Raw genomic sequence first — 67409 nt, forward strand, 5'->3', positions numbered from 1 at the left:
AGGGTATGTTTGGCAGCATGAGTGAAGGATGCTTTGTTGCGAAATAGGAAGTAAATTCTAGATTTCATTTTGGATTGGAGATGCTTAATGTGGGTCTGGAAGGAGAGTTTACAGTCTAACCAGACACCTAGGTATTTGTAGTTATCCACATATTCTAAGTCAGAACCGTCCAGAGTAGTGATGCTGGACAGGCGGGCAGGTGCGGGCAGCGATCAGTTGAAGAGCATGCATTTAGTTTTACTTGCATTTAACCCTGTGGCACCCCCATATAGACTGCCAGAGAGGTCCGGACAACAAGCCCTCCGATTTGACACACTGAACTCTATCAGAGAAGTAGTTGGTGAACCAGGCGAGGCAATCATTTGAGAAACCAAGGCTGTTGAGTCTGCCGATAAGAATGTGATGATTGACAGAGTCGAAAGCCTTGGCCAGGTCGATGAATACGGCTGCACAGTATTGTCTCTTATCGATGGCAGTTATGATATCGTTTAGGACCTTGAGCGTGGCTGAGGTACACCCATGACCAGCTCGGAAACCAGATTGCATAGCGGAGAAGGTACGGTGGAATTTGAAATGGTCGGTGATCTGTTTGCTAACTTGGCTTTCAAAGACTTTAGAAAGGCAGGGTAGGATAGATATAGGTCTGTAGCAGTTTGGGTCTAGAGTGCCTCCCCCTTGGAAGAGGAGGATGACCACGGCAGCTTTCCAATCTTTGGGGATCTCAGACGATACGAAATAGAGGTTGAACAGGCTAGTAATAGAGGTTGCAACAATTTTGGCAGATCATTTTAGAAAGAGAGGGTCCAGACTGTCTAGCCCAGCTGATTTGTAGGGGGTCCAGATTTTGCAGCTCTTTCAGAACATCAGCTATCTGGATTTGGGTGAAGGAGAAATGGGGGATGCTTGGGCGAGTTGCTGTGGCGGGTGCAGGGCAGTTGACCGGGGTAGGGGGAGCCAGGTGGAAAGCATGGCCAGCCATAGAAAAATGCTTATTGAAATTCTCAATTATCGTGGATTTAACGGTGGTGACAGTGTTTCCTGGCCTCAGTGCAGTGGGCAGCTGGGAGGAGGTGCTCTTATTCTCCATAGACTTTACAGTGTCCCAGAACTTTTTTGAGTTTGTGCTACTGGATGCAAATTTCTGTTTGAAAAAGCTAGCCTTTGCTTTCCTAACTGCCTGTGTATATTGGTTCCTAACTTCCCTGAAAAGTTCAAATCAAATCAAATCAAATTTATTTTTATATAGCCCTTCGTACATCAGCTGATATTCTCAAAGTGCTGTACAGAAACCCAGCCTAAAACCCCAAACAGCAAGCAAAGCATGTGAAAGAAGCACGGTGGCTAGGAAAAACTCCCTAGGAAAAACTCCCTAGAAAGGCCAAAAACCTAGGAAGAAACCTAGAGAGGAACCAGGCTATGAGGGGTGGCCAGTCCTCTTCTGGCTGTGCAGGGTGGATATTATAACAGAACATGGTCAAAATGTTAAAATGTTAAAATGTTCATAAATGACCAGCATGGTCAAATAATAATAATCATAGTAGTTGTCGAGGGTGCAACAAGCACGTCCGGTGAACAGGTCAGGGTTCCATAGCCGCAGGCAGAACAGTTGAAACTGGAGCAGCAGCACGGCCAGGTGGACTGGGGACAGCAAGGAGTCATCATACCAGGTAGTCCTGAGGCATGGTCCTAGGGCTCAGGTCCTCCGAGAGAAAGACAGAAAGAGAGAAAGAGAGAATTAGAGAGAGCATATTTAAATTCACACAGGACACCGGATAAGACAAGAGAAATACTCCAGATGTAACAGACTGACCCTAGCCCCCCGACACATAAACTACTGCAGCATAAATACTGGAGGCTGAGACAGGAGGGATCAGAAGACACTGTGGCCCCATCCGATGATACCCCCGGACAGGGCCAAACAGGCAGGATATAACCCCACCCACTTTGCCAAAGCACAGCCCCCACACCACTAGAGGGATGTCTCCAACCACCAACTTACCGTCCTAAGACAAGGCCGAGTATAGCCCACAACGATCTCCGCCATGGCACAACCCAAGGGGGGGGGCGCCAACCCAGACAGGAAGACCACGTCAGTGACTCAACCCACTCAAGTGACGCACCCCTCCCATGGACGGCATGGAAGAACACCAGTAGGCCAGTGACTCAGCCCCTGTAAAAGGGTTAGAGGCAGAGAATCCCAGTGGAAAGAGGGGAACCGGCAAGGCAGAGACAGCAAGGGCGGTTCGTTGCTCCAGCCTTTCCGTTCACCTTCACACTCCTGGGCCAGACTATACTTAATCATAGGACCTACTGAAGAGATAAGTCTTCAGTAAAGACTTAAAGGTTGAGACTGAGTCTGCTTCTCTCACATTGGTAGGCAGACCATTTCATAAAAATTGAGCTCTATAGGAGAAAACCCTACCTCCAGCCGTTTGCTTAGAAATTCTAGGGACAATTAGGAGGCCTGCGTCTTGTGACCGTAGCGTACATGTAGGTATGTACGGCAGGACCAAATCGGAAAGATAGGTAGGAGCAAGCCCATGTAATGCTTTGTAGGTTAGCAGTAAAACCTTGAAATCAGCCCTTGCCTTAACAGGAAGCCAGTGTAGGGAGGCTAGCACTGGAGTAATATGATCACATTTTTTGGTTCTAGTCAGGATTCTAGCAGCCGTATTTAGCACTAACTGAAGTTTATTTAGTGCTTTATCCGGGTAGCCGGAAAGTAGAGCATTGCAGTAGTCCAGCCTAGAAGTAACAAAAGCATGGATTAATTTTTCTGCGTCATTTTTGGACAGAAAATGTCAGATTTTTGCAATGTTACGTAGATGGAAAAAAGCTGTCCTTGAAACAGTCTTGATATGTTCTTCAAAAGAGATCAGGGTCCAGAGTAACGCCGAGGTCCTTCACAGTTTTATTTGAGACGACTGTACAACCATCCAGATTAATTGTCAGATTCAACAGAAGATCTCTTTGTTTCTTGGGACCTAGAACAAGCATCTCTGTTTTGTCCGAGTTTAAAAGTAGAAAGTTTGCAGCCATCCACTTCTTTATGTCTGAAACACAGGCTTCTAGCGAGGGCAATTTTGGGGCTTCACCATGTTTCATTGAAATGTACAGCTGTGTGTCGTCCGCATAGCAGTGAAATTTAACATTATGTTTTCGAATGACATCCCCAAGAGGTAAAATATATAGTGAAAACAATAGTGGTCCTAAAACGGAACCTTGAGGAACACCGAAATTTACAATTGATTTGTCAGAGGACAAACCATTCACAGAGACAAACTGATATCTTTCCGACAGATAAGATCTAAACCAGGCCAGAACTTGTCCATGTAGACCAATTTGGGTTTCCAATCTCTCCAAAAGAATGTGGTGATCGATGGTATCAAAAGCGGCACTAAGATCTAGGAGCACGAGGACAGATGCAGAGCCTCGGTCTGACGTCATTAAAAGGTAATTTACCACCTTCACAAGTGCAGTCTCAGTGCTATGATGGGGTCTAAAACCAGACTGAAGCGTTTCGTATACATTGTTTGTCTTCAGGAAGGCAGTGAGTTGCTGTGCAACAGCTTTTTCTAAAATTTTTGAGAGGAATGGAAGATTCGATATAGGCCGATAGTTTTTTATAATTTCTGGATCAAGATTCGGCTTTTTCAAGAGAGGCTTTATTACTGCCACTTTTAGTGAGCTTGGTACACATCCGGTGGATAGAGAGCCGTTTATTATGTTCAACATAGGAGGGCCAAGCACAGAAAGCAGCTCTTTCAGTAGTTTAGTTGGAATAGGGTCCAGTATGCAGCTTGAGGGTTTGGAGGCCATGATTATTTTCATCATTGCGTCAAGAGATATAGTACTAAAACACTTTAGTATCTCCCTTGATCCTAGGTCCTGGCAGAGTTGTGCAGACTCAGGACAATGGAGCTTTGGAGGAATACCCAGATTTAAAGAGGAGTCTGTAATTTGCTTTCTAATGATCATGATCTTTTCCTCAAAGAAGTTCATAAATGTATTACTGCTGAAGTGAAAGCCATCCTCCATTTGCGAAGGCTGCTTTTTAGTTAGCTTTGCGACAGTATCAAAAAGAAATTTCGGATTGTTCTTATTTTCCTCAATTAAGTTGGAAAAATAGGATGATCGAGCAGCAGTAAGGGCTCTTCGATACTGCACGGTACTGTCTTTCCAAGCTAGTCGGAAGACTTCCAGTTTGGTGTGGCGCCATTTCCGTTCCAATTTTCTGGAAGCTTGCTTCAGAGCTCGTGTATTTTCTGTATACCAGGGAGCTAGTTTCTTATGACAGATGTTTTTAGTTTTTAGGGGTGCAACTGCATCTAGGGTATTGCGCAAGGTTAAATTGAGTTCCTCGGTTAGGTGGTTAACTGATTTTTGTCCTCTGACGTCCTTGGGTAGGCAGAGGCAGTCTGGAAGGGCATCAAGGAATCTTTGGGTTGTCTGAGAATTTATAGCACGACTTTTAATGCTCCTTGGTTGGGGTCTGAGCAGATTATTTGTTGCAATTGCAAACGCAATAAAATGGTGGTCCGATAGTCCAGGATTATGAGGAAAAACATTTAGATCCACAACATTTATTCCATGGGACAAAACTAGGTCCAGAGTATGACTGTGGCAGTGAGTAGGTCCAGAGACATGTTGGACAAAACCCACTGAGTCGATGATGGCTCCGAAAGCCTTTTGGAGTGGGTCTGTGGACTTTTCCATGTGAATGTTAAAGTCACCAAAAATTACAATATTATCTGCTATGACTACAAGATCCGATAGGAATTCAGGGAACTCAGTGAGGAACACTGCATATGGCCCAGGAGGCCTATAAACAGTAGCTATAAAAAGTGAGTGAGTAGGCTGCATAGATTTCATGACTAGAAGCTCAAAAGACGAAAACGTCATTGTTGTTTTTTTTTTTGTAAATTGAAATTTGCTATCATAAATGTTAGCAACACCTCCGCCTTTGCCGGATGCACGGGGGGTATGGTCACTAATGTAACCAGGGGGTGAGGCCTCATTTAACACAGTAAATTCATCAGGCTTAAGCCATGTTTCAGTCAGGCCAATCACATCAAGATTATTATCAGTGATTAGTTCATTGACTATAACTGCCTTGGAAGTGAGGGATCTAACATTAAGTAACCCAATTTTGAGATGTGAGGTATCACAATCTCTTTCAATAATGGCAGGAATGGAGGAGGTCTTTATACTAGTGAGATTGCTAAAGCGAACACCGCCATTTTTAATTTTGCCCAACCTAGATCGAGGCACAGACACGGTCTCAATGGGGAAAGTTCTTATTTAAGATGGTGAGGAAGGCACTTTTAAAGAATAACCAGGCATCCTCTACTGACGGGATGAGGTCAATATCCTTCCAGGATACCCGGGCCAGGTCGATTAGAAAGGCCTGCTCGCTGAAGTGTTTTAGGGAGCGTTTAACAGTGATGAGGGGTGGTTGTTTGACCACAGCCCCATAGTGGATGCAGGCAATGAGGCAGTGATCGCTGAGATCTTGGTTGAAGACAGCAGAGGTGTACTTGGAGGGCAAGTTGGTTAGGATGATATCTATGAGTGTGCCCGTGTTTACAGATTTGGGGTTGTACCTGGTAGGTTCATTGATAGTTTGTGTGAGGTTGAGGACATCAAGCTTAGATTGTAGGATGGCCGGGTTGTTAAGCATGTCCCAGTTTAGGTCTCCTAGCAGCACGAGCTCTGTAGATGGGGGCAATCAATTCACATATGGTGTGCAGGGTACAGCTGGGGGCAGAGGGTGGCCTATAGCAAGTGGCAACGGTGAGAGACTTGTTTCTGGAAAGGTGGATTTTTAGAAGTAGAAGCTCGAATTGTTTGGGCACAGACCTGGATAGTGAGCCAGCAGAGTTCTGTCAATCTCTGCAGTAGATTGCCACTCCGCCCCCTTTGGCAGTTCTATCTTGTCGGAAAATGTCATAGTTAGGGATGGACATTTCAGGGCTTGATCAGTCCAGCTGCTCCACACCACCTTACACTTCCCTATTTGCTTCACTCTGAGAGCTTTTTCCCTCTGCGCCATGTCCTTACAGAACACCAACAAGCTCCCATCTCTTAACACTTTAGCATTGGCAACTACCCCAATCAACTCTTATCACAGCACTCAACCTTAACGGACTCATTGCCCCAACTGCTCCTTCCTCCCTAAACTTCAGAATCACTTTATGCTCCTCCTCACCTCCATGCTCTTTTCACGGATGAAATCAGTGACCAGAGCCAGATTACATCAGCTGGAAGGAGTGGGATGGAAGATGGCGGAAACTGAGGTTTTGTTTGAAACTGCTAATGTGTCGAGGGAAGCTAACAGTACAGAAAGTGAGAATGAGTGGGTTACAGTGGCGAAGAAAAAGGGAAACGAGAAGTAAAGATATGTTGGAAAATAGGAAACCTGTCATTTGTGCTCCCTCTCCGGCCTCTAGATCACCAGACTGCTGGTTATGGTGCCAGGTGACTGTCACCATTGTTACACACATCTGCGCATAATGACACTCACCTGGACTCCATCACCTCCTTGATTACCTGCCCTATATATGTCACTCCCTTTGGTTCCTTCCCCAGGCGTCATTGTTTCTGTTTCATGTCTGTGCATTTTTCTTGTTTTGTATTATGTTTTCATTTATTTATTAAATGATTCACTCCCTGAACTTGCTTCCCGACTCCCAGCGCACATGTTACAAAACACCTAGACTCGTTTTTGTTCGGAGTCAGGGTTTTGGATCAATGATACTTGGGAAATCCATTTAACGTCTCCAGGAAAATCTGGAAAGTGTTGGAAGAAAGTGTGGAGTCACAAGAAGTGGTTTTAAAAAATAATAATTGTGTCTGCAGAGCAGAAGAAGCTTGTGTTAAGGCTCAAAAAGATAACAGAGTGGAATGTTTCCTGCATGGATTTTCGTAGCAGGGCGCCTATCAAGGGGGTTATTTCTCGGGTGGCGCAAGAAAAAGGCAGAGGATATAACTGAAGACATCGATGGAGTGGTTGGTTCACGTCCATTGACCTGTAGGGTGGACAGAGAAAAGAAGTTCACTCCATCCATGCTACAGTTATTGGATGAAGAGTCTCTCCCTTCTCATATAAAGTTAAGATTCATAAGATACCCTGTAAGAGATTTTGCACACAAGTCAATCAAATTTATTTATAAATCCCTTCTTACATCAGCTGATGTCATAAAGCGCTGTACAGAAACCCAGCCTAAAACCCCAAACAGTAAGAAAAGCAGGTGTAGAAGCACGGTGGCTAGGAAAAACTCCCTAGAAAGGCCAGAACCTAGGAAGAAACCTAGAGGGGAACCAGGCTATGAGGGGTGGCCAGCCCTCTTCAGGCTGTGCCGGGTGGAGATTACAACAGAACATGGCCAATATGTTCAAATGTTCATAGATGACCTGCAGGGTCAAATAATAATAACAGTGGTTGTCGAGGGTGCAACAGGTCAGCACCTCAGGATTAAATGTCAGTTGGCTTTTCATAGCCGGTCATTCAGAGTATCTCTAGAGTTGAAAACAGCTGGTCTGGGACAGGTCGCATGTCCGGTGAACAGGTCAGGGTTCCATAGCCGCAGGCAGAACAGTTGAAACTGGAGCAGCAGCACAATCAGATGGACTGGGGACAGCAAGGAGTCATCAGGCCAGGTAGTCCTTAGGCATGGTCCTAGGGCTCAGGTCCCCCGAGTGAGAGAAAGAAAGAAAGAAAGAAAGAAAGAAAGAAAGAGAGAGAGAGAGAAAAAGAGGGAGAGAATTAGAAAAAGCATATTTAAATTCACACATGACACCGGATAAGACAGGAGAAGTACTCCAGATATAACAGACTGACCCTAGCCCCCGGACACAAACAATTGCAGCATAAATACTGGAGGCTGAGACAGGAGGGGTCGGGAGATACTGTGACCCCGTCCGACAATACCCCCGGACAATGCCAAACAGGAAGGATATAACCCCACCCACTTTGCCAAAGCACAGCCCCCACACCACTAGAGGGATATCTTCAACAACCAACTTACCATCCTGAGACAAGGCCGAGTATAGCCCATGAAGATCTCCACCATGGCACAACCCAAGCGGGGGCGCCAACCTGGACAGGAAGATCACGTCAGTGACTCAACCCACTCAAGTGACACACCCCTCCTAGGGACGGCATGGTAGAGCACCAGTAAGCCAGTGACTCAGCCCCTGTAAAAGGGTTAGAGGCAGAGAATACCAGTGGAGAGAGGGGAACCGGCCAGTCAGAGGCAGCAAGGGCGGTTCGTTGCTCCAGTGCCATTCCGTTCACCTTTACACTCCTGGGCCAGACTACACTCAATCATAGGACCTACTGAGGAGATGAGTCTTCAGTGAAGACTTAAAGGTCGAGACTGAGTCTGTGTCTCTCACATGGATAGGCAGACCATTCCATAAAAACTGTGCTCTATAGGAGAAAGCCCTGCCTCCAGCTGTTTGCTTAGAAATTCTAGGGACAGTAAGGAGGTCTGCGTCTTGTGACCGTAGCGTACGTGTAGGTATGTATGGCAGGACCAAATCGGAAAGATAGGTAGGTGCAAGCCCATGTAATGCTCTGCAGATTAGCAGTAAAACCTTAATCAGCCCTTGCCTTAACAGGAAGCCAGTGTAGAGAGGCTAGCACTGGAGTAATATGATCACATTTTTGGGTTCTAGTCAAGATTCTAGCAGCCATGTTTAGCACTAACTGAAGTTTACTTAGTGCTTTATCCGGGTAGCCGGAAAGTAGAGCATTGCAGTAGTCTAACCTAGAAGTGACAAAAGCATGGATTCATTTTTCTGCATAATTTTTAGACAGAAAGTTTGTGATTTTTGCAATGTTACGTAGATGGGAAAAAAGCTGTCCTTGAAACAGTCTTGATATGTTCGTCAAAAGAGAGATCAGGGTCCAGAGTAACGCTGAGGTCCTTCAGTTTTATTTGAGATGACTGTACAACCATCAAGATTAATTGTCCGATTCAACAGAAGATCTCTTTGTTTCTTGGGACCTAGAACAAGCATCTCTGTTTTGTCCGAGTTTAAAAATAGACAATTTATGTCTGAAATACAGACTTGCAGGGAGGGCAATTTTGGGGCTTCACCGAAATGTACAGCTGTGTGTCATCCGCATAGCAGTGAAAGTTAACATTATGTTTCCGAATGACATCACCAAGAGGCAAAATATATAGTGAAAACAATAGTGGTCCTAAAATGGAGCCTTGATGAATACCGAAATCTACAGTCGATTTGTCAGAGGACAAACCATCCAGAGACAAACTGATATCTTTCCGACAGATAAGATCTAAACCAGGCCAGAACTTGTCCGTGTAGACCAATTTGGGTTTCCAATCTCTCCAAAAGAATGTGGTGATCGATGGTATCAAAAGTAACACTAAGGTCTAGGAGCACGAGGACAGATGCAGAGACTCGGTCTGACTTCATTAAAAGGTCATTTACCACGTTCACAAGTGCAGTCTCAGTGCTACGATGGGGTCTAAAACCAGACTGAAGCGTTTCTTATACATTGTTTGTCTTCAGGAAGGCATTGAGTTGCTGCACAACAGCAACAAAAAATTGAGAGGAATGGGAGATTCGATATTGGCCGATAGTTTTTTATATTGTCTGGGTCAAGGATTGGCTTTTTCAAGTGAGGCTTTATTACTGCCACTTTTAGTGAGTTTGGTACACATCCGGTGGATAGAGACGTTTATTATGTTCAACATACGAGGGCCAACCACAGGAAGCAGCTCTTTCAGTAGTTTAGTTGGAATAGCGTACAGTATACAGCTTAAAGTTTGAGGCCATGGTTATTGTCATCAATGTGTCAAGAGATATAGTACTAAAACACTTTAGTGTCTCCCTTGATCCTCGGTCCTGGCAGAGTTGTGCAGATTCAGGAAAACTGAGCTTTGGAGGAATACACGGATTTAAAGAGGAGTCCGTAATTTGCTTTCTTATGATCAAGATCTTTTCCTCAAAGAATATCATGAATGTATCCCTGCTGAAGTGAAAGCCATTCTCTCTTGTGAAATGCTGCTTTTAAGTTAGCTTTGCGACAGAATCAAAAATACATTTAGGATTGTTCTTATTTTCCCCAATTAAGTTGGAAAAATAGGATGATCGAGCAGCAGTGAGGGCTCTTCGATACTGCACGGTACTGTCTTTCCAAGCTAGTTGGAAGACTTCCAGTTTGGTGTAGCGCCATTTCCGTTCTAATTTTCTGGAAGCTTGCTTCAGAGCTCGGGGATTTTCTGTATACCAGGGAGCTAGTTTCTTATGACAAATGTTTATTGTTTAACTAGGATATTGCGCAAAGTTAAATTGAGTTCCTCAGTTAGGTGATTAACTGATTTTTGTACTCGTACGTCCTTGGGTAGGTGGAGGGAGTCTGGAAGGGCATCTAGGAATCTTTGGATTGTCCGAGAATTTATAGCACAACTTTTGATGATCGTTGGTTGGGGTCTGAGTAGATTATTTGATGCGATTGCAAATGTAATAAAATGATGGTCCGATAGTCCAGGATTATAAGGAAAAACATTAAGATCCACAACATTTATTCCACGGGACAAAACTAGGTCCAGAGTATGACTGTGGCAGTGAATAGGTCCGGAGACATGTTGGACAAAACCCACAGTCGATGATGGCTCCGAAAGCCTTTTGGAGGGAGTCTGTGGACTTTTCCATGTGATATTAAAGTCACCAAAAATGTGAATATTATCTGCCATGACTACAAGGTCCGATAGGAATTCAGGGAACTCAGTGAGGAACGCTGTATATGGCCCAGGAGTCCTGTAAACAGTAGCTATAAAAAGTGATTGAGTAGGCTGCATAAATTTCATGACTAGAAGCTCAAAAGACGAAAATGTTATTTTTTTTTGGTTAAATTGAAATTTGCTATCGTAAATGCTTCGGAGTCTCAGACCCCGTAATGGGAGGAGCAGAGACCAGAGAAGGCTCGGCCTCTGACTCCGACTCGCTGCTTACCTCTTACATCTAGACGTTCCGCTAGCGGAACACCTGCTCCAATATCCAATGATGGGCGTGGCGCGAAATACAAACTCCTATAAAATCCGAAAACTTCCATTTTTCAAACATATGACTATTTTACACCATTTTAAAGACAAGACTCTCCTTTATCTAACCACACTGTCCGATTTCAAAAAGGCTTTACAACGAAAGCAAAACATTAGATTATGTCAGCAGAGTACCCAGCCAGAAATAAATCAGACACCCATTTTTCAAGCTAGCATATAATGTCACAAAAAACAAAACCACAGCTAAATGCAGCACTAACCTTTGATGATCTTCATCAGATGACAACCCTAGGACATTATGTTATACAATGCATGCATGTTTTGTTCAATCAAGTTCATATTTATATCAAAAAACAGCTTTTCTACATTAGCATGTGACGTTCAGAACTAGCATACCCCCCGCAAACTTCCGGTGAATTTACTAAATTACTCACGATAAACGTTCACAAAAAACATAAATTATTTTAAGAATTATAGATACAGAACTTCTTTATGCAATCGCCATGTCCGATTTTAAAATAGCTTTTCGGTGAAAGCACATTTCGCAATATTCTGACTAGATAGCCCAGCCATCACGGGCTAGCCTATTTAGACACCCACCAAGTTTAGCCTTCACCAAAGTCAGATTTACTATAAGAAAAATGTTATTACCTTCGCTGTCTTCGTCAGAATGCACTCCCAGGACTTCTACTTCAATAACAAATGTTGGTTTGGTCCCAAATAATCCATAGTTATATCCAAATAGCGGCGTTTTGTTAGTGTGTTCAAGACACTATCCGAATCGTAAAGAAGGGTTACGAGCACGACGCATTTCGTGACCAAAAATGTCTAAATATTCCATTACCGTACTTCGAAGCATGTCAACCGCTGTTTAAAATCAATTTTTATGCTATTTTTCTCGTAAAAAAGCGATAATATTCCGATCGGGAGTCGCTGAATCCGTTCAAAGACGAAGAATAAAAACATGGGGTCGTCTCGTGCACGAGCCTGAGTTCCATTGTCCGCTGATAGACCACTTAGCAAATGCGCTAATGCTTTTCAGCCAGGGCCTGAGATTACGTCATTCAGCTTTTTCCCGGGTTCTGAGAGCCTATGGGAGCCGTAGGAAGTGTCACGTCATGCCAGAGATCCCCTGTTTTGGTTAGAGATGATCACGAAGGACAAGATATGGTCAGAGAGGTTAATGGGGAGAACCGGTTGAAAGTTTTTGTCTGCTGAATGAGCGACACCGGTTGAGCATTCCTACAGCGTTTCCCTCCAGAAGCCATGAGAAAGTTGTCCGGCTGCGGGGACCGTGCGAGGGGATTTATACTACTATCTGTACTCACTGGTGGCACAGGCGCTGTTTCATACTTTCCTACACTTAAATTACCCTTGCCTAACGATTGCGTCTGAAGCTGGGCTTGCAGCACAGCTATCCTCGCCATAAGGCGATCGTTCTCCTGTATATTATGAGCACAACGACTGCAATTAGAAGGCATCATGTTAATGTTACTACTTAGCTTCGGCTGATGGAGGTCCTGACGAACCACGTCCAAATAAAGCGTCCGGGGTGAAAAAAATTGAATGAAAAAAGTCGAGCGAGGGAAAAAAATTAAATATAAATGGTAATTAAAAAGTAAAAACCGTAAAGTTGGCATGTAGCAAAGTAAGGTTAGCAACAAACCGCACAGCAGCACGTAAATACGTCTAGAAGTTGTGACCCTTCAGTGTCATAAATGTAAAGGATTTTGTAATATGTCAAGTGTGTGTTGAAAGGAAGAGAAGGAGGTGGAGGTGTGGAGGTGAACATGCCCCTGAATTCTTGGAGTGCCCTGTTAGGGTGAAGGAGAATGAGGTGGGACCGTGTCTCCAGGGGCGAAAATCTGATATCAACTTTGGAGGGGACAATTACATGAAATTTTCTCAAGAGCAATTCCTGAGGGGGACACCAAAAGTAGTGCTGTAACACATAGCCTACATTGTAATATGGTAAATGTATATTGAGGAACCAAAGAAATAAGGTGTTTGCCGTACCAAAACTACACAACTAATCACAACAGCAATACCATTGCCTTTAACAAATCTTAGTTCAGTCACCAGTTTAAGTTGAGAGTGGGGGTATCCATGGCATTTTCCAATTATGTTCCTATTTTACAAGTCAAAAAAATTGAGAACCTTTCATAATGTTGCCAAACAAAGACTCAACAAACTTACCTGAGACTCCCTGTCTCTGCCAGTCTGTCCCTGCATATCTGTCCCCAACTCTGCTGTCTGTGTGCCATCTGTTGCCTGCTCTGCCTAATGACATCATTGTGAAACATTTCCATTAGAATTTCATTTCTTTCTTATGAACATTTTATCAACTAGTCTTTGAGATATTAGGCTACTAGGGTTCTTACTATGCGTTTTGGTGTATTGAAAAATACTCTGATGTCCGTCTTTTATTTTTCTGCCATTTTTCTACCTGGCTGGCTGGCTCCACACGGTGTAGGTTATTTACAGTAGGAGATGGGCTTCTATCATCTTCAATCATTCTATTTGGGCTTCGATCTAAAAGGTAGCTAGCAAATGTGAAACGGATTAAAATGACAAGAGTTGACAGCTGTATGAGTTCACCATTTACACAACATATGCTGCAACCTTTTGTAATTTTAATAGTTTGTTTCATATTGGCTGGCTTCCAACAATAGCTGAATTTGCAAAGCTAGCGAGCACCAATTCAGTTTCAGTGGTGTTTGCTATAATCTTTGCTACCCGGGATAAATAAAGGTGAAATAAAATAAATAAATAAAAGTTCACTTGCGACAATTTAGCTTTTGCAACGAGACCATTAAATATATTTAAGACAATGGTAGAAGAGTGTAGTTCTGTTCAGTTTGGATTTCAGTTTATCGCTAACCTTATCACAGGGACTTTGAAGCACTAACTTACATCATCTGCATGCTGATTCCATCTTTGACGACGCCACATAAATGGAATAGGTACTAGCTAGCTTAATAGTTAATATTTGCGCGCTAGCTCTGCATATTCAGCTAGTGTGTGTGCGCGATTGACTGGATTAACCTCACGTCAGTTACGTGCATTGAGTGCCTTTCAGACAGTAGATACGACCTCTCTGTTACCTAGCAAGCTAAGGAACTGGCAGTGGATCAAACCATTGTGAGGCAAAGGGTGGGGGGGTTGCAATCTTTTGAAACTTAAAAATGCGCTATTAAGTGTCTATAATCAGCACAATTGCTTTCGTTGCGTATTATTAATATTATTTAAATTACATAGTTATGTTTCAGTGATGGGGGGCATCATTTTTCCCAGGATGGGGGGGGGTCGTGTCCCCCCGTCCCCCCCAGGATTTCCGCCCCTGCGTGTATCCTATCTGGAGGCGGTGAGAAAATTGGAAGGAATGAGTGGCGGGGAGCCACCACGACCAGTGAAGGTTTCTCATCAATTGAGGGATAGTGAAATGCTACATGTTAAAAAGGTGGACTGTGCATTATTTATTGCAATGACCAAAAACTGTACAGCACAAGCGGAGAAGAAGTCTAAGAGAAATTGGAATCTTTGTGAATGCCGCTGAACCTTTTTTGGGTCTTGGCGGAGGCGGTGAAAGAAATCCTGTCAGTGAATGTACCCCCATCACAGGACCCTGAGCCTGTGTAGGGATGTCTTTTGGAGTGGACTGTGAATGAATGTTTTATTTTGTTAGTTGATGTGCTTTATTTTCTATCGTCGTTTTCCCCCCTTTCACACTTTTTTTTGTTTCCTACTCAGCTGGTGGCGGTAATGCACCATTTACATTGGATGCCAACCGCCATTAAAACCCATCGAAGAAGAATGCTCCCCTCGCGTTTTATCTTGCCCTTCCTCGGCACTTTCCACCTCCGAACTTCTGCTAGCGTTGGAAACTGTTGCTATCTTCAAACGTCCTTTTCTGCCTCCATAGACCTCTCGCTCCCCTTCAAACCCCTACTCTCCCGCTTTATTTTTCTTACTCCCTCCTTTATTTGTACCACGATGTTCCATAATTGCTTCACTTTTTTTCCTCAATCACTATCCCCTACCATCTCTGACCCAGTCTCAGCCCAGCCGTGCCGAAACGCCGCCACACAAAGTAAAGTTTGATTGTTTATCAAAGATTGATTGCTAGCAACAGCTTCCACCCTCTCCCTCAAGCTCAGACGCGAAGCCTGCACTGCGCCAACCGAGCAGGAATCCAGCTTTTGTCTAATTAACATTAAAAGTAGAAACATTTTGCATTTTAGCTAACCCTAACGCTTTTTCTAACCTTAAACTGATTATCCTAACCTACTACGTTAATTATCCTAACCTGCTATGAAAAGTAAAGTCTGACGTTAATTTGACAAGAATAGGATTCCTCCTAGCCATGTGGGATTGGAGTAGCTACAGCTGGAATAATAATGATAATACTAATTTGGGGTATGCTTGTATTTTTCCTGTTACGCAAAAGTGTGTACTGGAAATTTGTTTTGCATATCCCACTTCCCCATTGTACAGAGCCCCTACGGCAATTAGGGTTAAGTACAGCGCCACTGGAACAATTAAGCAATAAGGCACGAGGGGGTGTGGTATATGGCCAATATACCATGGCTAAGGGATGTTCTTATGCACAACGCATTGCGGAGTGCCTGGACACAGCCCTTAGCCGTGGTACTGTATGTTGGCCATATACCACAAATCCCCAAGGTGCCTTACCAACGTAATTAGAGCAGTAAAAATACATGTTTTGTCATACACGTGGTATACAGTCTGATATACCATGGCTGTTGGCCAAACAGCACTCGAACCAACCAGTTTATAATTTGGGTTAAGTGTCTTGCTCATGGACACAGTGACCCTTTTTTTCTACCTTGTTGGCTCAGGTATTAAGTACCACAGTATGAGTCATAACTCATTAAACCTAGCGGTAAAACCCAGAAATGGTTCCAATAATTTTTCCATCATTCATTTTTCCATAGGGGATTTTAGAACTACTTCTTAAGGTTTGTGTTGTGTAGTCTTACCCTGGCTTGGCGTGCAAATCTCTCGGACTATCACGTTGCAGGTAAGACCAAAATGCAGACGGTGTTGAAGTAACAAAGTTTATTACAGCAACAGGGGCAGGCAAACGACAGGTCAAGGCAGGCAGAGGTTGAAAATCCAGAGATAGTGGGGCAAAGGTACAGGACGGCAGGCAGGCTCAGGCAGAGGTCGGAAATCCAGAGTAGGGGCAAAGGTAGGGGCAGGCAGAGAGGTCAGGCAGGCAGAGAGGTCAAAACCAGGAGGTTGAGAAAAAGAGATGCAGGAGCTGAGACAAACCGCTGGTTGACTTGACAAACAAGACGATCTGGCAACAGACAAACATAGAACACAGGTATAAGTACCCAGGGGAAGATGGGCAACACCTGGAGGGGGGTGGAGACAAGCACAGGGACAGGTGAAATAGATCAGGGCGTTACACGGACGAGGTAACTTTTATCAATATATTCACCTGTAATTACCCCACAAAAATGACATGCAAATTAGCTACTCATGTGGCTGTGATACTCGCAAGCTTTGACATAATCACTCAAGGCAGAGGGTGGGAAAAATCTCCACATTTCTCCATGCAAACTCTCATCGACAAGTAGCAAGTAGATATTATAGCCTTTTTAATTTATCGTGTAAATAATTGATATCTTTTATTTCTTGTGTATTCTTGTTTAGCATTTTTCAAATTATCTAGCTAGTTACCTTAGCATTTTTTTTATTATTAGATTTTTTTTAAATTACACTGGCCTTTGTCACTAACAAGCTAACTTCAGGTCTCGCCATCGATCAGAAGCAAGGATGGTTCTGTGCTATGTACCGATTTGTAATCAGTATTCCGATAAGCACACATGCATTTGATCATTTTCTGGCCTCTGTAAGTGACAGGCGTCGCTGGAGCTGTGTGATAAGATAAACCCTTTGCTAGTTGCTAACAAGCTATTTTGGTTAGGCCAAAGATCTGTGGTTAGCTAGATGCTTTTAAAAATTAGCTAGATAACCACCAACAGTATTTTTACATTTTAGTCATTTAGCAGACGCTCTTATCCAGAGCGACTTACAGTAGTGAATGCATACATTTCTTCTTTTTTCCCCCGTACTGGTCCCCCGTGGGAATCAAACCCACAACCCTGGTGTTGCAAACACCATGCTCTACCAACTGAGCCACACGGGAACAGTAGTTACATGTACAATGCATGCTACCTTTCTTACAAGTAAAGGAAAACCACCATAGGCTAGCATAATGACTTGTGACCTTTGTGACCTAGCCAGCTAGTTAACGTTAACTCACCGTTTGTAGTCATACTTTTTCACGTGGTGACATGCTAGCTAACATTAGCCTACCAGGGCAGGGATATAGCTACCTAAATTTCACCTGGGGGGCTAGCTGGTTAGGCACCTTGTTTGGCTAGTTGGCTACATTAGTTAACGGTAGCTAGCTAACATTGCACCGTATCTCACAGTGGTGTAGTCAGACTTTCCCGACAGGCGATAATTGACATCCACGTCTTCGGCCCCCGGGGAACAGTGGGTTAACTGCCTTGCTCAGGGGCGGAACGAGAGATTTTTACCTTATCAGTTCGAGGATTCGATTCAGCAACCTGACTTGTGGGCTCAATGTTTTCCCATACAAAACAAGGTTTTGTTTCACGAGTGCATCTGTTGCACATGACTAATCAAATGACCTGTGAAGTTAGTTATACATGTCAGCAGGGATGGAAATGAAGCTATCCCAAGGCTAGTACTTTTCAGACTGGGCTAGTAGACAATGTGCCAAACTAGCCAGACACAGCAGTGAAATTTTGCCTTTACAAACATTGCATGCCACAGATTTAGGACCTGAATGTTCCCTGGGCTAGTAGAAATAGTTGTCTGCTGTGCACAAAATCCTTATGCTCCATCCCTGCATGTCAGTCCCTTTCAAACGATCCCCCTATCGGTGTTGGTTCTCAGTGACCTGAAGTCTGACCGTTTTTACTTTCCTCTTGAGAATTAGAATCAGAAGTACAATCGTATAGCTAATTTCAATACTTCACCTCTTTGGGCAAATAGTACCTTAGACTGTCCTGATCATCTAGTTGAGCATTCCAGATAATTCCTCCATCCCAGCAGAAATGTCCCATTCACAGCTGTGGAGGACCCTCATAGGAGGAAGGAGAGGACCATCCTTAGTGAAGTTCATACAAATTGAAATTGTGGAAAATTAAAAAAGTGATCCTTCTCAGATAAAACTATACTAAATATATTCACGTCACCAAATAATTGAAAACATACTGTTTTGCAATGAAGGTCTACAGTAGCCTCAACAGCACTCTCTATGGTGGCACCATGGTGTAGCTGGAGGACAGATAGTTTCCGTTGTCCTCTGGGTACATTGACTCTGGGTTCAAAACCTAGGAGGCTCATGGTTCTCACCCCCTTCTGGAGGATGTCTATCAGAGCTCTTGCAGCATGAACTGACATGTTGTCCACCCAATCAAAGGATCAGAGAATGAATCTAGTACTGAAAGCATAAGATACAGTGCAGCTAGTTAACACTGCAGAGGATCAAATGTGGTGAGTAGTAGACTCAGAGAGAGAAAGACAATAGATTAACAGTTTTGAACAAATTTATTTATTTAAAAATGAAGAAGCAAGAGAGAGAGCTAGCTATATTTCGTTGTATTTTTTTCACTTTCACTTAGCTAGTGAATGCAGCTAGCCAGTTTAGCCTACTCAAACACCCTGCTCAAACAGAGAGGTATGCTATATTAGCTAGCTGCATTCGCAGCTAGAGGGATTCTATGTTAGCTAGACATGGTAACCTTTTGGTTTTATTAATATGTTGCCACGTGGGCCCGCCGCTGTAACTGCTAAACTACTTGCTGACTGTACACGGTATTGCATGATTGTAGCATGTTTACTAACGCGTTAGTTATCGTAGCTATGTTGACTAGCTATGACGTTAGCTAACATGGTGACATTAACAATGTAAGCTGTGTGTAGTGGTTAGTGTTTATGATATGAAGTTTTGGCTTGGAAAGGTTTTTTCGCCTGGTCACAGGCAGCTGATGTGTTGTGCAGTGAAGTCCACAAGCAAAGGTAAAAGGTGAGAGGAGGAGAGCGCGTAGATGCAAGAAGCAATTCTACAATGACCAAATTGATCATGCTGTTTGTATGTGGCTGCTATGAAAGTGAACTGTTTGCATGTGATCAGGGCTGTATTCATTCTGACAATTCTGTTGAAAAACTTTTCTTAAATGGAAGCAAACCGAACAAAACGGGCATAAACATACCTGAATTTGTCCAATAGAAACTTTTGTTTGTAACTGTTGATTACACCCTAGATCAGCGAGATGCAGGCGGTATTGAATGTGTCACTCTGTCACCTTGATTACTCTTAATTTTTCTCTTGACCTGTGCACCTACGTTGTAACTTTCATTCATAGGCTAGGTTGTAGCAAACTCATGATAGGTGTAGGGAAAATGTTAGTTGCATTGAGCTGGGTGAATGGAATATGAATGACAGTCATCCAATATGCTGTAATTCAAATAAGGCCAGGCTCATAAATAAAAAATGGTCCTCCCTCATTTTAAACGTCGCCGAAGGCCACTGATCCACATAGTACGATTTTAGATGTGCAGCTAGACCAATTTTCTTTCCAGATAAAGATGTTGATACGGCATTGAAAAATACCCACCACTGACCAAATGTCTCTTTGTTTTCCAGTCCAACAGGAGTGCATCCCTCAGGCCATCTGGTGCATGGACATCCTGTGCCAGTGTGATCTGAGCGCGAGCGTCCAGTTGTGGAGACTACAGCACATCGAGCCTGTGGACGGACAGGTCAGTAACTCATCAAATATGATACAATATTGTGTAAAACATTGAATTTGTAGATGCATCGAAATGTTTACTTTATGTCCCGTTTTCTCTATGTTTTAGACATGAGGCGTGACATGCGGAACGTCAGGCTCACCCCACGAGAAGCAGTGCATGATCAACGCCACTATCAGCAAGGAGATCTGCTGGAAGTGATGTACTCTCTCTCTCTCTCTTTTACTCTGGGGGTAAGACGTCATTTAAACATCACAGATATAAATTCCCACTGTGCCCATGATAAAATACATTGTGAATTGTGTTGTACTACTGAATGAAACTGTGACCAGCCTTTGTGATTGAACTTATGTTAACTACACTTGAAGTCGGAAGTTTACATACACTTAGGTTGGAGTCATTAAAACTTGTTTTTCAACCACTCCACAAATTTCTTGTTAACAAACTATATTTTTTGGCAAGCCAGTTAGGACATCTACTTTGTGCATGACACAAGTCATTTTTCCAACAATTATTTACAGACAGATTATTTCACTGTATCACAATTCCAGTGGGTCAGAAGTTTACATACACTAAGTTGACTGTGCCTTTAAACAGCTTGGAAAATTCCAGAAAATTCTGTAATGGCTTTAGAAGCTTCTGATATGCTAATTGACATAATTTGAGTCAATTGGAGGTATACCTGTGGATGTATTTCAAGGCCTACCTTCAAACTCAGTGCCTCTTTGCTTGACATCATGGGGAAATCAAAAGAAATCAGCCAAGACCTCTGAAAAAAAACATAGACCTCCACAAGTCTGGTTCATCCTTGGAAGGAATTTCCAAATGCCTGAAGGTACCACGTTCATCTGTAAAAACAATAGTACGCAAGTATAAACACCATGGGACCACGTCATACCGCTCAGGAAGGAGACGCATTCTGTCTCCTAGAGATGAACGTACTTTGGTGCGAAATGTGCAAATCAATCCCAGAACAACAGCAAAGGACCTTGTGAAGATGCTGGAGGAAACGGGTATAAAAGTATCTATATCCACAGTAAAACGAGTCCTATATCGACATAACCTGAAAGGCCGCTCAGCAAGGAAGAAGCCACTGCACGAAAACCGCCATAAAAAAGCCAGACTACGGTTTGCAACTGCACATGGGGACAAAGATCGTACTTTTTGGAGAAATGTCCTCTGGTCTGATGAAACAAAATTAGAACTGTTTGGCCATAATGACCATCGTTATGTTTGGAGGAAAAAGGGGGAGGCTTGCAAGCCAAAGAACACCATCCCAACCGTGAAGCACGGGGGTGGCAGCATCATGTTGTGGGGGTGCTTTGCTGCAGGTGTCACGTTCTGACCAGTAAAGGGGTTGTTTGTTATTATAGTTTGGTCAGGGCGTGGCAGGGGGTGTTTGTTTAGTGGTTTTCGGGGTTTTTTGGGCAATGTTCTATGTTAGTCTATTTCTATGCTTAGTTTATTGGGTTGACCTTCAATTGGAGGCAGCTGTTCCTCGTTGCCTCTAATTGAAGGTCCTATTTAATAGGGGTGTTTGTTCATTGGGATTTGTGGGTAGTTGTTTCTCCGTATAGTCATTTGTCCTTACGGGACTGTTTTTCGTCGTTGTTTTTGTTCAAGTGTTTTGTTTCGTTTCTTTAATCAATAAGAAGATGAGCATACACATTCCTGCTGCGTTTTGGTCCACTCCATACGACGAACGTGACAGAACTACCCACCAACAACGGACCAAGCAGCGGAGGAAGGAGCAGCAGAGGAGCTCTTTGGATTCATGGACATGGGAGGAGATATTGGACGGAAAGGGATCCTACACATGGGAGGAGATCCAGGCTGGAAGGGATCGCCTCCCATGGGAACAGGTGGAGGAAGCCAGGAGAGCGGAGGCAGCAGGAGATTGGAGAGAACGCTATGTTGGAACACGGCTGGCAAGGAAACCCGAGAGGCACCCCCAATAAATCTTTTGGGTGGGGGCACACGGGGAGTGTGGCTGAGTTAGGCAATAGACCTGAGCCAACTCCCCATGCTTATTATGGGGAGCGTTTGGCGGGGAGAAGAGCGCCGGTCTATGCGGAAGTGCGCACGATCTCGCCCATGCGCACGCACAGTCCGGTGCGAGCGATACCAGTAAGTGCCGTGCTAGAGTGGGCATCCAGCCAGGTAGGAGTATGCCTGCGCAGGACATCTGGCCACCAGTGCGTCTCCTAGGCCCAGGCTACCCTGCGCCTGCTCTACGCACGGAAGCCATCAGGCCTCTGCACAGCCCAGTTCGCCCTGTGCCAGCACTCCGCCCGTGCAGGGCTACTGTGACTACCCAGCTAGGACGGGTGGTGCAGGCTGTGCGCTCCAGACCTCCAGTGCTTGTTCATGGCCCGGTGTATCCAGTTCCTGCTCCTCGTACTAGCCTTAAGGTGCGTGTCCCTAGTCTGGCGCCTTCAAAGCCAGCACCATGCACCAGGCCTCCAGTGCATCAGCCCAGTCCAGTACGTCCTGTTCCTGCTCCTCGCACTAGCCTTGAGGTGCGTGTCTCCAGTCTGGTACCTCCAGTACCAGCCCCAAGCACTAGGCCTCCAGTGCGTCAGCCAAGTCCAGTTCGACCTGCTCCTGCTCCTCGCACTAGCCCTGTGGTGCGTGTAAAGAGTCTGGTGTGTCCAAAGCCAGCCCCACGCACCAGGCCTTTAGTGCGCAGTCCCCGTCTAGAGCTTCCGGCGACAGTGCCCCGTCTAGACCTTCCGGCGACAGTGCCCCGTCCAGTGCTTCCGGCGACGGCCCACAGCCCGGAACCGACAGAGACGGCCCACAGTCCGGAACCGGCGCAGCCAGAGTCGCCCTCCAGTCCGGAAACGGCGCAGCCAGCGTCGCCCTCCAGTCCGGAACCGGCGCAGCCAGAGTCGCCCTCCAGTCCGGAACCGGCGCAGCCAGAGTCGCCCTCCAGTCCGGAGCTCCCAGAGTCGCCTTCCAGCCCGAGGTCTCCAGCGACGCGCGTCAACCCGAGGTCTCCAGCGACGCGCGTCAACCCGAGGTCTCCAGCGACGCGCCTCAGCCCGAGGTCTCCAGCGATGCGCCTTAGCCCTGAGCCTTCAGCGGGGGTGGACAGGTTAGGTTGGGGACTAAGGCCGGAGCCTGAGCCACCTCCGTAGTTGGAGGATTGGGGAGGGGGGGTGTAGCACAAGAACTGTCGGTGACGATGGCCAACCCTCCCTTCCCTCCCTTTAGTTTGGGATGATTTTGTTTTGGGCTTTATTTTTGTGTTTTTAGTTTGAGGTGCATCCGGGGTCTGCACCTTTGGACTACTGTCGTCCTGACCAGTAAAAGGGGTTGTTTGTTATTATAGTTTGGTCAGGGCGTGGCAGGTGGTGTTTGTTTAGTGGTTTTCGGGTAATTTGGGCAATGTTCTATGTTAGTGTATTTCTATGTCTGTGTCTATTTATTCTATTTCTATGCTTAGTTTATTGGGTTGACCTTCAATTGGAGGCAGCTGTTCCTCGTTGCCTCTAATTGAAGGTCCTATTTAATAGGGGTGTTTGTTCATTGGGATTTGTGGGTAGTTGTTTCTCCGTATAGTCATTTGTCCTTACGGGACTGTTTTTCGTCATTGTTTTTGTTCAAGTGTTTTGTTTAGTTTCTTTAATAAATAAGAAGATGAGCATACACATTCCCGCTGCATTTTGGTCCATTCCATACGACGAACGTGACAGCAGGAGGGACTGGTGCACTTCACAAAATAGATGGCATCATGAGGAAAGGAAAATGATGTGGATATATTGAAGCAACATCTCAAGACATCAGTCATGAAGTTAAAGCTTGGTCGCAAATGAGTCTTCCAAATAAACAATGACCCCAAGCATACTTCCAAAGTTATGGCAAAATGGCTTAAGGACAACAAAGTCAATCTATTGGAGTGGCCATCACAAAGCCCTGACCTCAATCCCATAGAAAATGTGTGGGCAGAACTGAAAAAGCGTGTGCGAGCAAGGAGGCCTACAATCCTGACTCAGTTACACCAGCTCTGTCAGGAGGAATGGGCCAAAATCCACACATTTTATTGTGGGAAGCTTGTGGAAGGCTACCCGAAACGTTTGACTCAAGTGAAACAATTTAAAGGCAATGCTACCAAATACTAATTGAGTGTATGTAAACTTGTGTATGTAAACTGACCCACTGGGAATGTGATGAAAGAAATAAAAGCTGAAATAAATCATTCTCTCTACTATTATTCTGACATTTCACATTTTTTAAATAAAGTGGTGATCCTAACTGACCTAAGACAGGGAATTTTTACTTGGATTAAATGTCAGGAATTGTGAAAAACTGAGTTTAAATGTATTTGGATAAGGTGTGTGTAAACTTCCAACTTCACCAGTACATTACTTTAGATGGCTGTTTTGAGCAAAACGTAAATATAATATAACCTATTCTAGAAGCCTATTGTGTGTGTATGATCTTTATTCATCGTTCACTTGTTTTTCAACAATGTCAGGTACAGGCAGGGATGACTGGGGCCTCAGCAAGTAAACCACAGGGGGTATAAGAAATCATTTGAACTTCACACATATAAATTCCCACTGTGCCCATGATAAAGTTAACAAAATGACTTTAGTTGGCTGCTTTGCGCAAAAGTTGTATGTAATATAAACTATCCTGGGAGCCTAGTGTGTATGTATAAACTATGTGGAATATTTTTGGGAACATTGGCTTCCCTGAAAACAGATATGGTTCCTCTTGTCAGTACGAGTCTGTCAGATGTCATCACACTGGATCGGGATGGTGATGGAGGCTTGGTGGTCCACACAACGAAGTAGCAGGTGTCCCTTCCAATGATGTGGAGCTGACCTTGGACCTGGTGCCAGTAAGGATGGTCTTCACAGAGGCGGTAAGACACTCCCTCCTTGATAGAAATCCTTTGACTTCACTGCCTCTTCAATGGGAAGGTCCCTTGCATCACAGGGACACTTGACCTCCACCACTGCTGTGGTGGCCACCAGACCATCCGGTGAGGCACCAAGGATCTCGGACCCCGTGACCCAAAGCCCTGACTCCTGCACATCCTTCCCTGTAGCCGCTTTAAATGCATTGATGCCCTCCTATTCTTTGTGTCCCACGTTACAGACAACACCCCATCCAACGACTGTGATATGAGGACCCTTTTTAGCAGCGACGGAGTAAAGCGCATGGCCCAAACCACTGATCCATAATTGCTGGCCATCAACCTCCCTCTCCTCATTATGGTTCACTGTCCAACTGTTGCCTGCCATATAGCCTCCTGCTGCTTCCTCCACTCGCATTCTACATCCGTACGGCCGATATTGTGAACCTCCAAAATAGGCTGCATGACTACATTGATGAGCTCCACGGAGGCGTTCACATGTGGTAGAGAGAATCCCCTGGTCACCTATAGAGACCTGCCGAGAGGAAGGATGTTAAGTGTCACATGACTTTCATTGCATGACTTTGAACACCTTGAAATGCATTTGTTGTAAGAAATGCTCTATATAAATAAAGTTGGATTTGATTGATGACATTACAGCTGTAGAATATTTAATAAACTTTCATTTTCACACGAGGACAAGTGCAGTTTTTCCATAAACTTTTAATTAATAACTTGACATATCAATCATATAGTGGGAAGGATCCTATAGATCAAGACTGTGAATGCATGTACCATTCAGAATAAATAAATATTCTGACTTTGAAGATTTGTCTCTGGTCATGAAACTATACTGAACAAAAATATAAACGCAACATGTGAAGTGTTGGTTTCATGAGCTGAAACAAAAGATCCCAGAAATGTTCCATATACACAAAAAGCTTATTTCTCAAAAAAAAATTGCACAAATGTGTTTACTTTCCTGTTAGTGATAATTTCTCCTTTGCCAAGATAATCAATCCACCTGACAGGTGTGGCATATCAAGAAGCTGATTAAACATGATCATTACACAGGTGCACCTTGTGCTGGGGGACAATAAAAGGCCACTCACTCTAAAATGTGCAGTTTTGTCACAAAATGCAACAGATTTCTCAAGTTTTGAGGGAGCGTGCAATTGGCATGTTGACTGCAGGAATGTCCACCTGAGCTATTGCCAGAGAATCGTATGTTCATTTCTCTACCATAAGCCGCCTCCAACGTCATTTTAGATAATTGACCACGTGTAACCACGCCAGCCCAGGACCTTCACATCCGGCATCTTCACCTGCAGGATATTCTGAGACCAGCCACCCGGACAGCTGATGAAACAGGAGTATTTATGTCTGTAATAAAAGCCATTTTGTGGGGAAAAACTCATTCTGATTAGCTGGGCCTTGCTCTCAAGTGGGTGGGCCTGCCCAGTCATGTGAAATCCATAGATTAGGGCCTAATTAATTTATTTCAAAGTACTGATTTCCTGATATTGTCACGTCCTGACCATAGTAAGCTGTCATTTTCTATGGTAGAGTAGGTCAGGGCGTGACAGGGGGGTTTTCCAGTTGAGTTTTTCTATGTTGTTATGTTCTAGTTTTGTATTTCTATGTTGGGTTGTTCTAGTTTTGTATTTCTATGTTGGGCTTTGTTTGGGATGATCTCCAATTAGAGGCAGCTGGTCATCGTTGTCTCTAATTGGAGGTCATATTTAAGTTGGTGTTTGTCCCACCTGGGTTTGTGGGAGATTGTCTTGCAGTAGTGTATGTTTCACCGCTGTGTCACGTTTTTTTTGTTATTCAAGTTTATTTATATGTATCGCATAGTTTCACAGTGTAAATAAAATGTGGAACGACACACACGCTGCACTTTGGTCCACTCCTCCTTTCGACAACTGTGACAGATATAAACTGTAACTCAGTAAAATCTGTGAAATTGTTCCATTTATATTTTGGTTCATTATACAATACTGGCTGGATGTCTAAACAAAGTCAATTCTGAATGTCAATAGATTTTTTTTACAACATCCTAAAACAGTTATCACTCATCTATCTGGTATCCAGGGTAATCTTGTTAATGATTATATAATTGATTTAGTGTCTCTTTCCTTGTAGAATGTTGACAGCTGTATAGAACACATTGTAATGCTAAGATGCTCAAACTTAGCTTAATAGCTACACTCACCCACACAGGATAAACTTTATCCCTCATGCTGGCCCTGACCAAACCAGCAAGTTTCCCCTCACTATAGCTGCTCTTCTCCACATGGCCAAACTTGTAGTGGTCTTCTCCCCTTTTAATGCTCTTATGCTCATCCATGAAAAAAAAATGTCATAAGGTCTGAAATAGATACCAAAGTCGACATACTGTACAAACAATTACCTAGGCTAAGTAATACAAAATAAAAATGTATCTACCGCTCTGCTAACTAGCTAGCTAAAGTGTAGTCATTGGCTAGCTAAGACAGAGAAAGGGGACAGAAGATGTTCAACACTTAATTCAGTTAATTTCAATACAGCACATGGATTCATCATGGATTGGGCACTGGTCTCTGATCGCAGTGGCGAAAGAACGGTAGATGACATGCAGAGCTTCCTGCAGGATTTGTAGTCTTGCTGAGGTCTTCTCTGTTGCTAATTAGCATTTTACATTTTTGGGAGAAAATAAAGGGAAATATATTGATAAAACTCAGTTATCAAAACGTCATGCCAAGTTAAGACTACACCAAACACATACTTAAGTTGAAGTGTTTGTAAAATTCACGATGTGAAAAATTTATGGTGGAAAGACGATTGGAACCGTTTCCGTGTTTGACCGCTAGGTTTTATGGGTATTATGAGGTGTCCACTGTAGGGCTCTATTCAAACCAGCAACCTTGAAAGCATCAATATTTCGCACAGCCACAAAGTTATAATTATGGCAAAACCCGCATATTTCTACAATTTCTCTTCTTAAAGGTCGACTTTGGGCAGAAACTAAAAAATAACGACTTAAAACTCTTTAACTGATCTACACACCATCATACCAGGTCATGTAAACAAATAAGATATTTGTTTACAGAAGTGCCATTTCTTACTGATCTCTACAGCCAAAAAACGAATCCTATGAAATGACGTCAACACATACCGGAGGAGTTACTGGGTAGCAAAAGTGTGTACATTAGCTAATGAAATAGCGGTGTGCATGACCAGAATGACACATGAATGAACCACCAAAAGCACACCCCATTTCTGTTTGTAAATGTAGAAAGGGGCAGAGTTGGACTGTCTTTTTTTCATTACCAAAGTCAACCTTTAAAATCAGATTTTAAACCTAACCTTAACCATAACCTTAACCACATTGCTAACCTTATCCCTAACCCTAAATTAAGACCAAAAAGCACATTTTTGTCATAGCCAACTTTGACTTTGTGGCTGTGGTAACGCGTGACAACCGGTTCTCAAACTCCAAACCACAGAGTTTCTAAACCCAAACCTCGGCCTGGTCGGCTTGTTCTGTTACACAAGTGTTCCCAGAAATATCTGGGTTTTGCGCCTCTGTTTATGTTCGAGTAGATCACTTTTGACTTTTGGGGTATCTGTACTTTACATTACTATTTATTTTTTGACAACTTTTACTCCACTAAATTGCTAAAGAAAATATTATACTTTTTACTCCATACATTTTCTTTGACAACCCAAAGTACTCGTTACATTTTGAATGCTTAGCAGGACAGGGAAATTGTGAAATTGACGCACTTATCAAGAGAACACGTGGTCATCCCTACTGCCTATGGTCTGGCGGACTCACTAAACACAAATGCATCGTTTGTAAATAATGTCTGAGTGTTGGAGTGTGCCCCTGGCTATCGGTATATTTTAAAAACAAGAAAATGGTGCCGTCTGCTTTGCTTAATATAAGGAATTTGAAATAATTTATACTTTTACTTCTACTTTTGATACTTAAGTATATCTGAGCAATTACATTTACTTTTGATACTTAAGTATATTTAAAACCAAATAGTTTTAGAGTTTTACTAAAGTATTATTTTACTAGGCGACTTTCACTTTTACTTGAGTAACTTTCTATTAGGGTATCTATACTTTTATTCATGTATGATAGCTGCATACGTTTCCCACCATTGCATCCAATCATTAGGGTGTTTTTGTTTGACCAACACGAATGTGACCAAAGACCAGTGGCGACCCGTCATTCAGTTTTGAGCCACACATTTTTAGCTACCTGCTTTCCATGTTTATTTTGCCATTAATACATGTCACATATCAGTTTGCAAACAATGTAAAAAAAAAAGAAAATCATCATTGACTTAAAAAGCCACATACTGTACAAACATGGTCTATTTTTGCTTTCAGTGCTTTCTGTGGTGGTGGGAAAGCCAGCAGAATATATGGAGCATTGGGGTTGGTAATGTTCTCTAGTTGTGCCATGATTAGCTCAATGTGCTGTCACTCGTGGGGACAGTACGTCACCGCCAAGTCTAAGGGTAGACCTAAAAGAATTCAAGAATCTTGGGTGCTGCAATAAAGTTACATTAGAAGTGCCCATCCAAGAAAGCTCAAGGTCATTGGCCACAGATAAAATGACGTAAAATCACATTATATCTACAGTAGCCTTGATTGGACTGATCATACTGATCAACATCATACTTTCAAAATCTTAGCTAGCAAGCTAGCAGTCATCATCATGAATCAAGTTTGCAATCTACTGGCAAATCCTTTTTAATCATTGCCATATGAAGAGAAATAATAAAGACAAATTATAGATCAAACGTATCGGTGCTCATCGGCAATTGGACATACACATTACACAACAAGTTGGAAATCGCAAATTCAACATTGAGTGGTTTGGAAGGAATCAGTGACAGTGGCTAACTGCAAGCATTGCAAAGCAATCACTAGCCTGCTATTCAGTGCAGTGGCTGTGTGGTCCCAAATCTGGTATTAAGTGTCTCTTTTCCAAGTTTAAAATGATAAATATTCAACATTGACCATGCTGTCATTGAAGCATGATTTGTGCCGAGCTCAAAACAACTGTTAACTCGCAACTGCGAAAACTTGACTTCAGTGAGTTCAAGACAACTGGGAATTCCAGAAAAAATGAGCTCCGACTGGGAAATACGTTTTGAACGGTCATCCAACTCGGAATTGTAAGGAACTCAGCCCTCTTTCTAGAGCTACGACCTGAAGATCAATGTCGTCATCATGATTCAAAGTTGTTTTTTTCCCCAGAGTTCCCAGTTGTGTTGAAAGCATCATAAATCCAGAGAAAGCCAGACTTTGATGACAAAATTTGCCCATGAAGGACCGCTATGCCACCTTCCTGTTCAAGTGAGCACAGCACAACAAGGTGAGTCCAAAAATGTCTTGTATGCTGCTGCATAAATGCCAAGGAGATATGTATACTGTAGCTAAGAAAGCAATAGTAAGTGTATATTGTGTAGTAAGCTGTTAGTACCCCATGTGCCTCACCCTAATAATTTGGTATATTTACCCCTCTTAATTTTGCCTACTGTTCTGACTTGGTGGTGCACATGTAGCTTATAACCTGTTTTAGAGAAATGTAATCATCAAATTTTGTAAGAGCTTTCATTGTCTGCTTATATGCTCCCTTTATTTATCCTATGGTTCTGACTTGGTGTACAGGGAGAACACTGTAAGAATGGCCCATGTTCTGAATTATGTTGCTGTACATTTCAAACGTGCTAAACATATAGTTATATTGACTACATCCGCCCTAGCTCGCACATTAATGTCTTAATCAAAATTATGGATGATCTATTATAACTAACGAAATTACAGTTAACGAAAATGTACGCTTAATCCAGTATAAACTAATGTATAGAATTTATAATGCAAGAGACAAAAGTCACAAATTCTCCAGCACAAAGGCAGAGTCATGTCTTAAGTGTAAAACTAATAATGACTCAATAGTCCATGCTTTCTGGAAATGCTATATGATATAAATATATTCATCTGAACCCTCATTCTATACAGTCCTTTCCTAAGACTCACTTACTCATAGGTGTTGCAGCGCCTGGTGCATATGGTAGCAACTGTCGCCACACACTACTTGAGAACTGAATAAGAACAGTAAGAGGAACTACAGAATTCACATTTCCATGGTAGTCTGTGGTAGTACAAGAGTACAGACGGTCAAATATAATGGCATCAGGGCCGACTCCAGGCATAAGAAACATAACCGGCCCCAACCCCCAATTTTTTGTTTTGTTATTATTATTATCATTTTGGAGGGAACTCCGTCAGGGTCTCAATTTACCATTGAGAGTTTGAATAGTAGAATACACCAGGTGCAAGTTGGAAATTTGGTTGTGCATCAGCAGTTTTAATCTTGTTTTGTCAGTCACTGATAGTCACTCAATCAGCTAAGAAGTTAACAATATTTAGATTGGTAAATTAGTCTAGCCTGTTATCTAAACTTGTAGTAATCATGGCCAAATACTGACCCTCCAGGGGCCCCCCATTGATTTTGTTAGTCACTCTCGCTCAGATAGCATGGCATAAGTCATGGCAAAATGGGTAGAATTGCAGGACATTTGCTTTAAGCCGGCGCAAATGTCTCTCTGTCCCATTGCAAAATGAGTAAAATTGCATGAAATTTGTTATAACATTGCTAAATGTTCTCTCCGTCCAATGGCAAAATGTGTAGAATTGCAGAAAATGTACTTTAAAACAAACATTTTTCTCTCCGTTGTCAAGAGGGGGTGCACTAAAGGCTAGAGCAGGCCGTGATTGGTACCGTGGCCCTTTTCTAATGGAGTGCAATGGAGCCAAATGTTCTGTTTTCTCATATCAAAACTGGTTGAATTGCTCTTTTTACCCTGTAGGCACCTACAACATTCCACAGGTGAGAAAAATGACACAGTAAACAAGAGAAAGTACAAACAAATGAATGATACTTTTTGGGGAGGGATAAAGAAAATATGCATATTCCTGCCAGTGATGTGTTTCCACCAACAACAAAAAATCTGTGTGTGATGAAGTAATACACACAAAATGTAATTTTTAGCTTAAGTTTTCATGTACCGTGGTTAATGTAATGGAAATATAGCTATTGAAAGTAACAGGGAAAACTGTGTTACCTGGCGCAAGCAGGATGAGCTACCATAAATCAAGTGCAAATCAAAATCAAAACTCTCCGCAATCTATGCACAATGCTCATTCAAAAATGTTGCTAGCATTGGCACTAATCATTGCAATACCAAAGTATTATGTTGATTATAACATGTAAATAGGCTTATTAAGTCAACATCATAGGCAACTTCTCAATTCAATGTGCATTCAAGTTCAGACAGTTTAGGCAATAAAGACTAGACCTGGCTTTAGAAAGAAAATAGGCTATTAATTCATACAGAGCATTTAAAAGTGGCTAAAAAGTCAAAGGAATCCAATATTTTGACATGACAATTCATTAACCTGCAGCGCAGGTTTCAACATCCAATCAGAGAGCAGCATGCAAATGTTGCAGACAGGTGAGAGATGGAGGGAGGGATAGAAGGAAAACAACATATTTTTTAGAACAGCAGCCTACCTGTCACTGACAAACATGTTACTGTAAAGGGAGGGACTTTACAGATACTGAAAAGTTTTGCTGGCGGGTCTAGTTCCCTATCTTATTGGTCTTATCAGAGCGTTATGGTATCTGAACAACACTTAAGATGTAGGCCATCATTGTAAATAAGAATTTGTTCTTCACTGACTTGCCTAGTTCAGTAGAGGTTACATTTAAATAAAAAAATATAACGAGACATTGTTCTCAGAATGGAGCTGTTATCTTGGGAGTTCATCAATTGCATGGAATTATTGGAGTAATGTGTAGAATACGTTGTTTTACCCTTGCCGACATTCTTCTGCGATAGTGAGATAGACAGGATTGTAGTTTTCTCTATATGTTTATAGAGATACATGTAGTATGGACGTAGATCCAGTACGGTTGGAGTCCAGTCTATGGGTCGGTAAGAAACGTTACCGGGCAGCACTTACTGGCTGGCACCTCAACTGGACTGAGCTTGATAAGAAGAACCGCGATAAGAAGACCGGTGAGTGCCTTTTATCAATCACTTTCATCATGCACGGCATCTATGTGACTCGCTCACTTTTTTAAATGCGCATATTTCATTATATACATTTATTTAAAATAAAATTGTATATAGGCTAGGCTTATATAAGATTTATATAGGATTTCATCTTAAATTGCCTGGTAATAAATGCATAACAATCTCTATCACTCTGAGATTAAAGGAAATAAAAGGAACACTTGAGTAGCCTCATATGGTATGATTCCATCACACCAGCGTTACCAGTGCTTGTAAGTAGAGCGAATGTGTTCTATGCGCTACTAACAGAAAGTCACCAAACCTGTCTTGGAGACAACAGGCAAGTGGAAACTGATGTAGACAGGCTACATGTTAGTGGTAAAATGTAAATACTTATTTAAACCAAAAAAATGTAATTAAATCAATTTTGTATGTAAGTTAGTAGGTTAGTAAGTAGTGCGTGTTTTTACCCACATTTTTGCATACAAAAATTGTATAAACAGACATTATTAGTCACTGTACTTCACTCATGAAGAATGTTCCTTTTCCAGTAAAGGTGAATAACAAGTTATACAGCACCAACACGAAACACAACTTACAGGCAAAACAAAGAAAACACATGCACATGCACGCACACGCACAGTACACACACACAAATCAAGTCACATGAGCCTTATTGGGCGACCTGACCAAATTCACATAAAAATATGAGCTATAGATCTGGCATTTTTATTGAAAGCAAGTCTAAGAAGTATGTTCTATGTGCGATATTTCTGTGCTTCCCATTCTTAAAGGTGCATTATGCAGAAATTGCTCTGCCATTTCCTGGTTGCTAATATACTGATAGTTTGCCTAATTTCAGTTCATTGTACCATCTAAACCGTTGTGAAATATATTTTCAATAAGCACGTGAATTTGGTAGGGTCGCTCAAAAAGTTACCTAGTGCAGTATGGTTTGTTTTTTGCTCTTTTACTTTCGGTTTTGTACACCAGCTTCAAACAGCCGAAAATACAATATTTTTGGTTATGGAAAAGTCATTTCACAGCGGGTTAGATGGTACAATGATTCTCTACACAATTACTGCTTGTTTTGTCACAAATTAAAATTAGGCGAACCAGGCGATTTCTGCATATTGCACCTTTAAAGGCAAAATATCATAATGGTGTCTGTCTGTCTGTCTGTCTGTCTGTGATCACAGTTTCAGTACCAGTATCTGAGGTTATTGGTGTGGAGGAGGGGCGTGTGCAGGTTCTACCCCAGAGGTCAGTAGCTGAAGACACAGACAGAGAATTCACAGGTGAGTTATGTTATTACCCCAGGTCAGAGACATGAGCGGGGCCAATATTAAACACAATCCAAAATCCAACTAAAACAAGTTCTTTGTGGGGGGAAAAGTCAGTGAAATGTGCATATAAAGAGTCAACGGGATAATCAGTAACAACAATAATCAAGGGTAAAAATAAACAGACAATGGACAATAACAATAATATTGGCATAGAGGACATGTGCAGGTTGGTCTGTCAGACACTGTCCCTCATTTTATGGCAGGCAGCAATGTAGGGCGCTGCCAATGCACAGCTCTCTGCGTCCTCCCCCAACAGGACAGGTAACCTATTCTCATCAGAGAGGTCTTTGAAACCTTGAATAAAGCTTTCACATTTGGGGAAATGACACTAATTGTTTTGTCAGGAAATGCAGCTCCGTCTCAGGTTCTACTGTGGTGCAGTGGTTGCACAGCCTTTCTTCTACAGGGAGACATGTTTTCCTGTGTCTATCCTTCTCAATGGCAAGGTTATGCTCACTGAGCCTGTACTTTGTCAAGGTTTTTCTAAAGGTTCTGATCAGTAACCACGGTCAAATGGTTTGCCATGGTGTACTGTCGATTTAGGGCCAGATAGCACTGCATTTTGCTTTGTGCTTGTGTCTCCCAATCGGTAAGGTACTTTTATTTTGACTGTGTTGTAATTTGGTTTATTCTGATTGATCTCTCTCGCTCTCTTCTCGCTGACTCTCTCAATTCAAAGGGCTTTATTGGCATGGGACACATACTGTACGTTTACATTGCCAAAGCAAGTGAAATAGATAATAAGCAAAAGTTAAATAAACAATCAGAAATGAACAGTAAACATTACAACCCACAAAATATTATGGCTATGTACAGTGTTGTAACAATGTGCAAATTGTTAAAGTAAAGAAGGGAAAATAAACATAAATATGGGTTTTATTTGCTCTTCACTGGTTGCCCCTTTCTTGTGGCAACAGGTCACAAATCTTGCTGCTGTGATGTCACACTGTGTTATTTCACCTAATAGATATGGGAGTTTATCAAAATTGGATTTGTTTTTAAATTCATTGTGGGTCTGTGTAATCTGAGGAAAATCTCTCTCTCTCTTTCTCCCCCTCTCTCCCCTCCTGACTGTGTGTCCTGTTCTGCAGTGTTCTATGTGAAACGCAGCAGCAGTGGTAGTTCCTATGGATTGTTATGGCGCCTGGGCAGGACCCAGTTCTGCTGTCCCAGTAGGGACCTCAGAGACCAGTGGATGACCCAGCTGAGGATTGCCCTCAAAACACACAGTAAGGATAACTTCACTTGTCCTGAGATAAGACACCAATTCAATTAAATGTAACAATTCAACTGTATTTACTCCCTTAGGTTCAAAGGCAATGCAAGATCATGTCCTCCAGTATTGACATTGTAGTAGGATGTCCCTTGTGGGCATTCGTACTTATCCACTACATATAATACACTATACAGCCTGACTTTATGGCTCATAAACACAGGCATACTTTTATTTACACATGCTTATGTAGTGTGAATGTCTGCCTTCTGTCGTTTCTCATGTTTCCTCCTCTCTGCCTCTACTTTTCCTTTAATTTGCTGTCTTTCTACCGATCTGTCCATCCTCTCATCTCCTCTCCCAGGTCCCTCTCGTCCTCACAGGTTGTTGGTGTTCATCAACCCGTTTGGAGGAAAGAAACAAGGCAGGCAGATCTATCACTCTCGAGTGGCCCCACTGTTTGAGCTGGCAGGTATCAGCTCTCATGTTGTAGGTGAGACCCATGTGAGACAATAGTAATGCCGAAAATCCTGTGACTTACTTAAACTGATATAACTGGTAGTTAAGTGTGTTTTGTGTTTTGTCTACAGAAGGCGCATTGAAAGTGCATTGTGTGTTGATATTGGCATGATTATGCTCATACTAACATGGTCTATTGCTGTATTTCTATTAGTAAAACTTTTTTTGTTTGTTTTTGTCATTTAGTGACAGAACGGGCCAACCAGGCGAGAGACCACATTCTGAAGAAAGATCTGACTGGTTTCGATGGGTATGTCAGACATTACAATGTTGTCATGTAAACAGTAACACTATGGCAACCAGTCAGACCCACACAAAACAATCTGTTAATAATATTAAACTAGGGGTATGTCCCAAAAGTCTACTATTTGGTGGGCTCTGGTCAAAAGTAGTGCACTGTGTAAGCAATAGGAGGCCATTTCGCACATACCTGGGATTGGATTTAATCACATCACTGACTGTTTATGTTTGTCTCTACCTTAGTGTGGTGTGTGTGGGCGGGGACGGAATTTTCAGTGAGCTGCTGCACGGTGTGATTGGCCGAACACAGCAGGAGGCAGGGTTATCGGAGCATGACCCCTCCCTAACGCTACAGTCATGTGATCTTCACATTGGCATCATTCCTGCAGGTGAGATAGACATTATTGATTAAATATTAAAGGCATTTGGTTGATATAAACATTTCTGACTCAATTTCTTGCATCTCTCCTCACATCTTCTCCACCTCCTTCTCAAAATTTCAGAAGGAAGTGTATGTTCTCTTCGTGTTCTTCTGAAGTTTTGAGGAGGCGGCGAGGAGGGAGGACACAAGGAATCGTGAAAGACTTAAGATTCACCCTGACTATAGAGTTGTGTCTGATATGAGACTAATATGAGTCTGTGCATTCTCTCCTCAGGCTCTACAGACTGTGTGTGTTTCGCCACTATGGGAGTCAACGACCCAGTGACCTCTGCTCTGCACATTATCATTGGTGAGATATGATCATAAATGAACACATTTATTAAAACATAATAACACATTTTAGATGACATTGTAGTTGACTTTGTTATACAGTATAATCTATAGCTCTGGTGTTGCTTAAACTCATTTTAGCCAACTAAACAGAATTGCTTTACTGGAGCCATATGCAACCACTTTGGCAGTCATAAGCAGCAGCATCATTTTACAAAGGCAGAGTTGTGATGTTCATGCCAATATTCAAAATCATGATCTAAACCAGGGGTGTCAAACATAAGGCTCGCTGGCTGGATTCGGCCCACGAGGGGGTCCAAACCAGCCCGCGGTCGTTTGAGTAAAACATTTTTTAAATGAAATATTTTTTAGGGGAGGGGAAACAAACTCAATATCCTTTAAAATGACTAAAACCAAATCGAATCTGTGCAGAAATTATAATTGACCTTACAGTTTGACTGTCCAGCTCTCTAATAATATCTGAAAGGAAAGCTAGAGAGTCAGGGAATATAGAAAACTCTCAAAATTATGGATAGAGGACTAGTTTTATTTGATTGACTCTGAGGAAATATAACGCATTTTCAGTGCGGGCCTCTGGACCTCGTTGAAGAACGAATGCGTCCCCCGGGGCAAAATGAGTTTGACGCCCCTCTGAACCCTCCTTGTCCTTCACCTTCCCACAAACCATTGCAGGAGACTCTCAGCCTCTGGATGTGTGTTCTGTCCACCATCGCTCGTCTCTGGTGCGTTACTCTGTGTCTCTGGTGGGGTACGGGTTCTATGGTGACGTGCTGGCTGAGAGCGAGAGACACCGCTGGATGGGGCCTCTCAGATATGACTACTCAGGTACATATGTAATGGAAAATGAAAGCAATAATACCCGAGAAGGTTTGCATTCATGTGATTATTGGCACAATGTGATGCGGTCACTATGTATGAGGCGAAGCTGAGTAGTCTAATATTGCAGACATATCATAGATGGTGCCTCACAGACAGGACTACTAAGTTAAACTGTATATGGAATGTGACTCAAGTATATGGAATGGAACCTAAAGCAGAGACATGTCATTATATTGAATTGTTACTGCAATACTTCTTAAAGGGATTGGTAATTCGGGATTTATTTGAATTGGCTCACGAAACTGCTTCTAACGTCCTTCATACTGGACACAGAGACATTAAAATAGAATCCATGAGTTCATCTGACTCTGGGGAAGTAGATAAAGGGACCCATTGCCAAAATCCCTAAGTATCCCTTTAAACACTGTCTGCTAGACCAAGGTGGAGGTCAGAGGATAATAACTCTCTTACCCGACCACAACCTACAAACTAATTACACCTTAAATCAATGTTCAGTCAGAAAGAAATATCTCACATCACCTGTGTCCCACATAAACCTGAAATGTCTTTATATGTATCACTACTATCAAGCGCTAAGAAGTAAGTCATGTCTATTATGTCAAGCTGTATCAAGACATAATATTCAAATATATACAGTACCAGTCAAAAGTTAACACACCTACTCATTCCAGGGTTTTTCTTTATTTTGACTATTTTCTACATTGTAGAATAATAATGAAGAAATCAAAACTATGAAATAACCAAAAAGTGTTAAACAAATCAAAACGTATTTTATATTTTAGATTCTTCAAAGTAGCCACCCTTTGCCTTGATGACAGCTTTGCACCCTCTTGGCATTCTCTCAACCAGCTTCATGAGGAATGCTTTTCCAACAGTCTTGAAGGAGTTCCCACATATGCTGAGCACTTGTTGGCTGCTTTTCCTTCACTCTGCGGTATAACTCATCCCAAACCATCTCAATTGGGTGAGGTCAGGTGATTGTGGAGGCCAGGTCATCTGATGCAGCACTCCCTCACTCTCCTTCTTGATCAAATAACCTTTACACAGCCTGGAGGTGCGTTGGGTCATTGTTATGTTGAAAAACAAATGATAGTCCCACTAAGCGCACACCAGATGGGATGGCATATCGCTGCAAAATGCTGTGGTATCCATGCTGGTTAAATGTGCCTTGAAATTGAAATAAACCATCACACCTCCTCCTCCATGCTTCACCGTAGGAACCACACATGCAGAGATCATCTATTCACCTACTCTACATCTCACAAAGACATGGCAACAAAAAATCTCAAATTTGGACTCATCAGACCAAAGGACAGATTTCCACAGGTCTAATATCCATTGCTCATGTTTCTTGGTCCAAGCAAGTCTCTTCTTATTATTGGTGTCCTTTAGTAGTGGTTTCTGTGCAGCAATTTGACCATGAAGGCCTGATTCCCGCAGTCTCCTCTGAACACTTGATGTTTTGTTTGTTACTTGAACTCTGTGATGCATTTATTGGGGCTGCAATCTGAGGTGCAGTTAACTCTAATGAACTTATCCTCTGCAGCAGAGGTAACTCTGGGTCTTCCTTTCCTGTGGCGGTCCTCATGAGAGCCAGTTTCATCATAGCGCTTGATGGTTTTTGCAACTGCACAAATTTTCCACATTGACTGACCTTCATGTCTTAAAGTAACAATGGACTGACATTTCTCTTTGCTTATTTGAGCTATTCTTGCCATAATATGTACTTTTACCAAATAGGGCTATCTTCTGTATACCACCCCTACCTTGTCACAACACAACTGATTGGCTCAAACGCATTAAGAAGGAAAGAAATTCCACAAATGACCTTTTAACAAGGCACACCTGTTAATTGAAATGCATTCCAGGTGACTAACTCATGAAGCTGGTTGAGAGAATGCCAAGAGTGTATATTTTGATTTGTTTAACACTTTTTGGGTTACTACATGATTCTAAATGTTTTACTTCACTATTAGTCAAAAATGTAAAAAATAGTAAAAAAAGAAGGAAAAATCATGGAATGAGTAGGTGTGTCCATATATGTTACATAATAATTATTAGAGAAAATCCATCCTCTCTCCCTCTGTGTGTTTAGGTCTCCATGTGTTTACAGTATGAGTTCGAGACATATGATGGCTGCTAACCCCACTCTTCCCCCAGGTGCTATGGTGTACCTAAGTAACAGGAGCTATGCAGGAGTAATTCAGTACCTACCAGCAGACTCCCAGCTCTCCAGCCCCAGGGACAATACACGCTGCCTCTCTGGGTAACAACTATCTATACTTCTTAGAGAATAAAGACACTCACTGCCTGGTACAAAGATCCAAAACAACAAACTGGTAGTTACAGCAGATGAGGCTGATCAAGGGACGAAGGAAAGGATGGTCCTCTTTACCTGTTAAAGATGTAGCACATGCTCCTCTGATTGAGAGAGTGCGTTCTTGACCGCATATTGATAAGCTTAGCATTAACGACTCGCTGATGGTAACAGAGGGGGTTCTGATATCGCTACCCATCTCAAATATACGGTCCTGAAAGAAAATAATTGCCCTTGATTTCATGGTACCTCAACCATCCCAGTCCAGTGGAGAGAAACTGTTCTGGGAGCTAGGTTACATCATCAGAAGGCGAAAGTGACACAGCCACAATTCCCTCAGTTACAGTCACTTCCACCTGCAACAGAGACCCAGGTGTTGGGTGTACATCTGTACCTTAAGGAGGGTAGTTCCCATGCCAACATAGAGCAAGCTGATCCGGAAGAAAGGAGAGACAGCACCTCCTTGGGAGAGGATAGAGATGCTGGTGTCTGTGAAAGAAGAGTGTAGCCTACCTCTGTGAAAGACTATACCCAATGTCTTTTGTCTGAAATAACTGCACCACAGTCGGTGAGCGAGTGTAAGGGACTGTGAGATGCTACAGTACAGGACGCTGGTGTCTTTGACAGACTGTACCTATCTTTTGTATGTGATGGATAGCTACCCCCAAGGGTCTACGAGGGACTGCGAGTTGATGATACACACATGAATGGAATGTATGGCTGTCAGGAACATGTGCTGTTGTTACATCACTGAGTATATTACACTATACCTATGTCACATGTAAAACAAGTAATAGTTGGTCATCTCTGTGTTCCAGGTGCAGTGTGTGTTCTAAAGGCACAGAGAGACTGTTCCCCCACTCTCCAGGTGCTAGTTCCCTCTACAGCTCCCACTTCAGTCAATTCAGCAGCGACACTGAGGGTAAGGCCCTTACAAACTGTCTATAAAAAGTCTACACAGACGACTCTAAAAGTCTACACACAGTGTACACCCAGTCTACACACATCCGATGTAATGCATGGAGGTGGTTCAATGAACCACACTGTGGTGGTGAGTACCTTTGCCTGAGACCGGAAGTCTTATGTTAGCTCTCAGAGTTAATGCCTAGGCTTTAGCTTAGTGGGCTAACAGTCTTGTGGCATGTAGGAGAGCAGGGTTCAAACCCTGGTGTGTCACAGAACTTCCTCTGCTCTCTCTGCCCCGTGCTGCAGGTGAGTGGGTGAGTGTGGAGGGCCGGTTCAGGGCTGTGTCCCTCACCTGTATGTCCAGCTCCTGTCCTCGCAGTCCCCTGGGCCTGTCCCCCTCCGCACACCTGGCCGATGGGACAGGTGACCTGATCATCGTACGGGACACACACCCCTTAGGGTTCCTCACCTTCCTACACAGACACACCAGCACACAGGACCAGGTGAAGACCACCTCAACAAGGCCACAAGAAATGTAGCCAGACTAAAAATCCAAACCCTGCAGCCATGATTGCTAGCTAAATTTCTATCGTACGTGGACTGGCTTGCCAGGCTTCAAGTACTGCACAGCAGTATGGAAATATCAGTTATCTGAGACAGAAATATTTCAATAGATGCATAAATTATCTTTCCTATCTGCTGTATTTTAGTTTGACTTGCCGTTCGTGGACGTCCACCGAGTGAAGGCAGTACGCTTTTCTCTCCCTACCGGAGAAGAGGAGGACAAGGATGAAGAGAGGGAGAGAGTGAATGATGGAGGGATGATGGAGGAAGGAAAGAGACCAAGCCGAAGTGGTTCCCACAAGCACCTGGTAGAAAGAGGAGAGGAGCGAGGGCAGAAAGACTTCCTGTGTGGTTTGTGCTGCAGTAAGGCTCCTACAGTGTCCGTGTGGAACTGTGACGGAGAGATACTGCCTCACACTGAGATCTCCTGCAGGTAAGGGATGACTCATCAGATCATGTAAATCACTACTTATTGGCTTACCTGACATTAAAGATTCAGTGTACATTTAGTAGGTCTGCTTTAGGCATTATCTGGAGACTCTGCTACCCCTTTAACCCTCTTGACTCAAAGTCTAGCTCAAACTCTTCAGACTAGACAGACAATTACGTGAAAGTAACTATTTTGGCATCCTCTCATGTCTGACAAACACTGGGGCTGACAATAGCCTATCTACCGCATATGTGAACGACCGATAAAGGAGGTTTCAGTGGACTGTGAAGTCTCTAGAGGAAACACACAGGGTTTTATAAAATGTGATCTATTATATTAACAAGATGGTAGACTGACCGCTCTAAAAATGGAAATGAATGTCCACAAAGGCAAAAAGCAGGCAGGAGGAGGCCAGATCAGGTGGGAACATTCTAGCCAATGAGAGGGCAGATACACGTGTGAACAACAGGTACAACTCCAGTATAAAATTGTTTTTCTAAAAGTTGGGAGAATGTCATATCAGTAGACTTGTAACAAACAAAGCATTATAAAACTTCTACTCAATAAAATAAGCCTAACCTATCAAAATAGTAATTCACTTTTATCTTGACCAAATTCGACAGTCTCTCATTGGCCTAAAACTCGGAGTTGACCCCTTGCTTAAAATCAAATCAAATTTGACTTGGCTCTTGCTTCATAAACAACAGGTGTAGACTAAACAGTGAAAGGCTTATTTACAGGCCCTCTCTAACAATGCATAGAAAGAAAATAGAGAAATAATAGAAAAGTAATAACACGTAATAATAAATACACGAGTAACGATAAATTGGCGATATACACGGGGTACTAGTACCGAGTTGACGTGCAAGGGTACGATGTAACTTGAGGTAGATATGTACATAAAATTAGAAATAAAGCGACTAGGCAATGTAATGGGCCATACACATTACCCTCTGTAGTGCCTTGCAGTCGGATTCCAAGCAGTTGCCATACCAAGCGGTGATGCAGCCAGTCAAGATGCTCTCAATGGTGCAGCTGTAGAACTTTGAGGATCTGAGGGCCCATGCAGAATCTGGTCAGCCTCCTGAGGTTGTAGAGGAGTTGTCGTGCCCTCTTCACGACTGTGTTGGCGTGTGTGGACCGTGATAGATCCTAAGTGATGTGGACACCGAGGAACTTAAATCTCTCGACCCACTCCACCATCAGCTCCTTTGTCTTGCTGACGTTGAGGGAGAGGTTGTTGTTCTCTGACCTCCTCCCTATAGGCGGTGTCATCGTCGTCAGTGATAAGGCCTACCCCCATTGTGTTGTCAGCAAACTTAATGATGGTACTCCCTGTTAACCCACCCAGTTATGGTTGAACAGGGTGTACAGGAGGGGACTAAGCACGCACCTCTGAGGGGCCCCCATGTTAATGGTCAGGGTGGCGGATGTATTGTTGCCTACCCTCACCACCTGAGGGCGGCCCATCTGGAAGTCCAGGATCCAGTTGCAGAGGGAGGTGTTCAGTCCCGGGATCCTTAGCATATGATGAGCTTAGAGGGCACTATAGTATTGAACGCTGAGTTGTAGTCAATGAACAGCATTCTCACACAGGTGTTCCTCTTGTCCAGGTGGGAGAGGGCAGTGTGGAATGCAATAGAGATTGCATCATCTGTGGATCTGTTGGGGCGGTATGCGAATTGGAGTGGGTCGAGGGTGTCTGGGATGATGGTGTGGATGTCAGCCATGACCAGCCTTTCAAAGCATTTCATGGCTACAGATGTGAGTGCTGCAGGGCAAAAGTCATTTAGACAGGTTATCTTGGCATTCCTGGGCACAGGGACAATGGCGGTCTGCTTCAAACATGTAGTTATTACAGACTGGGTCAGGGAGAGGTTGAAAATGTCAGTGAAGACACTTGCCAGCTGGTCAGTTCTTGCTCTGAGTACGCGTCCTGATAATCCATCTGGCCCTGCAGCCCTGTGAATGTTAACCTGTTTAAAGGTCTTACTCACATCAGCTACGGAGAGCGTGATCACACAGTCCTCCGGAACAGCTGGTGCTTTCAAGGAGCGAGACACTAATCTGGACGCTTCTAAGAAATCCTGTTATGACCTCTGATGAGCCAATAAAACTGGCAAAGCATCAATACAGGACTAAAATCGAATCCTACAACGCAGTGTTGCTTGCCTCGAAGCGACAGAAGGCATTTAGCTTGTCTGGTAGGTTCACATCACTGGGCAGCTCGCGGCTGGGTTTCCCTTTGTAATCCGTGATAGACTGCGTTGTAGGATTCGATTTTAGTCCTGTATTGATGCTTTGCCAGTTTTATTGGCTCATCAGAGGTCATAGCAGGATTTCTTAGAAGCGTCCAGATTAGTGTCTCGCTCCTTGAAAGCAGCAGCTCTAGGGAAGGGATATACCTAGTCAGTTGCACAACTGAATGCATTAAACCGAAATGTGTCTTCCATATTTAACCCAACCCCACTAGCCTTTAGCTCAGTGCGGATGTTGCCAATCCATGACTTCTGGTTGGGCTATGTATGTATAGTCACTATGGGGACTATGTTGTTGATGCACTTATTAATTCCGGTGACTGATGTGGTAAACTCCTTAATGCCATCGGATGAATCCAGGAACATATTCCAGAATCGCCTCTCCCCTTCTAGTTTTATGTAATAAAACATTATTACGTCAGGACACTATTGAGGGCACTACTGAGCTGAGCAGAGTTGTATTGCTCTGGCCTGGTAATACATACACCATAGTAGCTGAAATCGTGCTGGAAAGGACTTTGTGAAAAAAAAGAATTTGAGCCAGCACAGTATTGTTAGGATCAGCACGATAGTTTGAAGTGTCAATGCCACGTTTTCCAACTCTGACCCTGTCCTCATTTTTCTTGTTGTCCCGTTCCTTCCTTCCCTCCCTCTCGCCCTCCCTCCCTCCCTCCCAGGGTTCATGGTCAGCTGGTGCGTCTGTATGCCCGGGGCATTGAGGACGGATCAGCCAGGCCCACCAGGAAGTGCCAAGACGGACACAGGAACTGCAAAGGGAGATGTGTCCTCAACAACTGAGGAAGGCTGTGTTAGGGTCCGTTCACACTACTTGCAGAGAAAAACACTATGCCAGAGATGACGACATTAATGATTGGAATCAATGATTTTGCCGGGTACGACCAATGAAATGGCTTCCTTTCTGTTTCCAGTGTGAATATTTCAATACCTAAGTCTTAAGATGGAGGTTTGAATTTGAAGGCAGTTCAAGGAATACATTTTTCTACATAAAATGACTTGATGCCAGTAGCCTATGACATCTTCTATGACATTCTGTAAATGTGTTATGTTCACTTGAGCAGTTTTTTGCAGTTATGAAAATGTTGTACACACAACAATTGAAAGCCTAATAAATGTACTCAACTTTTTATTACGCAGAATGTTGAGCTTCCACAATTGTTTATTGTTTATGGTAGAACTGACATCCCTCTGGCTTAACAATGACATTTACCTGAGGCATTTGTGGCTTTGTATGTATACAATAGGACAAACCTGTTTTTCTTGAACCTTAAGATCATCTCCTTGAAGAACAGTGTTGATAGAAGCAGGGCAGATGAACCAGCAAACAAACATTACATTCAATGCAGCTTGATGAATCAGCTATTGTCATTGTTAAGGCAGTAACATACATTTGGGGTATTTCAGTCCTTCTCCTTCCTCTGGCGCTTCCAGCCCCAGAAGTCAGTCAGTCAGTCTGTCTGTTTATCGGTGAAATGACTGGAGCAGTATTATTTGTGTGTGTTGTGTGTGGGCTGTAGAGTGAAGGAATACTCAGAGCTGGGCCATATACCTGTAGAGAGAGGAACAGAAAATAGTGTCAGCCATCAGCCAATCACAGCGGAGCAACTTACACCTAGACCAAGCCTGGACTGAGTGATAGGAATGTAGGAACAGTAGATGGAAATATAATTAGTCAGGTTTCTAGTTTAGAAAAGAGAGTTTGCAAATTTGGATGGTGTTATCTGATTATATCCCAATATGATTTAATTTTGGTTAAAGACAACTAAGTGATTTTCAACGGCGGGATTTGAGTAGACAGTGGAGAACTTTTTACCTTGCTGGGTCATGGTTTGTACTCTTCCCACTGGGCACAGACGTCAGTTCAACGTCTAGTTTTGATTTAAATTTCGTTGAGTTGTCAACTAATGTGGATTCAACATGAAATCAACTAAACATTTCACAATACCATAGGATTTAGGTAAAAAGTTAGGTTAAAAAAACGTTACTTTGATGACTTTTTGCAAACCCAATTGGTTTTCCACATTGATTCAACGTCATCACGTACATGTTTTGTTGTTGACATTAAATGGAAACAATGTTAATTCAACCAGTTGTTCCCCAGTGGGTTATCTCCTCTGCTCAGGCTCTCCACTGTGTTTTGGGACACAGCCTCACAGGCATTAACTCTTGTCTGGTGTTCGGGTCTGTGGGACCCATTTTCAATGTTTACCAAAAGAAAAATGATACAATGAATTATTTTTTCAACCTGAGACTCATTGGCCTTGGCGCATGTAAAAGAACACAATTTCATTGAGTACACACTGTGCACCCCCTACACATTTATATTACATATGTGGTGTCCGTGTCCATTGTAGGGGAAAACAAGAAAAAAATTCAACAAAAAGGTTTACTGTGTGCCTTCACTCTTGTCTTCCTCCTCCCTGGGCCTGCTGTTTCAACATAGCACCAAGCACCAAGAACCTGTCTGTCTGCCTGTCTCCTGCTTTTCTCGCACTCTTTACCCTTTGTAATGTGTGAAACTACAAAATGTCTTGCGGGAACCTGCACAATGTTATTACAATACATTATTTTGATACGTTGTAAAAAAAAAAATCTGTATTTTCCCACACTCTACACCAGCCAGATGCAAATTGGGCAAGGGACACAACAAATAAATAGCTTTGCATGTGTGGCTCCTTACCACAATCAATAAGTATGGCAAAAGTAATCTCTGCTCAGAGGGCCTTAGAAATAATTTTGTCAGAGAGAGAAGCTAATGTGGAACGAGTGTCTTGCAATTTGGAAGATTAAGAATTTTCAGAATATGAGTATCATGTCTCTTACAGTGAGTTGGAAGAAGAGGATGAGATTGACCCTCAGCCAGCCCCAGGACCAGCCCGTCAGCAGCCAGCTCATCAGCAGCCTGCAGGAGGAGAAATATTGATGTAAAAAAATTGTGAAATTGAATGGTCTTCTTGCCCAAGGAATGAGCCACCCCGCATGGCTGCCAATGTGATAAGGATGCAACCAGGGCCGACACGGATGGCGGTTCAGTTCTTTTGAACTGTTCATCGCAGACACCATCCAGAAAATCATTCTGGACTGCACTAATTTGGAGGGAAGGTGTGTTTTTGGAGAGAGATGGAAGGAGATGGACCAAACTCATTTTCTTATCCTTGCTGGTGTTTTCAGATTCAATGGGGACTCCACAGAATCCCTGTGGGATTCACCAGAGAACTTTTTGCATCCCACAGGGATTCCCCATTGGATCTGAAAACTGGCAAAGAACTTTTCTGTGCTACAATGTCTCTGGAAAACATACACATTATTTCCAGGATTATCTGCTTCGATAACCGAAACACCAGATCAGCTCGGCGGCAGAGAGACAAGCTAGCTGCAATCAGGTCAGTGTGGGACAAGTGGTTGGACCGCCTTCCCCTGTTTTACAACCCTGGGCGCAGCTTATGCCATTTAGGGACCGCTGCCCCTTCAGGCAGTACATACCGTCTAAACCCGCAAAATATGGAATCAAGATCTAGGCTGCTCCCACTTCAGTTGTTTAATACACAGAACAAGCCTACCAATTCTTTTAAGTTTGTATTCAATGCCGACACGTCTCAAGTGTCCTAAGTGCCAAAGAAAGGCAAAAATGTGGTACTCATGAGTATGATCGGTCTCATTCTGCTAGTGATGGCTATTTAACAGAATTTAACAGACTGATGCTCTGTAGATAGACGCTGTTTTTCAGTCTACCGATCCCAGCTTTGATGCACCTGTACTGTCTCCGCCTTCTAGATGGAAGCGGGGTGAACAGGACATGACTCGGGTGGCTGAGGTCCTTGATAATCTTCTTGGACTTCCTGTGACACCGGGTGCTTTAGATGTCCTGGATGGCTAGCAGTGTGCCACCAGTGATGCGTTTGGATGACCGCAACACCCTCTGGAGAGCCCTGCGGTTGCGGACGGCGCAATTGCTGCATCAGGTGGTAATACAACCCGACAGGATGCTCTCAATGGTGCATCTGTAGAAGTTTGTGAGGGTCTTAGGGACCCAGGAGAATTCCTTCAGCCTCCTGATTTTTTTATTTATTAGGAACCCCTTTAGCGACAGTTAGTCTTACTGGACCCCGACACATAACGAAAAAGACATTACAGACAAAATATACTTTACAGTTTACATACTTTTAAAAACGTTAACATGTAGTGTGTGTGTGCATCGATCAATTACACACACATGTCAATACATACACACAACAAGTAGGTCACATGGGGGAGAGGCGTTGCTTTATTTGTTTTTTGAAACCAGGTTTGCTGTTCACTTGCACTATATGAGATGTAAGGGAGTTCCATGCACTCATGGCTCTCTAGAATACTGTTCATTTAGTCACATAATTTCTCAATTTGCCGTAAGTCAGCCAGTCAGATGTGCAGCCAGACATATTAGCCACTCCTTTTGCCCTATCTCCTTCAGCCATACATTTCCTCATCAATCCATGGAGCCTTAACAGATCTAACAGTCAGTTTTTTTAACAGGTACATGTTTATCAATAACTGGAAGAAGCAATTTCATAAATGTATCAAGTGCAGCTTCTGGGTGTTCCTTAATAAACACATCAGACAAACAAATATTTTTTAACGTCATCAACATAAGACTCACAGCAAAATGTTTTGTATGATCTCTTACACATTATTTTTGGCCCAGCATTTGGAACTTTGGCTTTCCTGGATATAGCAACCATTTTGTGATCACTGCATCCAATGGGTACGGATACAGCTTTAGAACAAAGTACTACAGTATTAGTAAAAATGTGATCAATACATGTGGATGATCTTGTTCCCTTAGTGTTGGTAAACACCTTGGTAGATTGATTAATAAACTGAACCAGATTACAGGCACTGGTTACAATGAGAAGCTTCCTCTTGAGTGGACAGTTTGGTGAAAACAAGTCAATATTCAGGTCCCCAAGAAAGTAGACCTCTCTGTTTACATCACATACACTATCAAGCATTTCACACATTATTTAGATACTGACTGTTAACACTCGGTGGCCTATAGCAACACATCAAAAGAAAATGCTTTAGATGTGCCAGGTGAACGTGCAACCACAACACTTCAATAACACTTGACATTAGATCTTGTCTAAGCATTACAGGGATATGACTGAATATACACAACGACACCTCCCCCATAAGCATTTCTGTTGTATCATCAAATGAATTATCTAGTGAGTCTCAGAAAATTCTAATATATTACTGTTATCTGATGTTAGCAAGTTATTGATTTCATGAACCTTTTTTCTAAGGCTACATATATTAATATGGCCTATTTTTCAGTCCTTTCCTGGGTAGCTTCTCAGATATAGACAATATTGAAAAGAGCAAACAAAGCAAGATAAAAAATATATACATTCAGCAGTCCAGTTGGTGTGTGTAAGTTTGTGTGTGCTGCAGGGTTGAAGCTATGAACCCATAAGCTTGGCTCATCCCTTCCAGGCTTTTGGAAGGGAGGGTAGACAATGAGCCCGTCATAGCGGATGTAAACAACGTACCCACACGCTCTGGCAGCTTTCATGGCTGGAATGAGTTATATCCTCTTATGGCACACAGCTTCTGGATAGTCTTTGTTGAGAAACGTGTACCTCAATCTTCCTGTGGTCCATCTTCAGTTTCTCCAAGATCATTTCCCTCACTTTGTCCTCAGACTCCGTCCAGGTCTCATAAGGAGATTCTGCAATTCCGTTCACAACAATGTTGTACCGCCTTCATTGTCCCTCGAGATAATCCGATTTCTCTGTAATTGTTAACATGAATTCACATAAAGAACGGATGTCCTCTCTCAATGACTTACATATTGCTGTCATCTTGCCATTCTCATGTTTAAATTGTGCCACTGGCCTGAGACGATTGAAGTTCAATATGTAGCCTAGATGTAGCCTAGTAAGCTCACGTTAACTAGCTAGCTAGCTGGTTCATTGTTGCCCATGTGAAGAAATTAGGCTAGCAAGCATTTTAACTAGTAACCTATGATGACAAAAACTAAAAGCGTACTGTATGATAGACCTTTTTGCCAAAACGAAAGAGAGGAGGATGGCATTGGCGTTCAACTAGTCTACAAGTAGGGTGAGTCAACTTATTTTTTTTAACTTGCGAGCACACACACACACACACACACACACACACACACACACACACACACACACACACACACACACACACACACACACACACACACACACACACACACACACACACACACACACACACACACACACACACACACACACACACACACACTGCCCTCCCTGCAAGCCTGTGTCAGACATAAGGAAGTGGATGGCGGCAAATGTTTTACTTTTAAACTCGGACAAAACAGAGATGCTAGTTCTAGGTCCCAAGAAACAAAGAGATCTTCTGTTGGATCTGACAATTAATCTTGATGGTTGTACAGTCGTCTCAAATAAAACTGTGAAGGACCTCGGCGTTACTCTGGACCTGATCTCTCTTTTGATGAACATATCAAGACTATTTCAAGGACAGCTTTTTTCCATCTTCGTAACATTGCAAAAATCTGAAACTGTCCAACAATTATGCAGAAAAGTGAATCCATGCTTTTGTCACTTATAGACTAGACTACTGCAATGCTCTACTTTCTGGCTACCCGGATAAAGCACTAAATAACTTCAGTTAGTGCTAAACACGGCTGCTAGAATCTTGACTAGAACCAAAAAATGCTAGCCTCTCTACACTGGTTTCCTATTAAGGCTAGGGCTGATTTCAAGGTTTTACTGCTAACCTACAAAGCATTACATGGGCTTGCTCCTACCTATCTTTCCGATAGGACCTGAGCCCTAGGACCATGCCGCAGGACTACCTGGCCTGATGACTCCTTGCTGTCCCCAGTCCACCATTTATTTTGCGACTGTGTGACTTGTCTTTTTGTTGTCACAGCCTTATTATATATCACGGTGGCGTATGAATGAATGGGTTACAGAGCAAACAACGCAATTATCAAAACAAGTTTTAATATCGCTTTTTACTGGCTTGGCTTCCCCAGTGATTTTACCCACGCACCACTACTGCAGGGCAGGGTTCATACCTGGTGTTGAAAGCTGAACTGTAGCTGATGAACAGCATTCTTACACATGCTTTCTTCTTGTCCTGGTGGGATAGAGCACAGGGCCAGTGCCAGAACAAATCAGTTGGATGGGCCTTTGATATCAATAGGCGATTAGGGGGCGCGTTTTTTCATGGGATGTCGTATGTATGCACATACGTTTTTTTTAAAGACCATAGTCTTTAAGTTTAGGGAAGCTTACAATTTATCCTACCATTTCTACCAATCTGTGTGACAGTTATGATTATTTTTATACGCTCATTTTCGTGGAACAGTTTCATTTCAATAATAACGTTTTAGTTTCTCAAAAGCATTGTCACGTGGTTAATCATAAAAATCTGAAGTAAAATGATAAAAATCTTTGCTAAATTAAGGCGAGAACACAAGCGTCTGCCATATGGACACATTAATCAATTGGTGGCTAAAGAATGGAGCGCAAAAAACTCAGAGATAGCCTATAGGCCAATGCAACAGAAAGCTTATAACTTCCATCGTCAGCTAAGTAAAATACATAGGCCTAAATCCGGCAAATAAAGACAGTAGAAAATATCCTGATGAAACATTAATCTCTCTACTCCGCCTCCCTTTGACTTGACCTATTGCTAGTGAATCATCAACTGGGTCGGCCAGAAGCTGATTGCCATCGATAAAATGCAATTGTGTTCATTGTCCATAGCTTATGCCTGCCCATACCATAACCCCACCATGGGGCACTCAGTTCATACGGTTGATATCAGAAAACCGCTCGCCCACACAACGCCATACACATGGTCTGAAGTTGTGAAACTGCACATTTTAGTGTGGCCTTTTATTGTCCCAAGCACAAGGTGCACCTGTGTAATGATCATGCTATTTAATCAGTTTCTTGAAATGCCACACCTGTCAGGTGGATGGATTATCTTGTGAAAGGAGAAATGCTCACCAACAGGGATGTAACCAAATTTGTGCACAAAAGTTGAGAGAAATATGTTTTTGTGCATATGAAAACTTTCTGGGATCTTTTATCTTAGCTCATGAAACATGGGACCAACACGTTACATGTTGCATTTATATTTCAGTTCAGTGTATATACATAACAGAAATGAATGTAACCAAATGGCGGGGTTAACAGTACATTTACTAGGCCTACTGGTGACATATGAGCTGAGTGCATGCATTCTGGAGAGAGAGTTGCAAAAAAATGTATTATACTGAAGACACATTATCTTCTCACATATTTTAGATGCTTTACACTGACAGCCACATCTCAATCAGAATGTTGACCTATTTTGAGTCACACAAAATCGTGTTCTCTACTCCCACAATTAATCCAAAGATAAAAGTGGAAACCTAATTAGTTTCAAGTAATCTCTCCTCCTTCAGTCGTCTTCTTCTTCGATGGGTTTTAACGGCGGTTGGCATCCAATGTTAACGGTGCATTACCGCCACCAGCCAGACGGGGTATAGAATAAGAAACGAAAAAAAACATTGCGGGAAAAAGAGAAAACGACGTCATACAAAATAAAACATGTCAACTAAGAAAATCCATCCCACTTCTTCTATCACAGTCCACTCCAACATACATCCGTACACCGGCTCAGGGGCCTGTGATGGTGGTACATTCACCGACAGGATTTCTTGGACGGCCTCGGCCGTGAAATCACGAAGCCCCAAAAAAGGTTCAGCGGCATTCACAATGATTCCAATGATCTTAGACTTCTTCTCCGCTTGTGCTGTACATTTTATGACCATTGCAATAAATAATGCACAGTCCACCTTTTTAACATGTAGCATTTCACTATCCTTCGGTTGATGGGAAACCTTCACTGGTCGTGGTGGCTCTGCAACCATTGTTTCATCCCTGCCACTCGTTCCTTCCAATCTTCTCACTGCCTGCAGATAGGAGACACGCTGGACTCTCCTTACCCTTGCCACCTCATTCTCCTTCACCCTAACAGGGAATGTTCATCTCCACAGTTGCAGAATTTCCCTTCATCTAGAATACAATATTCTGCCCTTTGGCACACACTTGACACATGGCCAAATCTTTAACATTTATGACACTGAAAGGTCTTGTGCACAGAAGCTCTTACGGGGTATCTCATGAATCCCAACTTTATATGAGAAGAGATTGACTCATCAAAGAACAGTAGCATGGATGAAGTGAATTTATTTTCTCCATCCACCATACGTACACCAACCACTCCTTTGATGTCTTCAGTTACATCTTTTGCCTTTCTTTCTTGGGCCACCCCAGAAATAACCCCATGATAGGTGCCCTGCTATGAAAATCTATACAGGAAACATTCCACTCCAATATCTTTTCGAGACTTAAAACATGCAAATTCTGCTCCGCAGACACAAAAAATCTAAATGAAGACCACTTCTTGTGATTCTCACCGACTCCACACTTTCCTCCAACGCATTGGGCTTATTCTGGACAGACTTTGGTGAGAGTGAGCCCTCTCGCTTCTCCTCTTCCTCTCTGCTGAAACTCTCTCACCGGAGAAAGCATCCCAGTGAGCAAAACAGTGCCCCTCTGTCTTACTATGTATCTGATGCTGTCTGGACAGAAATAGTATGACATGCCATACTCTTTCGGTCCAGACAGCATCAGATACATGGTCTACACATACTGAGACAGTGGGGCGCTGTTTCGCTCACTCGAATGCTTTATCTGAGATTGATCAGTCTTTCTGTTGGTGCGGGTTCTCGATCAAATATTTAGTCCAGTTACCTTCACTTTTTTAAGTACAGGAACAATGGTGGACATCATGAACCAAGTGGGGACAACAGACTGGGATAGGGATAGATTGAATATGTCCACAAACACACCTTGCGAGCCTTAACATGCTTAAATGTCTTACTCATGTCGGCCACAGAGAGGCGGTGGCCACGTCGGCGGCTCTGTGTTTTCCTTGAAACGGGTGAAGAAGGTGTTTAACTTGTCCTGGAGCGAGGCGTCGTTGTCCGCGATGTGGCTGGCTTTCCCTTTATAGTCCGTGGTTGTCTGGAGTCCCTGCCACATACAGAGGACAGGATCCAAAAACAACTGTTCCTGTGTGGCTGAGTTGGTAAGAACATAGCACCAATACTTGACTTGAGCAGGAACTCACCAGAGCTGAGTACCAGAATCTCAAATGTTCTACTACTTGAGCTCCTTCATTTGCACATCCTGCTCAAAAGTATTGTGGAGCTCCTGCACCTAAATATAAACAGTACGAGTACCGGCACTCAAAATGAATACTGGCACCTACATTGCCTTCAGAAAGTATTCACACCACTTAACTTTTTCAACATGTTGTTGTGTTACAGCCTGAATTTACACAAAATACCACATAATGTCAAAGTGGATTTTTTTTTTTTTTTACAAATTATTAAAAGCTAAAAGTATTCAACCTTTTTGTTATGGCAAGCCTAAATAAGTCCAGGAGTAAGAATGTGCTTAACATAATAAGTTGCATGGACTCACTGTGTGCAAAAATAGTAGTTAACATGATTTTTTAATGACTACCCCATCTCTGTACCACACACACAATTATCTGTAAGGTCCATCAGTTGAGACCAGGGAGGTTTTCCAATGCCATGCAAAGGGCACCTATTCGTAGATGGGTAAAAATAAAAAAAGATATAGATGTACTATTGTAAAGTGGTTGTTCCACTGGATATCTTAAGGTGAATGCACCAATTTGTAAGTCGCTCTGGATAAGAGCGTCTGCTAAATGACGTATATGTAAAATGTTATCAATTATGCTTTGGATGGTGTATCAATACACCCAGTCACTACAAAGATGCAGACTACCTTCTTAACTCAGTTGACGGAGAGGAAGGAAACCGCTCAGGGATTTCACCATGAGGCCAATGGTGACTTTAAAACATTTACAGAGTTTAATGGCTGTGATAGGAGAAAACCAAGGATGGATAAATAACATTGTAGTTACTCCACAATACTAACCAAGAGTGAAAAGAAGGAAGTCTGTACAGAATATTTTCAAGCATGGTGGTGGCTGCATCATGTTATCGTTATTTTTGTCATCGGCAAGGAATTATTAAGGATACAATTAAATGGAATAGAGCTAAGCACAGGCAAAATCCTAGTGGCAAACCTGGTTTAGTCTGCTTTCCAACAGACACTGGGAGACAAATTCACCTTTCAGCAGGACAATAACCTAAAACACAAGGCTAAATATACACTGGAACTGCTTACCAAAATGTCATTGAATGTTCTTGAGTGCCCTAGTTACAGTTTTGACTGTCGCTGTCGCTGTCTAGCAATGATCAACAACCAACTTGACAGAGCTTGAAGAATTTTTAAGAAAATAATTGGCAAATGTTGTTGTTATCCAGGTTAGAGGTCGACCGATTATGATTTTTCAACGCCGATACCGATTATTGGAGGACCCAAAAAAAAACATATTCCGTATCGGCTTTTTTTGGTCCTCCAATATATATATACACATATACACATATATATTTCTAATAATGACAATTACAACAATACTGAATGAACAATTAACATTTTTATTTTAACTTAATATACTGCTCAAAAAAATAAAGGGAACACTTAAACAACACAATGTAACTCCAAGTCAATCACACTTCTGTGAAATCAAACTGCCCACTTAGGAAGCAACACTGATTGACAATACATTTCACATGCTGTTGTGGAAATGGAATAGACAACAGGTGGAAATTATAGGCAATTAGCAAGACACCCCCAATAAAGGAGTGGTTCTGCAGGTGGTAACCACAGACCACTTCTCAGTTCCTATGCTTCCTGGCTGATGTTTTGGTCACTTTTGAATGCTGGCGGTGCTTTCACTCTAGTGGTAGCATGAGATGGAGTCTACAACCCACACCAGTGGCTCAGGTAGTGCAGCTCATCCAGGATGGCACATCAATGCGAGCTGTGGCAAGAAGGTTTGCTGTGTCTGTCAGCGTAGTGTCCAGAGCATGGAGGCGCTACCAGGAGACAGGCCAGTACATCAGGAGATGTGGAGGAGGCCGTAGGAGGGCAACAACCCAGCAGCAGGACCACTACCTCCGCCTTGGTGCAAGGAGGAGCACTGCCAGAGCCCTGCAAAATGACCTCCAGCAGGCCACAAATGTGCATGTGTCTGCTCAAACGGTCAGAAACAGACTCCATGAGGGTGGTATGAGGGCCCGACGTCCACAGGTGGGGGTTGTGCTTACAGCCCAACACCGTGCAGGACGTTTGGCATTTGCCAGAGAACACCAAGATTGGCAAATTCGCCACTGGCGCCCTGTGCTCTTCACAGATGAAAGCAGGTTCACACTGAGCACATGTGACAGACGTGAGCAGTGTATAATACATAAATAAAATCTATTTAGTCTGAAATAAATAATGAAACATGCTCAATTTGGTTTAAATAATGCAAAAACACAGTGCTGGAGAAGAAAGGAAAAGTGCAATATGTGCCATGTAAAAAAGCTAACGTTTAAGTTCCTTGCTCAGAATTTATGAATGCTGGTGGTTCAATATTCCCAGTTAAGAAGTTTTAGGTTGTAGTTATTATAGGAATTATGATGCGTCGACTATTTCTCTCTATACCATTTGTATTTCATATACCTTTGACTATTGGATGTTCTAATAGCCACTTTAGTATTGCCAGCCTAATCTCAGGATTTGATAGGCTTGAAGTCATAAACAGAGCTGTTACTCAAGCATTGCTAAGAGCTGCTGGCAAACGCAGTAAAGTTTGAATGAATGCTTACGGGCCTGCTGCTGCCTACCACCGCTCAGTCAGACTACTCTATCAAATATCAAATCATAGACTTAATTATAATATAATAAACACAGAAATACGAGCCTTTGGTCATTAATATGGTCAAATACGTAAACTATCATTTCGAAAACAAAACGTTTATTCTTTCTGAGAAATACGGAACCGTTCTGTATTTTATCGAACGGGTGGAAACCCTAAATCTAAATATTGCTGTTACATTGCACAATCTTCAATGTTATGTCATAATTATGTAAAATTCTGAAAAATTAGTTTGCAACGAGCCAGGCAGCCCAAACTGTTGCATATACCCTGACTCTGCATGCAATGAACGCAAGAGAAGTGACGATTTCTCTAGTTAATATTGCCTGCTAACATTAATTTCTTTTAACTAAATATGCAGGTTTAAAAAATATACTTCTGTGTATTGATTTTAAGAAAGGCATTGATGTTCATGGTTAGGTACATTCACGCAACGATTGTGATTTTTTCGCGAATGCGCTTTTGTTAAATCATCCCCCGTTTGGCGGGGGATGATTTAGTAGGCTGTGATTCGATGATAAATTAACAGGCACCGCATTGATTATATGCAACGCAGGACAAGCTAGTTAACCTAGTAATATCATCAACCATGTGTAGTTAACTAGTGATTATGTGAAGATTGATTGTTTTTTATAAGATAAGTTTAATGCTAGCCAGCAACTTTCCTTGGCTCCTTGCTGCACTCGCGTAACAGGTGGTCAGCCTGCCATGCAGTTTCCTCGTGGAATGCAATGTAATCGGCCACAATTGGCGTCCAAAAATGACGATTACCGATTGATATGACAACTTGAAATTGGCCCTAATTAATCGGCCATGCCGATAAATCGGTCGGCCTTTAATCCAGATATGCAAAGCTCTCAGAGACTTGCCCAAAAACACTCACAGTTGTAATCGCTGCCAAAGGTGATTCTAACATGCATTGACTCAGGAGGTTGAATACTTATCTAATCAAAAATATGATGGTTTTATTTTTCATTAATAAAAAAAAATCTTTGAATTTTTCTTCCACTTTAACGTTAGAGTTTTGTGTCGATCATTGACAAAAAAGGAAAATGTAATCGATTTAATCACACTTTGTAACATAACAAAATGTGTAAAAAAATCAAGGGGTGTGAATACTTTCTTAAGGCACTGTATTTCAGTCACAGTCAAGCATTGTATAGCACTTGCAACACTAAGGTCCTTTCAATTCCCACAGGATTACATACACATATGTAATTAAAATGTATCTACTCACTGTATTGTAAGTTGCTTTGGACAAAAGCTTCTGCTTCATTGTGATGAATGCTGCACAGTACTTTATGAACAAGGAGGAAATCAAATCAATAAATGTACTGTCTCATGGGAACAGACTCTGTATCTAAGGTTTTGCATGATGTCTAGTCTGTAGCTACGGACCATGTGTTTCTGCACCATAGTCTGTGCATGCGGAACATGAGGTTTTACACCATGTCTGTACCTGAGGAGCGTGAGGTTCTATCACAATCTCCATACATTACTACCATGAGATCAGAGTGCAAATCATACTGTGACACTTTACTATGAGCCTAATAGTAAAGACATCCCAGCTGGTACATAACTTTCTGATAACCTTATATTTCTTAGAAGTTGGTGAGAGCGTGGTTGTCCTGTGGTTATTTTGCATACAACCTTCCCACAAAGTTCTGTGAATAGTGCAGGATACCCAGCTAACACATAATGTTCTGAGAACCATATGTTTCTTAGGTGGGAATTTCAGTACTTCAGCTTAGCGTTTCCTACAGGTTTCCTCGTGGTTCCATTTAAAGTCATGTTCTCAAATTGTTCCGAGAGCGTTAAGAAACAACATTCTTCTGTAGGAATTTTCCATTGTGTTTTTTGCAAACATATTTTAGAGAATTGTCCAACCCATCGGGTATCTCTCTACACCCCCATATGCCATGTCTTGAAATATGCTGACAGACGGATTAAAAGTAAGTTGATATTGTTATACTTCTAACAGCCAACTTTCTAGCTCCGCCCACAACTTCCAGACTTTACAGTATTCCCAGAAAACATGGATTATTGAGTCATTATTAGTTTTACACTTAAGACATGACTCTGCCATTGTGTAGAATTTGTGAATTTTGTGTCTCGTATAACACATTCTTTATAGCCTAAACTGTATTAAGAGTACATTTTAGTTTACTTTCATGTTGTTAGTTGTGCTCCAAATTTCCCTCCATCTTCCATCTATATTTTTTTCCTAAGAGATTGTCAGTTGGTTATACTCTCTGCAAGGTTTTGTGTATCTTCCCTATCATATGAACATCCTTTTCTGACTCAAATAAGATTCCCCCAAGGTTAGTCTGATGTCCAAAATATGTCAAATCGAAATGTTGTGAAATGTAACTTTTAAGTTACATGTATTTGAAACATCTACATTGGTCATGACTTTTTAAATTCTGTCATGGAAATAAATGTATTTCCTGTTACCAAATCATTTACAGTTTCTATGCTTTTAATTTTCCATGTGGAGCAATTTATTGGTGAATTTTGAAAAGCTATCCAAGGATTGTTCCATAAGGTTGTGTTTTTAGGAAGTGATATTGGTTCTTGTAGAATATGTTTAATTTTCTTCCTTATTGTTATAGTCTTAATTATAAAGTTGTTAATGTTCTTAACTTCATCCTTCGAAAATAGACATGTAAAAAGTTTGAGGATGAGCATGCACATCTTCAATATGTACCCATTGTTCCTCTTTAGTGCATTTAACTATATGTTGCAAGTAAAAGTCTTGGAATTGTATAAAATTGCTACCCAAGCCTGGAAGGTTAAAACCACCCGCAGACTTAGGAAGATATAAAACTTTTCATTTTATTCTATGAATTGTATTTGGCCATATAAAGTCTGTTATGAACGAGCGAACTCTTTTTAAAGAAAGTCTTTGGTGGGGCAATTGGTATTACTGAAATTAAATACAAAAACTTTGGCAGCCATGCCATTCTAGAGGTTTATTCCACCTGTACGATTTATGGAACATTATTCAATTTAATTACATATGCTTTCATTTTGTTGAGAAGTTAGGATACTTAAGTATTTAATATTTTTTTTTGTGGTCCACTTAAAGAATTGCTGTTGATCGCGAGTTATTTTTTATTTTTTTCCAGTTGCCGTTATTACATTTTTTTCCACATACATTTTATTTCCTGAGATTTTTGAGTATTCAGAATATTTTTTGTTTAGCAAAGGGGGCATTGAGCTTTCAATATTGGTCAGGTATGGAGATCATCTGCAAATAAGTTTAGTTTATATTCATGTTTACAAATACTGACACCAGTTACATTTGGGTCCTGTCTAATTCTTGCTGCAAGCGGTTCAATAGCCAGTGCAAACAGGAGGGGGAAAGGGGACATCCCTGTCTTGTGCCCCTTTCTAAAGCAATTTCCTCAGATAATGTATTATTTGTATATATTTTTGCTTTAGGACATTTATACAACATTTTCTAAAATGTATTATTTCAGATGGAAAGTTGAAAGCTCCCAAAGTTTTGAATAGAAAAGGCCATTCAAAATGGTCAAAAGCAGCTATTATTAATAAATCTACAGTACCAGTCAAAAGTTTGTACACGCCTACACATTCAAGGGTTTTTCTTTCTTTTTTTTTACAATTTTCTACATTGTAGAATAACAGTGAAGACATCAAAACTATGAAATAACACATATGGAATCATGTAGTAACCAAAAGAGTGTAAAAAAATTGAAATGTATTTTATATTGGGCAGGGTTTCTCTCAACCAGTTTCATGAGTTAGTCGCCTGGAATGCATTTCAATTAACAGATGTGCCTTCTTAAAAGTTAATTTGTGGAATTTCTTTCCTTTTTAATGTGTTTGAGCCAATCAGTTGTGTTGTGACAAGGTAGGGTGGTATACAGAAGATAACCCTATTTGGTAAATGTCAGAGTCCATATTATGGCAAGAACAGCTCAAATAAGCAAAGTGAAATGACAGTCCATCATTACTTTAAGACATGAAGGTCAGTCAATCCATAAAATTTAATGAGCTTTGAAAGTTTCTTCAAATGCAGTCGCAAACACCATCAAGCGCTATTATGAAACTGGCTCTCATGAGCTCTCACCACAGGAAAGGAAGACCCAGAGTTACCTCTCCTGCAGAGGATAAGTTCATTAGAGTTACCAGCCTCAGAATTGCAGCCCAAATAACGCTTCACAGAGTTCAAGTAACAGACACATCTCAACATCAACTGTTCAGAGGAGACTGTGTGAATCAGGCCTTCATGGTCAATTTGATGCAAAGAAAACAGTACACCAATAAGAAGAGGAGATTCACTTGGGCCTAGAAACACGGGCATTGGACATTGGACTGGTGGAAATCTGTCCTTCAAACCAATTCAGATGGTTTGGGATGAGTTGGACCGCAGAGTGAAAGAAAAGCAGCCAACAAGTGCTCAGCACATGTGGGAACTCGTTCAAGATTGTTGGAAAAGCATTCCAAGTCAAGCTGGTTGAGAGAATGGCAAGAGTGTGCAAAGCTGTTATCAAGGCAAAGGGTGGCTACTTTGAAGAATCTCAAATATAAATATATATTTTAATTTGTTTAACACTTTTCTGGTCACTACATGATTCCTTATGTGTTATTTCATAGTTTTGATGTCTTCACTATCATTCTACAATGTAGAAAATAGTAAAAATAAAGAAAAACCATTGAATGAGTAGCAGTGTCTAAACCTTTGACTGGTACTGCGTGTCTTGTTTTGTTCTTCCATTTATTTGTGAGGGTCTATTTTTATAAAAACAATTTGATTGATATGCATCAAGTCTGGTAAGACTTCTGCCATTATATTGCTTATAAGCATTGTTATTATTTTGTCGCAAGTTATTACATTTATGGGTCTATAATAAGCAGGGGACTCTTCAGATTTTCCTGGTTTTAATATAATTTAAATATCTGTTTGACACATGGAACTAGAAAGTACTGAATTGAGTGACATGTATTGTCATTTCTGTAAATAGGGGGGCTATTTTGTCCAAAAATGTTGAATAGAATTCTATGGGAAAGCTATCCATTCCTGGTGCTTTTGTCCGTGCTAAGTTTTAATTGTATCTAATATTTATTCTTGGGTGATCTCTGTTTTTAGTGATTCTTTTTTGACTGCTGATAATTGCTTCAGTTGTTCAGTCTAAGAAGGCTGTAGGATCTGTCCAACTGTTGTTTAATTCTATTTATATACACTGCCATTCAAAAGTTTGGGGTCTCTTAGAAATGGCCTTCTTTTTTAAAGAAAAGCAATTTTTTTGTCCATTAAAATAATATCAAATTGATCAGAAATACAGTGTTGTTAATACATTGTTAATGTTGTTCGCAGCCTGTATCGCAGCAGGCTGCGACTTGGAGACCCAACAGGCGGCGCACTATTGGCCCAGCGTCGTCTGGGTTAGGGGAGGGTTTGGCCGGCTGGGATGTTCTTGTCCCATCGCGCTCAAGCGACTCGTTGCGTCCGGGCGTATGCACACTGACTACGGTCGCCAGCCGTACGGTGTTTCCTCTAACACATTGGTGTGGCTGGCTTCTAGGTTAAGCATGTGTGTCAAGAAGCAGTGCGGCTTGGCGGGGTCGTGTTTCGGAGTACGCATTGCTCTCGACCTTTGCCTCTTCTGAGTCTGTACGGGAGTTGCAGCGATGGAACAAGACTGCAACTGCCAATTGGATATCATGAAATTGGGGAGAAAAAAGGGGTAAAACTTTTTCCCCCCTCATCATTCTAAACACAATACCTCGTAATGACAAAGCAAAAACAGGTTTTGATTTTTTTGCTAATTTATAAAAAATAAAAAACAGCAATTTACATAAGTGTTCAGACCCTTTACACAGTTCTTTGTTGAAGCACCTTTGGCAGCAATTACAGCCTCAAGTCTTCTTGGGTATGATGCTTGGCACACCTGTATTTGGGGAGTTTCTCCCATTCTTCTCTGCAGATCCTCTCAAGCTCTGTCCGGTTGGATGGGGAGCACACTGCACCAATATTTTCTGGTCTTTCCAGAGATGTTCGATCAGGTTCAAGTCCAGGCTCTGGCTGGGCCACTCAAGGACATTCAGAGACTTGTTCCCGAAGCCACTTCTGCATTGTCTTGGCTGTGTGCTTAGGGTCATTGTCCTGTTGGAAGGATAATTTTTGCCCCAGTCTGAGGTCCTGGAGCAGGTTTTCATCAAAGATCTCTCCCAGTCCCTGCCGTTGAAAAACGTCCTCACCGCATAATGCTGCCACCACCATTCTTCACCGTAGGCATGGTCCCAGGTTTCCTCCAGATGTGATGTTTGGCATTCAGGCAAAATAGTTCAATATTGGTTTCATCAGACCTGAGATCTTGCTTCTCATGGTCTGAGAGTCTTTAGGTGCCTTTTGGCAAACTCTGAGCAGGTTGTCATGTACCTTTTTTACTGAGAAATGGTTTCCATCTGGCCACTCTACCATAAAGGCCTGATTGGTGGAGTGCTGCAGAGATGGTTGTCCTTCTGGAAGGTTCTTCCATCTCCACAGAGGAACTCTGGAGCTCTTTCAGTGTGACCATTGGGTTCTTGGTCACCTCCCTGATCAAGGCCCTTCTCCCCCGATTGCTCAGTTTGGCCGGGCGGCCAGCTCTAGCAAGATTCTTGGTGGTTCCAAACTTCTTCCATTTGAGGCCACTGTGCTCTTGGGGAGCTTCAATGCTACAGAATTGTTTTGGTACCCTTCCCCAGATCAATGGAAACAGGATGCACCTAAGCTCAATCTCTAGTCTTACAGCAAAGGGTATGTAAATAACGTATCTGTTTATTTTTAATACATTTGCAAGCATTTCTAAAAAGTATAGGGTATTGTGTGCAAATTGATGAGGAAATTGAAAAAATTATATATATTTTAGAATAAGGCTGTAACGTAACAAAATGTGGAAAAAGTTAACGGGTCTGAATACTTTCCGAATGCACTGTAAATCAAAGATGGATCGTGTTCGGAGATAGATGGGAGGGGTTGAGGGGAGCTGAAAGGTGGGACTAAAAATAACAAAAAAACAAGATAACTATTGTAAAATATACTTTGTCCGTAAAATGTATATAGGTTCAGATCTTTTGTGAAATATCACAGCACAGTTGAAAAATATATGAACACTGGTCAACGAGCAGCCAACCCCTTACCCCTGAATTTCTACCATCATTAGAATAAACTGCCCACTGGGCACACCACGTCATTTCAACGTAGAGAAGTAGATACGTTGATGAATGAGATTCCAACCTATTTTCACCCACTCAAAAAGACAGCCAAATGTGTGTTGAATTCCCAATGTGTTATCACTATGCTTTCAACCGTTTAAAAAGTACAACCTAGTTCAAATAGGAAAACAATGTCTAATATTTTGTTCATACAACAACTTAATGTGTTATCACTGTTCTTCATCTAACAGCACAACCAAATGACCTCGATTGCAGTTAATTGAGATTACATTAAAGTACATGGTGCAAGTGCTCCATCTTATTTATTTATTTTTATTTAACCTTTATTTAACTAGGCAAGTCAGTTAAGAACAAATTCTTATTTACAATGACGGCCTACCCCGGCCAAACCCTAACCCGGACGACGCTGGGATAAATAATTGTGCGCCGCCCTATGGGACTCCCAATCACAACTGGTTGTGATACAGCCTGGAATCGAACCAGGGTCTTTAGTGACACCTCTAGCACTGAGATGCAGTGCTTTAGACCACTGCGCTACTCGAGAGCCCTGTGGATATTACGTTGAAGATCTGATGTTTCAAAGGTACAAATTCAACATAGACAAACCTTGTATAAAATATGTTGACAATTTGTTGCCGCGATGACAAAATTTTACCCTCAAAACAACAGTTGATTACTTTTTTCTAAATTAAAGGTATTTTCCACATAGATTCCACGGTAACACTTTACTTGACACCCATTGTCATAACCTGTCATAATATGGTCATAACACTGTCATGACCCATATAGTTACACTTGTTGTGATATACAGTGTATTGTGTTATTTTATGGCTGGTTATGACACCTACATAAGAGTGTCAAAACCTTTTTTTTCCTCTGCCAAGAAGTTCACTTTCGTGTTATGACGCTGGGTGTCAAGTAAAGTGTTACTGGTTCCACATTACAATATGTTGACAAATTACGTTGAAACAACGCTGATTTAACCAGTATGTGCCCGGTGGGTTGAGATGACAAACCTTGACCAGCAGTTAGTGGCAGTCATAAATTAGAATGATGTTTCAGAGACTAGGGACATAGAGAAGCAGTTTGCTAATAACTAACAGAAAACATCAGACAACACAAAACATCTCATCCATCATAGTGTGGGATAAATATTCTCCTTGGCATGATCTCCCTGAATGGATAGAAGTTCAGACAGAAATGTGCTTATAATGTTATGTTTGAAAGTACTCCTCATATTTTCTGTCTCCTATTGGTGCAGTGAAAGCATTGACATGACACTGAGTCTGTCACGTGAGCTAAGTCCAATATCCTACCTACACATTACCTACCTACCGGAGTAAAACTATAAATTGACCTAGTCAACGTGGGGCATGTTGTGAGTAATGGATATGTGGGTCATTTAAACGCAACATTGACGATTGTCAAGAAGACTTACAGCATTGCAGCACAGGTATTTTGAAAATGAACCTTTTAATGCACTCAACTGTAGTGAATGAGGACAATCATTTGTGATAGGCAGACTCACATAAGTGGACAAACATTTGAAGTCCTAAACTTCTCTCTTTTTCAGTGCTGGATAAAGGTAGATGCAGCACATTTCAGTCAGTGTGTGCTCACTCCCCCTTCTCCTCTTTACCCTCTCCATCCCCCAGTCGGCTTCCTGGCTGTCACCACACTGTGCGGTTATATGTATTCCCTATTGTATCACTGCCACCCACCCACACACCCACACACACACACAGTTAGTTAACCCCATGTTTGGACTTCAAACCAGATGGAACTAGATAAAGAGAGGCACTCCCAATAGATATACTTGTTGGGCAATTACAACAAGCAATACGCCACGTTTCCATAACTAAACTCACAAAGTAACCTAAACAGTTGTGTGTTTACTGAGCAGAGTAGGTCATGCGGTTGCTCTTAAAACATATCTCAAAGAAACCCCCTCTTATCAAACACTGGAATAATTTCAACAAGTCATTAACTTCCTTATACATACAGTGAAACCACAGTTATGTTCCAACATTGACGCTAGCATAATTTCAGCAATGAAGCAATATACTGAGCATGCAGTCTAAGATGTGGTATGCTAATATGGACATTGAATTGTACTTAATGTATCTGCACTTGCAGGACAGAAGTGAACAGAACATACAGCTGAAGTCAGAAGTTTACATACACCTTAGCCAAATACATTAAAACTCAGTTTTTCACAATTCCTGACATTTAATCCTAGTAAAACTTCCCTGTTTTAGGTCAGTTAGAATCACCACTTTATTTTCAGAATGTGAAATGTCAGAATAATAGTAGAGAGAATGATTTATTTCAGCTTTTATTTCTTTCATCACATTCTCAGTGGGTCAGAAGTTTACATACAGTCAATTAGTATTTGGTAGCATTGCCTTTAAAATTGTTAAACTTGGGGCAAACATTTCAGGTAGCCTTCCACAAGCTTCCCACAATAAGTTGGATGAATTGTGGCCCATTCCTCCTGACAGAGCTGGTGTAACTGAGTCAGGTTTGTAGGCCTCCTTGCTCGCACACACTTTTTCAGTTCTGCCCACAAATTTCCTATAGGATTGAGGTCAGGGCTTTGTGATGGCCACTCCCAATACCTTGACTTTGTTGTCCTTAAGCCATTTTGCCACAACTTTGGAAGTATGCTTGGGCTCATTATCCATTTGGAAGACCCATTTCCAACCAAGCTTTAACTTCCTGACTGATGTCTTGAGATGTTGCTTCAATATATCCACATCATTTTCCGTCCTCATGATGCAATCTATTTTGTGAAGTGCACCAGTACCTCCTACAGCAAAGCACCCCCACAACATGATTCTGCCACCCCCGTGCTTCATGGCTGGGATGGTGTTCTTCGGCTTGCAAGCCTCCCCCTTTTTCCTCCAAATGTAAAGATAGTCATTATGGCCAAACAGTTCTATTTTTGTTTCATCAGACCAGAGGACATTCCTCCAAAAAGTACGATCTTTGTCCCCATGTGCAGTTGCAAACCGGAGTCTGGCTTTTTTATGGCGGTTTTGGAGCAGTGGCTTCTTCCTTGCTGAGCGGCCTTTCAGGTTATGTCGACATAGGACTCGTTTTACTGTGGATATAGATACTTTGTACCTGTTTCATCCAGCATCTTCACAAGGTCCTTTGCTGTTGTTTTGGG

General features: G+C 42.1%; 2 protein-coding genes across 3 annotated transcripts; both read left to right on the forward strand.

Annotated features, from left to right (window-relative positions):
• Positions 1-19678: 19678 nt before the first annotated feature.
• Positions 19679-25380, forward strand: LOC106567015 (uncharacterized). 2 transcript variants are annotated; one of them, XR_006758458.2, is made up of 3 exons: positions 19679-19865; positions 19965-24729; positions 24966-25380. XR_006758458.2 is itself a non-coding variant. In XM_082960150.1 (2 exons), exon 2 carries the CDS (start codon positions 22025-22027, stop codon positions 22994-22996), a length of 972 nt encoding a protein of 323 aa, XP_082816276.1. In that variant the 5' UTR covers positions 19679-19865; positions 19965-22024; the 3' UTR covers positions 22997-25380. The 2 variants fall into 2 exon arrangements, 1 of the variants encoding a protein (XP_082816276.1); XM_082960150.1 differs by having other exon boundaries at positions 19965-25380.
• A 6913-nt stretch (positions 25381-32293) lies between these two features.
• zgc:158263 (ceramide kinase family protein) lies at positions 32294-45330 on the forward strand. Its single transcript, XM_014135787.3, has 13 exons — positions 32294-32810; positions 34007-34105; positions 35245-35382; positions 35731-35859; positions 36072-36135; positions 36369-36514; positions 36782-36856; positions 37531-37683; positions 39859-39964; positions 40834-40937; positions 41228-41424; positions 41632-41918; positions 44851-45330. Exons 1-13 carry the CDS (start codon positions 32684-32686, stop codon positions 44969-44971), a joined length of 1746 nt encoding a protein of 581 aa, XP_013991262.3. The 5' UTR covers positions 32294-32683; the 3' UTR covers positions 44972-45330.
• The last annotated feature ends 22079 nt before the right edge of the window (positions 45331-67409 follow it).

The sequence above is a fragment of the Salmo salar genome, chromosome 13 (assembly GCF_965601325.2).
Source record: "Salmo salar chromosome 13, fSalSal1, whole genome shotgun sequence".
Classification (NCBI taxonomy): Eukaryota; Metazoa; Chordata; class Actinopteri; order Salmoniformes; family Salmonidae; genus Salmo; species Salmo salar.

Excerpts from the sequence above, each read along its gene's own strand:
- LOC106567015 (XM_082960150.1), top strand. The coding sequence starts at position 22,025 with ATGCCTGCGCAGGACATCTGGCCACCAGTGCGTCTCCTAGGCCCAGGC.
- zgc:158263 (XM_014135787.3), top strand. The coding sequence starts at position 32,684 with ATGGACGTAGATCCAGTACGGTTGGAGTCCAGTCTATGGGTCGGTAAG. Across the intron at positions 35,860-36,071 it reads TATCAGCTCTCATGTTGTAG|TGACAGAACGGGCCAACCAG; the intron begins GTGAGACCCATG and ends TTTGTCATTTAG. Across the intron at positions 37,684-39,858 it reads TCTCAGATATGACTACTCAG|GTGCTATGGTGTACCTAAGT; the intron begins GTACATATGTAA and ends CTCTTCCCCCAG.